At 36.3% G+C, this 71,337-nt stretch overlaps 5 protein-coding genes and 1 long non-coding RNA gene across 8 annotated transcripts; 2 read left to right on the top strand and 4 right to left on the bottom strand.

Moving 5' to 3' along the window:
- Positions 1-15,384: 15,384 nt before the first annotated feature.
- On the bottom strand, positions 15,385-18,512 carry LOC121248443 (low-temperature-induced 65 kDa protein). Its single transcript, XM_041146915.1, has 5 exons — positions 18,410-18,512; positions 18,085-18,318; positions 17,280-17,690; positions 15,860-17,086; positions 15,385-15,660 (listed from the first exon to the last, which is right to left on the bottom strand). Exons 1-5 carry the CDS (start codon positions 18,432-18,434, stop codon positions 15,572-15,574), a joined length of 1,986 nt encoding a protein of 661 aa, XP_041002849.1. The 5' UTR covers positions 18,435-18,512; the 3' UTR covers positions 15,385-15,571.
- A 3,692-nt stretch (positions 18,513-22,204) lies between these two features.
- Positions 22,205-26,564, bottom strand: LOC121248439 (putative leucine-rich repeat-containing protein DDB_G0290503). 3 transcript variants are annotated; one of them, XM_041146910.1, is made up of 7 exons: positions 26,179-26,564; positions 25,779-25,979; positions 25,579-25,701; positions 25,446-25,483; positions 25,205-25,307; positions 22,864-25,016; positions 22,205-22,702 (listed from the first exon to the last, which is right to left on the bottom strand). In XM_041146910.1, the coding sequence occupies exons 1-7, from the start codon at positions 26,245-26,247 to the stop codon at positions 22,459-22,461; spliced, it is 2,931 nt and encodes a 976-aa protein (XP_041002844.1). In that variant the 5' UTR covers positions 26,248-26,564; the 3' UTR covers positions 22,205-22,458. The 3 variants fall into 3 exon arrangements, with proteins under 3 accessions (XP_041002844.1, XP_041002845.1, XP_041002846.1); XM_041146911.1 differs by having other exon boundaries at positions 22,864-24,986; XM_041146912.1 differs by lacking the exons at positions 25,779-25,979; positions 26,179-26,564 and having other exon boundaries at positions 22,864-24,960; positions 25,579-25,679.
- Positions 26,565-31,610: 5,046 nt separating this feature from the next.
- LOC121248441 (transmembrane ascorbate ferrireductase 1) lies at positions 31,611-35,014 on the top strand. Its single transcript, XM_041146914.1, has 4 exons — positions 31,611-32,041; positions 33,661-33,709; positions 33,821-34,020; positions 34,530-35,014. Exons 1-4 carry the CDS (start codon positions 31,898-31,900, stop codon positions 34,827-34,829), a joined length of 693 nt encoding a protein of 230 aa, XP_041002848.1. The 5' UTR covers positions 31,611-31,897; the 3' UTR covers positions 34,830-35,014.
- On the bottom strand, positions 34,864-48,090 carry LOC121248442. Its single transcript, XR_005937458.1, has 2 exons — positions 48,048-48,090; positions 34,864-34,958 (listed from the first exon to the last, which is right to left on the bottom strand). It is a non-coding gene; the product is annotated as an uncharacterized LOC121248442 (long non-coding RNA).
- Positions 48,091-48,437: 347 nt separating this feature from the next.
- On the top strand, positions 48,438-51,842 carry LOC121248440 (remorin-like). The gene is made up of 5 exons (XM_041146913.1): positions 48,438-48,805; positions 49,690-49,767; positions 49,860-49,947; positions 50,780-50,861; positions 51,405-51,842. Exons 1-5 carry the CDS (start codon positions 48,448-48,450, stop codon positions 51,603-51,605), a joined length of 807 nt encoding a protein of 268 aa, XP_041002847.1. The 5' UTR covers positions 48,438-48,447; the 3' UTR covers positions 51,606-51,842.
- A 326-nt stretch (positions 51,843-52,168) lies between these two features.
- Positions 52,169-55,425, bottom strand: LOC121248438 (transcription factor MYB17-like). Its single transcript, XM_041146909.1, has 3 exons — positions 55,290-55,425; positions 53,912-54,041; positions 52,169-53,182 (listed from the first exon to the last, which is right to left on the bottom strand). Exons 1-3 carry the CDS (start codon positions 55,420-55,422, stop codon positions 52,573-52,575), a joined length of 873 nt encoding a protein of 290 aa, XP_041002843.1. The 5' UTR covers positions 55,423-55,425; the 3' UTR covers positions 52,169-52,572.
- Between the last annotated feature and the right edge of the window lie 15,912 nt (positions 55,426-71,337).

Genomic DNA, 71,337 nt, shown 5'->3' with positions numbered 1-71,337 from the left:
GTTTTGCATAAAAGGGGGAAGGCGTTTTGTGTATTGGGTTGTGCGTTTTGTGTGAAAGAGTTTAATGAAATGGGTCATTTTGTAGTAGATTGTAGGGGTGGGCTCCGACTCCGACGGAGTCGGAGTTGGCATTTCCGACCTCCGACTCCGACAAAAGTCGGAGTCGAATTTTCCCTCCGACTCCGACTCCGAACGTAGTCGGAGTCCGATTCCGATCGGAGGTCGGAGCTCCGAACTCCGATCGGAACTCCGATCGTAGGTCGGAGCCCCGAACTCCGATCGGAGCCCCGAACTCCGATCAGAACTCAGTTCGGAGCTCCGACTTCCGAATAAAATTTCCGAACTCCGAACAAAATTTTGTTCTTTTTTCTATTATTATTTAAATTTTATTGTTCAATTTCGTTTCAGATAGTGAGCAACATATATATATTTTTTAAAAGTGAAACGATCTACAAATATTCGGTTTATTCAAGAGTTCTCAATAATTTAAATATTCGTTCTGATTTTGTTACTGAATTTTGATTATATCTTTAATTTATTTTATGTCCGCCTGAAATTTAGCATTAAAAATGCTCATGACTCATGAGTTGAAAATTACATAAATTTAAAATTTTATAAAAAAGAATGATGGTATGAATTTCTATAATTCGATTAATTTCAGTTGGATAATAAATTCTAAACGTTTGAGAGAGGATGAATAAGTACTAATAGAAATTATAGAATAAAGAATACTTATCTCACGTCTTTGCTCGGGATATAACTACATAAATATAACTATATAAATAGTTTAAAAAGTAAATAACATGTATGATGTAGCCATAAGTTATAACAGTCTCATTTATAACGTAATAACAATATGACTATAATTTGAAATATAACTACAATTCGATTAAACACGGATTTCATTCAAATACTTTTCTCGAATTGGTCATGCCTGAAATGAAGATAGAAAGTAGCAATCAATAGATGAAAAAAAATTGATAATAAAAAATTGAATACGGTAAAAGAATAATTTTATTCTTACCAAGAAAGGAGGTTCTCCCAACTCCATCCCAACTCTCAAGTAGCGTCCGTTCCAGACTCTCAATCATCGGTAATTATGTTAGGGTTCACAATTAGATCTATAAAATCATAAAAATTAGAAGTTAGAAACATTAAAAATAATTAAATCATCATTTAAAAGCATATAAACTTACCCGATTCAAGCCTATAGCTCTCGGCATCAACGCCAATGGTATCTAGTCCAATAGGCGTTTCACTTATCCAATTCTGTGTGCAAACGAGGGCCTACACGGTTGACGGTGACAATGAACTCCGATAAGCATCCAACACGCGACCTCCAGTGCTAAATGCCGACTCTGAGGCAACTGTAGTGACAGGAATGGCTAGCACATCTCGGGCCACACGGGAAAGGACTGGATACTTGGTGGAATTAACTTTCCACCAAGTTAATAACTGAAATACATCACTAGGTGCCTCGACAGCTTCCATAAAATATCGTTCAACCTCATATATACAATGCATAATATTCCTTGTTGACATGAGTTGATGATACTGCTGTATAATACGATTGCCTCTAACCCCTACAGATGGGTCAGTATCACCTGAGGAAACTGTCAATCCTGTCGGCCTCGAATGTGAGGAGCTACCAACTGCGGATGAAGGCTGAGCACTAGTACTGTAGTGATGATATAAGTCATCAACATCACTTTTTAGCAATTTAATAAACTCTGCAGCCTTCACTGCCCCGAGGATGGAATTTACCCAAAATTCTAGAACGGTCAACTTAACTCGGGGGTCAAGGATCACAGCCACAAATAGCAATCTATTTATCTTCTCAATATTCTCCTAATATTTATCATATTTGATCTTCATCCTCGTAGCCATAGCAGATAACAATCCAGCAGAGTCAGTACAACTATTTTCCAACTGGAAGTGAAGCTCCGAGAGCTCGTTGAAAAATGAGTTCGCAGTCGTATATTTGGATCCAGATAGCCGCATGGTTATCTCATAAAAAGTTCTTAAAAATTCAACAAAATAACTCACACTGGTCCAATCATGTGCGTCCGGCGCACCGAGCCCCTGTCCTGCTGGCTCCAACAAAGCATACCTCAGACCCCCATCCTCGACCTCCATCCGCTCGAATGCTTTTTGGTACTTCTGTGCCACATCCAACATCATGTATGTAGAATTCCATCGAGTCGGAACGTCCAAGCACAACATACTAGAACATTCAATCTTCAGATCTTCTGCTATTGCCTTAAACTTGGCAAGCCTTTGAGGGGAACCCCTCACATATCGTACAATGTTGCGGACTCGGGTTATGGAATCATGAACCTCTTTTAATCCCTCAACAACTATGAGGTTAATGATATGAGCACAACATCGAACGTGAATAAACTCGTGGGCCCGAATGACATCATCTCTCACCGTCGTGTTCCGCTTAAACCAATCAATTGCTGTTTCATTCGCACTGGCATTGTCAACTGTAATACACAGCACTTTTCGAATTCCCCAGTCCTTTAAACAATCATCCATCTTCGCCCCAATGGATGCACCTTTATGATCCACAATTTCTTTAAAACCAATAATTTTTTTATGCAAAATCCACTCACTGTCAATGTAGTGTGCTGTGATACACATGTAGCAGACGTTCTGTATGGAAGTCCATGTGTCAGTCATAAAAGACACTCTCTGGCCAGTGGTAATAAACATCTTCCTCATCTCCTCCTTGTCCTTCGCATGCCTCTTCATACAATCTCGCATCACTGTATACCATGATGGAATGGGAAATCGTGGCTCAACAAAATTTAGAAACTTTCGAAAGCCTCTTTTCTCGACTGTGGTAAATGGCATCTCATCAGTAATTATCATCTCTGCAAGCATGTCCCTCAACATCTTCTCACTGTATTGAGGACCAATTTCTTAGTCTGTGTACCATCAGTGGCTGTAGAAGTTTGGTAACTGAGGTTGGTCTGATCAGTGGCTTGCAATCCCTTCGCTATCTTATATCGTTGACAACCATTTAGATGTGCTATTAACACACTGGTACCTTGCTTCTTCGAATGGCATTCACAAAGTGATCCACAGTAATGGCATCTTGCTACTGGGTTCGCAATTTCACCAGGAATTTTGGTGAAATGCTCCCATGTCCACGACCTCTTTTTAGAAGGTCGTGGTGGTTGATCTTGCTCAATGGGCATCTCCTCCTCTTCGTTGAACATATCCTCATCCTCTATATCAACTGGGAGTGGGAGTCGACTACTCGCACAAGATGTAGCTGCTCTAGATGTAGCTGCCCTAGATGTGGCTCTAGAGGTGGAAGTACCCACCGGTGTAGGAGTTGTAGCATTGGCATCCGCCACATTCCTTTGTGGACGATCATCTCCACTATGTCTAGGATCCATATCACAATCAATGAAGCTGAAAAAATTAAATTAGAAGCAAAAAATTAGTTTAAAAATAAACTAGGCTATTGTATTATACAATAGGACATGTATTATTGTATCATAATATATTATTGTATCGATGTATTATTACAGCGAGGTTCGGTTGACTTGCGCTCGACTCAGCGGAACCCATCCAGAGAGATTCGCTCGACGTGCGCTCGACGTTCGCTCGAGCGGAAACCATCCAGAGAGGTTCGCTCGACGTGCGCTCGAGCGGAACCCATCCAGAGAGGTTGGCTCGAAATGCGCTCGACATGACGCTCGAGCAGAATCCATCCAGAGAGGTTCGCTCGACGTGCGCTCGACATAGCGCTCGAGCAGAATCCATCCAGAGAGGTTCGCTCGACGTGCGCTCGACGTGACACTCGAGCAAAATCCATCCAGAGAGGTTCGCTCGACGTGCGCTCGACATGGCGCTCGAGCAGAATCCATCCAGAGAGGTTCGCTCGACGTGCGCTCGACATGGCGCTCGAGCAGAATCCATCCAGAGTCTGCATTCCAGACTCTAGAGAGGTTCGCTCGACGTGCGCTCGACATGGCGCTCGAGCAGAATCCATCCAGAGAGGTTCGCTCGATGTGCGCTCGACGTAACGCTCGAGCAAAACCCATCCAGAGAGGTTCGCTCGACGCGCGCTCGACATGGCGCTCGAGTCAATGTTCAATACAACGTGCGCTCGACTTGCGCTCGACACCTCGCTCGAGCGCAAGTCTGCAATACAATGTAAAATTCATAGTTTTGAGCGCCGTGTTGGGACTATATTGAATATTCAATACAACCAATTCACAAGAATCACAACTGCAGGCTCCAATTCATAAGAGACGTGGTTGAATTAAATTTAGGGCTCATAAATTTAGGGCTCACCGTAGGTGGAACTTGGAAGCTGAGTAGAGGAGCAACGAGAAACGGCGGCACGGAGGAGCAACGACGAACGGCGGCACGCTGGCACTAGGACGGAAGACGCGAGAGAGAATGGATGGTTCAGTCACTGGGAGTTTGGGACGGGAGACGCGAGAGAGAAGGGAGAAGGAAGAAGAAGGGGAGAAGGCTTCCTTAGGAAGCCATATGAAACGACGCCGTTCCATATTAAGTGGAACGGTGTCGTTCAAAATTTTTTTTTTAAACCCAGCTGTAAAACGACGTCGTTTTACAGCTGGGTTTAAAAAAAAAATTTCGGAGTCGGAGTCGGAGCTACATGGAGCTCCGACTCCGACTCCGCTTCCGAATCACGAGTCGGAGTAGTTCCGAATTCCGACTCCGAATTCCGACAACTCCGACTCCGTCGGAGTCGGCGTCAGAGCGGAGGTCGGACGGAGTCAGAATTCTCAGAATTTTGCACACCCCTAGTAGATTGTGTTGAGTTTTATTGTTTTAGTTTGCATTTTGGTTGTTTTAGCTTGCGTTTTTTATTAAACGATGTGTTTTGATATTTTGGAGTTCATTTCTGCGAGTTTATAAGCAGAGGTGATGGTCCTTGTGAGTTTGAACAATTCTGAAGTCAGTTCTTGGAGTTTCTTGGAGGTTGAGAATTCCTCAAAAATTCTCTACAAGATTTACAATGAAATCTTGATCATTCTAGTGTATTCCTTGTGTCATTCTTTCTGTGTATTCTTGTTAGTTTCTGGGTTGTGTATTTTGGTTCCTGTTGCAAGAGAGTAGCAAGAATGTTACAAGTGGTATCAGAAGTGGTCGATCCTACGATAGCAGAAGGTACAAAAGGTGCTTTGAAGGGTCAGCAAGATGGGTCACAAAAGCAGGAAGAAATGGTTCAGAGGCAACTGGGAGAATTACTAACAAACGATTACTAGTATATAAAAAAGGTTAGATCAACTTACTGATATGCTACGTTCTTTAGTTGAATCTTCGCATGTTAATTCTCATCAGGATGGGTCATGATGATAGAAGTGTTGTTCAGAGGGGTTTTCATTTGGAATTTCCTTTGGTGGTAGTGACCCTGCTGGGTGGATCTTTGACTATCATCATACACCTTTTTATCAGAAACAGTTGGTGGCTTCCTATGACATGGAAGGGGAGGCATTGGTTTGGTACCAAGATACCTTAGATTCTGGTTAGTTAAATTATTGTGAGTCTTTGGTTATGGCGTGTTACAAGTCAGGTTTGGGCCATTGGCATATGATGACCCAATAGAGGCATTAACAAAGTTAAAACAAACTACTTATTTTACTTTCTATAAAGCACAATTTGAAGCCTTGTCGAATAGGTATTTTGTACAAGTTGGGAGAAGTGTATTTTGTACAAGTTGTAAATACCAATTTAACAGATCAGTCATTCTTTTGTACATGTATTTTTTGGCTTTCACTTGTAATGGTATTGGAATGGTTGTAACCATGTTTAATGATGTTAGTGTTAATGACCAGTCAAGCTCTTTTTGACATGTGGTTATTGGCTCTATTGTTTTGGCTTTGTTTACAACTCATAATTAATAGTATTGAATGGTTGTAAGTATTGCATATCAGGTTTAATGGTTCCAAGAAACTTACTGATATATGTAATTGGTGTACTATGTCAAAGTTAGCCTTTGTCCAAAATCCAAACCAAAATGTTGTAAGTGGCCTTTAAGAAGTAAGGGACAAAAAGACATGTTAAAAACATAGAAAGGAAATGGATAACATTTAAGTGATAATTTAAATTTCAAGACAGAGTAGTGTATAGAATGTCATTTCTCACATTCACAACAACACAATCTAAATTGTGAATAACATAGGTTAATATTTATCCTACACAATTTACATCACACAATTAAAGATAACCTCAATGTACCTTTGTTTGTAATAAATTTACAATCATTTGACACAAGTACAATAAGAAGAGAATTCATGGCACACAAAGTGCTACCCTATATCTATTGCTTTTGGTACTTTCTCTTTCAATTTCTACTTCACATTGGATTGCTTCGATTTCTATTGCCTATTTCACATCAAATTGTTTCTTTGGCTGCTGCTGTTGAGGCTTCATGGGAGGCGCTTTTGTGCAAGTCGTTTTCTCTTCTCAAATTCAAACAAAAACAAAATCATTCCAGCTTTAACATGCTTTACAAAGTGACCTAGAGAAGCTGGAAGGCCAACTAGCCCCTGTCTTAAACACTCTCTTTTGATGGCACTACTCAACATAAAAATTGCACCATATTCAGGAACACTTCTGGGGACACCATGCTGCTCTTTATCAAACTCTATCGATGCCCTTAGTGTGCTGTAAAATTCAATAATGATGATAATGGAAAAATAAACAATATTAGGGTACAATGGGTTAGAGCCACAAAACAAATTTCCCAGTTTTGTCAAGAATCCTTTACTTTGAAGTCCCTATATTCTGTCAAAAACCCATTACTTATAGATACCCCAGGGAAAAACTTTATTGCCACTACTAACTCTAACCCTCTGAGCACGCATGCACAGAGGGTTAAGCGGGCACATACCCAGTAACCAAGGGTAAAAAGGAAAAAAATTGTAAGAAAGCAGAAGATGGAAAAATAAAAATCATAGCAGCACCTATGCAACCGGATATATTACCTTTGAGCAATTTAATGAGATCTTATGCTAGTTTAAAAGAGTGACATCCTAGAGTAAACTCCTTGAATTCCCAGATAAAAGAGAAATTGATTGATTGAGGCTCAAGAATTGAACTATAATTTGAGTTTTTGATAATACAAAGAAGCACAATAAAGCTTCCTTCACCAATATATGTAAGAATAAATTGAAAGTTATATGAATCAAAATTACTTTCTCTTCTTTTAGTTCTTTTAAGTAGGCATACAAGAATTACTTAATGGAAAGCTGTATAAGATATTAAAAAGGATGAAACACTCAACTATCTCACTATGCGTATCACCATCATATTCTTCACAAGACAAAAAAACACGGATTGCCTTTTTCGAGTGGCAACCGTTAGGATCAAATATCAGATTATTCACATCAACCAGCTTCCCATTTAATTGTCAACTTTTTCTAGTTAATCAAATGTTCCAACCAAATCGACTGATAAATGCAATCCCAATCTGATAGAATTAACATAACTACCTCCATATTTGTTGCAACTTCTGGACCATAGAAGCAGTAGAGTACCAAGAGATGATATAAACGCCAATTTCGTAATGATGCTCGTTTTTTTACTTCAAAAATTAACACTATAAGCTAGACCAAGCCAACCAAGTGACCAAAGAAATCAAACAAAATGAAAGCACAGAGATCTACAACTTGTAATGATTAGTAAAACTAAGAACATTGAAGTTTGAGCATGAAAAAATAACAATGAAATTTGAGCATGGATGGTTTGTTAGCCAAATATTCAGATTTTCTTCATGCAAAGATATGAGAACCAATCTCAGTACATTAAAAATTTCAGAAACAAAATCTGGCCTTGACTAGGACTATGTTTGTTTCGACTAAAAATACTCAATGAAAAATCTCCCAGAAATACACACATACATATATATAGGTGCACATAATAAGTATGTGAAACACTAATAATTTAACAAAAAAAAAAAGTTTATCGGCTGTAATGACTCTGCTTCTTGTGTTTTTAAAATGGTTGGGCAGAAATGTAAATGGAAGTAGGTTTGTAATGAACTATAAGATGCGCATAAACTGTTTGTAAAAATGGCAGAGCCAATTGATTGAATAAAAAGATAGAGGGCTCTTTCGAGGGATCCCTTGACCTCCAACGTTCCAGTACAAGTTTCAGTATTAATGTTCAGATCCTTTCCTTCCTTCCGTCCCACTACATATCCACGCAGGGATGAAAACTAAACAAATAAAAAGATGACACTTGTCCTTTAAAATAATAGACTCAGACTTAAAATAACAACCCAGAAATAAAAGTTCTAGAAATAAACAGTTGCTCAAAACGGTGTGTTGCGGTTCCTCCAATTGATGAAACAGTGTGCTTCATCCTCAGCAAAACAATGCGTTCCTTCATGACTCCACTCTAAACAGTGCATTCCTAGTTGAGTTAAACACTTCAGTTGCTGTTGTTGACTTCGATTTCATCACTTCATCTCTCAATAACGAACCCTAGCCTCCATGTCGTGCTTATCTCCCTCTCCTTTAGTGAGGCCATGACAATCCCCACCCCTTAAAGAACCTTGCTCACAAGGTGTGAGTACCTTTCCTTCAACCTCTATAGTAGTTCCCAACTTTTATTTTCTTCTGAAGCCCTAAACCATTTGATTAAAACCTCAGTCACTACCCTCTCTCCTTGTCTTTTAAGGCATCGATCCACTACAGCTTCAGGTTCGGGTTGAACTTCTCCCTCTGAGTTCACTGGTGGCAGGGTTAGAAGTGGACATATCTGAGCCCCTAATTTCTTTTTCAAGCAAGAGACATGAAATACGGGGTGAATACGAGAAGTGGGTGGTAGATTTAATTTATAAGCAACCTTACCCACACGCTGGAGGATTCGAAATGGGCCATAAAACCTCGGTGACAACTTGAGGTTATGACGAGCAGAGATAGAACTCTGCCTGTAGGGCTGCAATCTGAGATATACATAGTCGTTCTCTTCAAATTCCCTTTCCGATCTTTCTTTATCTGCGTAAAATTTCATCTGTTGTTGTGAAGCTTCAAGATTCTGTTTTACTATAGCCTTGATCTGATCTCTTTGGCATAATAACTAATTAACTGCCTCATTAGCTACTATACCAGGTACGTAACTGATAAGTCTAGGAGGAAAGTATCCATAGAAGGCCTTGAAAGGGGTTGTTTTGGTCGATGTGTGGTAAGAAGTATTATACCACCATTCGGCCATAGGTAGCCACTGTCCCCACCCTTTAGGTTTAGCCCCTGCATAGCATATCAAATAACCCTCTAGTGTCTTGTTAAGGGCCTATGTTTGACCATCAGTCTCAGGATGGTAAACAAAGCTGTAATTGAGACTAGAACCATGTAATTCGAACAAGACCTTCCAAAATGAGCTGAAAAATACTGGATCACAGTCATAAACAATTATCTTCGGCAACCCATGTAGTTTGAAAATCTCCTTTAGGAAGAGTTGGGTCACTATTGTAGCTGTGTAAGGGTGTGCTAAGGCCACAAAATGACCATACTTGGTCAGCCTATCAATAAGTACTAGAATCACATTGGCTCCTTGTGACGAAGGAAGCCCTTCCACAAAATGTAGAGAAATGGCCTCCCATGCTTGTGCTAGGATTGGAAGTGGTTGGAGGAGGCCTGGGGATAGAACATTTTCGATTTTGTTTACTTGGCAGATGTCACATTCCCGAACCAATTTTTTTATGTCCTTCTTCATGCCCTTCCAATAAAAATCTTTTTTAGCTCTTTGATAAGTTCGTAAGTACCCTGAATGGCCTGCTTGAGGATCCAAGTGTATGAAACTTAGCACTTTAGCTTTAAACTGTGATTGAGGGTCAATTACTATTCTTCCCTTTTTTGAATTAAATCCTGTTGTAACACATACCCCTTAGGGTCTTGTTGGTTGTTCTGCAGTTTCTGTAGGGTGTCTTGAATCTCAAGTGAAGAGGTGTAAGTAGCCTTCAATTCCTCTATCCAAATAGGAGTAGGAAAAGTAATCAGGCCCAAAAATCCCTCTTGAATCAGATCTGGTTCATGCCTTCGAGAAAGAGCATCAGCCACTTTGTTTTCCCTCCTTTGCTTGTACTGAATTGTAAAATCATAGCCCATTAATTTTGTGATCCATTTTTGCTGTTTAACCGTGCCCACCTTTTGTTCCAAGAGATACTTGAGTGACTGCTAGTCGGTTTTAACAATGAAGGTCTGACCTAATAAATATGGTCTCCACTTGTGGACTGCAGTGACTAGAGCTAGGAGCTCTTTTTCATAGGTAGAGAGGGCCAAAGCTTTCCCCTTCAATGCCTTGCTTAAATAGGCAATAGGTTGGCCCTCTTGCATTAATACTGCCCCCATTCCACATCCACTTGCATCACACTCAATAACGAATTTTTGGAAAAAGTTGGGCAACCTTAACACTGGTGGAGTTGAGACTGCTGCCTTAAGTTTCAGAATTAGCCTTATCATCCCAATGAAAAGATTTTTTTTCTCAAAAGAGCTGTGAGTGGGGCTGCAATAAGGCCATAACTCTGTATAAATTTCCGGTAATACCCTGTCAAGCCTAGGAAGCCCCTCAAGGCCTTAGTATTAACTGGAGTTGGCCATTCCACCATTGCTTGTACCTTCTTTGGGTCAGCTTTAACACCCAAACCATAAATTATGTGGCCCAAATACTCAACCTCGGCTACTCCAAACTAACACTTGGATAGTTTGGTGAACAAGCTGTGTGTAGATAAGGTTTGTAAGTCCATTTTAAAATGCCCAATGTGTTGTTCCATGGTGCGGCTGTACACCAAGATATTATCAAAAAATACTAAGACAAATCTTTGTAAATACGGCCTAAAAATTGTGTTCATTAGCCATTGAAATGTGAAGGGCGCATTGGTAAGCCCAAAGGGCATTACCAAGAACTCATAATGCCCCTCATGAGTTCGGAAAGCCGTTTTAGGGATATCCTCGGGTACTACCCTTATTTAATGATAGCCGGGATCGAAGATCCTGCTTTGAGAACACAGATGCCCTATGTAGTTCATCTAGGAGTTCGTCAATCACCGGAATGGAAAACTTAACCATTTCCTAGTTTAGTGCCTGATAGTCGACACATAAGCGCCAACTCCCATAAGCTTTTCAAACCAATAAAACATGTGATGAAAATGGACTAGAGCTTGGTCTAATGACACCTGTCTTAAGTAATTCAACTACTATTTTCTCTATTTCTGACTTCTGGTAGAAAGTGTATCGGTAAGGCCGTGTAGAAATGGGACTAGTACCCTTCTTGAGAACAATACGATGGTCATGGGACCTCACGGGTGGCAACCCAGTGGACTCAACGAAAACCTGTTTAAAAGATGATAAAACTTGTTTAATGCCCAGATAGTTCACCTTATTGGCCAATAAGGCAGGTTCAGGTTGTAATTGTAGGATTAAACCCTTCCCTTTGTAACAAGAGTTCAAAAACAGTTTGTGACAATTAGAGAATGAAGTTTCTTGTAATTGAAGGCCCTTGAACATAATTGATTTTCCCTCCAATTGAAATTGCATTTGTAGGGCAGAAAAATTCCAATTTATGGACCCAAGAGATTCCAGCCACTGAATCCCTAAGACCCCATCACACCCAGCTAGGGGTAATACAAAATAAGAGGGTTTAAAACAAGCCCCCTGAATCCAAGTAGCTACTTCATTAGAGGATCCCAAGGTTTCTACCACTTCACCATTAGTCACTTGCACTTTTAATTTCAGCTCACTATTAACGGGCAGCTTAGTTTTTGTAACAATAAATGGGTCCAGGAAGTTGTGAGTACTTTCGGTATCCACTAAAATGAGCACAAATGCAGCACCAATACGTCCATGTAATCTCATAGTTTTAGGGGAAGGAGTACCTGTTAACGTATTCAGTTTAATTGTTGAGCCATCCAGTGCTGCTGGTGGTACTGTTTTGGTCATGTCTGTGGTGTCATAGAACACTTATTCTCCCTTGTCCTCGCTATTCTGATCAGCAGCTTGTAAGAAGTAAATCTTTGGAGATTTACACACATGACCTAGATGCCATTTATCTTCGCAATGAAAACATAACCCACGCTTCATTTTATCATCCATGTGGATCGGTAACACCCTCTTCATAGGAGTAGGGGACTTGGTGTTTGAGTTGTACTCGTGTTAGGGGCTAATTACTGATTTCCAGTGGTGTTTTGATATGTATTTCAGTCTCCCCATGGTTTAACATTGCTTATGGTGCTAACCCAAAATTCTTCTTGTATTTTTGCGAGGCTAAACACTATGTTGAGGTTCGCTAGTTTGAGCAATCGAAGAGGAAGACGGATTTCATCTTTGAGGCCGCTAAGGAAGCAGCTCAACTTATGGGTGTCTAAGTCCGTTTGAGAGAGACTCAAACTGAGCCTTATACACAGCCACTATCGAAGTTTGTTTCAGCCTGGTGAGAGACTCCATCGGATCATCATACGCTGTCAGACCAAAGTGTAGTTGAAGTGCTTCAGTGAAGGTTTGCCAATTCGTAAACTGCCCTGTGTCAATTGCATCTTGATACCAAGTGAGAGCCTCCCTTTCCATGTGGTATGAGGCTAATTTGCTAAGACTGTTCTTAGCATATCAGATATTTGATGCATCTGTTCTCTCATGTCATGAATAGGTTGATCATGCTGCAGTAGCATATCTTGCTATTGCTGCTTGGTGCGGATGCTCTCAGCCATTAGGACGCCTGATTTGCTAAGACTGTTCTTAGCATATCAAATATTTGATGCATCTATTCTCTCATGTCATGAATAGCTTGATCATGCTGCAGTAGCATATCTTGCTATTGATGCTTGGTGCGGATGTTCTCAGCCATTAGGACGTTAGGCTCTAGATACCATTTGTAATGACTCTGTCTCTTGTCTTTGTAAAATGGCTCTGCAGAATGTAAATGGAAGTAGGTTTGTAATGAACTGTAAGATGGGCAAAAACTGTGTGTAAAAATGGCAGAGCCAATTGATTGACTAAAAAGATAGAGGGCTCTTTCGAGGGATCCCTTGACCTCCAACGTTCCGTACAAGTTTCAGTATTAATGCTCAGATCCTTTCCTTCTTTCCATCCCACTACATATCCACGCAGGGATGAAAACTAAACAAATAAAAAGATGACACTTGTCCTTTAAAATAACAGACTCAGACTTAAAATAACAACCCAAAAATGAAAGTTCTAGAAATAAACAGTTGCTCGAAACGGTGTGTTGCAGTTCCTCCAATTGATGAAATTGTGTGCTTCATCCTCAGCAAAACGATGCTTCATGACTTCACTCTAAACGGTGTGTTCCCAGTTGAGTTAAACACTTCAGTTGCTATTGTTGACTTCGACTTTATCACTTCATCTCTCAGCAACGAACCCTAGCTTCCATGTCGTGCTTATCTCCCTCTCCTTTAGTGAGGCCATGACATCGGCAAAAAAAATGAAAAAAGGAAAACCAAAAAAGAAGTGGGAGTGAGGGAGAGACCTGCAATATAGTGCAAAATACCTCTGTTTGGCTAGCTCTCCAGTTCCAAAATGGGGACTTTCAAAGAAAGATAAAAGGATCAATGATTGAGAGCAGAAACTAGGATTTTGTGGAAGAGAGAGAGAGAACAATGAAAGCAGAGAGACTTACCCATGACGCCGGCAGATGGTGATGGCCAGATTTTCAGAAAGACTTACCTAGGTGGTGACTGGATTTGGGTTGGCTTGATTTGGGGGAGACGGGGCCAAGAGAGATGATGCGGGGTGGATATGAATTTCAGACATTTAAGGCCTTTAAGTTGCAACAATAATAATAATAATAATAATTTTATTATTTTCTATCATCTATTTACTACTCTTATTTATTTATTTTATGATTAAAAAAAGTAACTATTAATGAAGTATATTTTTTTAATTTTTTTCTTAATAATTAAGGATGTTAAAAAAGTACTTAAAAAATAATAAAAAAATAAAAATTTTAAATGAGTTGTAAAAGGTCATACGAAAGTAGTAAGTCTATCATTAAAAAAAAAAATACATATTATTGTATAAAGTGAAGTGAGGAATCATTTCTCTATATACACATTAAAAGCACTCCCAATGTCTTTTCTATTATACAAAAAATGTAAATAATTTAAAGAATTGTTCTAAAAAGAAGCTCCATCCCATTATGTAAAATAAACTGTAAAATACATTTAGCTACAATACCTCACTACATGAGGGTACTGTTCATCCTATAATTTTTTTTTTATTATTATTGATATTTCATTTACTCCCTATTTTTATTTACTTTGATTTTTATCATATAAGTCATCATTTAAAACACATATATATTTCATTTTCCTCTAAAAATATCTTGAAATTATTTTTAAACCAATTTTTTCATATTTGATTTTATTTTTAATTTTTATTTGGCTTATATAGTTTTGTTTTAAGTGTATTATTTTACATTGTATATAAAAATAAACTAAAAATATAAAAAAATATATAGATATTGTAAATTTATTAGTAGAAATGAAATATTTAAAAAGAATAAAAAAAATATTTAAATCATATAGAGAAAAAATAGATAAACTAATAAATGACTTATTGTAAAAATCAGTATGTAAAATAAAAAAAATAAATTTTAATGATGTATTTTAAAGGATAAAATAAAAAATCTATTAGGAGTGCTCTAAATTATTAAGGAGGCCGTCGTACTCATGTATATTATACAATACTTTTCATTGTTATACATGATGGTTGTGTGAACGTTTATGAAATTTAATGGAATAAAAAAAGTTTTATTGAATGCTTTTTTTTTCTCGATCAAAGATGTAATAGGCTATGTACTAAGTTTTATTATTGAAAAGTGCTACAAATACAAAAAAATTACACAAAAATAAATTTACAAACTGATATTAATTCATGTGAATAATTAGATCTAAATTATAAGAAAAATAATTTTACAATTACACGTATCAAGACAAACTTGTTATTAAAGAAAAAGTAATATCAGTATATAATATCTCGGGGATGAACAAAAGTGAGGAACTAGCGTCTAAAACTTGAGAATTCAAACTTGCCTAAACTGAATAAACCAATAACTAGCTGATGAGGAACTTGATTAAGTTCGAAGAATGCATTATAGTTGAGGGATCTCTTTTTAAGAAGTAGAGATAGAAAAGTACTATAAGACAGTAAAAAGGAATTAGTACGTAGCAACATATCTAGAAAAGAAACCTCACAACATTAGTGTCTATGTATGTTTCTGTTGATCGGTATAAAACAATCTCTACGTTAGTTTTATGATTCTGAATTAAACGGTGAATTGGGCCAAGTCAAAATATCAAATACACTTGGATTCTAGCAGCTTAGATCAATTTATTTATCAGAGAAGATATTAGCTTCCGAATTACACAAAAGCACCTTAAATCAATTTATATTTGCATAGATGTACATGGAAATATAGTTGCAAGCATCTTCCATGAACTAAAGCCTCACATATTATTACACACACCAGCAGCAGAAAATCTCATGCCTTACTGTTTTATTCACAACATCAAACCACGCATTTGAATGTAGAACAGACTTGAAAAAGGATCCAACTCTTCTGATCAGTTCTCCTGAAGTCTTTTGCCCTCATCTGCTGTGGGGCTACTGTTTCCTCCATCTCCATTGGCAGAACGGGAAATACCCTCATCGCCTGTAAAGACACAGGAGGAGGAAATCTAATTATTCCTAGATTGGACACTCAGAATATTACTAAACGCCTGCAATTTTTCTGTTTATGACTTCAATTTTGACAAGACAAAAGGCAGTAAAACTTCGATGGCCTAAATCCTCACGAGTGCAGATGTTGTTACCAAACCTAAAAAACCATAAAAGAAAGCTTAGAAAATTACCATACGAGGAACCATCATGGGGCTGTGGAGAAACTTGGGGCTGAGATTCTCCCCCAAGTCCAAACCATGAACCGACAGCACCTTTAAACTTATCCACCACACCCTTCTCCTGGCTATTATTTACATCGCTCGATTGCATCCCTTGGCAAGAATTGTCTTCCTTAGTGCCCAACTGTCTTGCCACCTCCCCTGACTCGGTCACCTTGCCCATAGGCGGCATCTCTCCTTCCCCTGGCTTTTTGTTGGGCTTGTGTAAAGTATCCGAGATCACCTCAGCTAACGCCCTGTCCTCATCGCCAGGCCTCGACTTCTCCAAAAAATAGTCTTTCACTGACACTCCTTTGTCTTGCCCTCTAACGTCCGAACTCCGAGATTCATTGCCAATACCAGGGTCAGTATCGGTAGTGCCAGTGCCATGCACTTTTGAGATCGCAGTACTACCTGCTTCAGCAACCTTCTCGTATACTGGGTTTTGTTTCTCAGTCTCCGTCGCAGCAATTTTCTTCCCATATTCCGCTGGTGAAGACTTGGCATTATCTCCACTCTGGCGGACTTCAGTCCCAGATGTCATATCCTTCTCTCCGTATCCAAACTTTGAAGCAACAGCATTCTTCGCAGAGATTGCTTTGTCCGCAATGGTGGATGTGGCAGGTGAGATTTTCTCCGTGGAACTCCTTGGCTCCTCAGATATATTGCGCGAGTCATCCGTCAGCTTTGTTATCGTAGTAGGTGAGTTATCGTCTGGTCCAGTTGGTTTTGGCTTCGGTTCACCGTATCCGCTCTTTGAAGCAACAACATTCTTCGCAGAGATTGCTTTGTCAGCAATAGTGGATGTGGCAGGTGGGATTTTTTCAGTGGAACTCCTCTGGTTCATTGGCTCCTCAGATATATCGCGCGAGTCATCCGGCAGTTTTGTTATCGTAGTAGGTGAGTTATCGTCTGGTCCAGTTGGTTTTGGCTCCTCAGATATATCCCAAGAGTCATCCGTCCGTTTAGTGGCGTCAAAGCTTTCAGGGAGTTGAGATTTGTCTCGGACGGTTTTGGCCTCCGGAGGAATTGGCCCTGGAGAGAACTGGTCATGGCTCTCGGTAGGTGATTTGGTAAACTGCTGTCTTATCGTAGTAGGTGAGTTATCGTCTGGTCCAGTTGGTTTTGGACTCGGTTCATCATGTACTTTCATTTTTTCAAACGACTGAAGAATTGGGGCGATTCCTGCCTCCTCTCCGCCTGGTTCATTTTGCATAATTCAGTGAGATGAGAACTAAAAACTCGATTGAGTTCCTAAGACTATATAGAACATAAATACTTTCGGAATTTTAAGACAAATCTGTGGCGAGAACACTCCCACCATATCATATCAATCAAATAAACGAGTAAACCTGTTAATGCAACTATTGCAGTATAGAAAAAGTGGCCTGACCTGTGCCCTTGGGATCAGTGACTTTGGTCCGATAATTTGTAGGGGAGTGGGGTTCAGATCTGTCCTTAGGCGCGTGACGATCCTCCTCCAAGCCCATCGGTCTTTCCAAATTGACTTTAGGTTGTCCCGTACCTCCTCCTTCGCCAAGAACAGAGGTTTTAGTTGGGTCAGTGGCTTTAGTCCCATAATCTCCAGGTGGAGGTGATACAGGTGTATTTTGCGGCGCGTGAGATTGTTCCCCACTGACTATTGGGTTTCCAAATTTGGAAATGGGTTGATCTGTATTTGGCTCAATGCCCTTAATGGGCTTGATTATTTTGCTCTCGTGTCTCTCTCCTGGGGATGGAGCGTCTTCCCTCGTGGCTCCTAACCTCCCAAAATCGAGCTTGGATTTCCCTGAATTCTCAGTCTCTACAGGGATAGCACTCCTATTAACAACAAACTCAAATTCTGCAAATAAAAAATCTATTTTTGCAACATTTATGAATAACATAAATTTGTTTTACTGATTAATTCATTCCATAGAAATTAGAACATGCAAGTGTAGACTTTGTTAGCAAGTCTACTATATCAGACACCACCAAGGATCGATCGCTCCGATAATCATGATGAGAATTGAGAAGACTAGTTGCGTCAATTCATGCAAGGTTCATACAAAATCCTACGTACATATATACCATCCAAATTCCATATATCAAATGAAACGATCTATAACAAATTAGATCGGCAAGAAACAACAGACAAATCAAGGCGATCAACCATGTTAAGTTAATTGCATCTAATTAAGTATGCAAAAGAAATATACCTGTTCGGGCATGAACTTCGGGATCCTCAACCATTTCCTCGTCCTCATCATCTTCCTTACCTAGATCATGATCATCAGGAATATGGTGCTCGTCAGGATGATGTTCATGATGATCTTGGTCGGGACCTTGGCCATGCTTCTTGAGCGTATCCTTCATTCTCTTCGCCTTTGCCTTTACCTTCTTAAACACCGACGTCTTCTCATGGGAGTGCTCATCTTCATGACCTTCCGCTGTTGCAAAACCGAACACACACAGTCACGCGCACAAAAACCGAGCACACAGATGTTACATGCATGTTTACTTCCCAGAAAAGAAAGAACTTACGAGGATGTTCTGTTCGTGAATCCATAATTAAAAAAAAAACTGCAATATCCAGAGAAAATGAAATGCTTGGTTGTTATGATTACTGTCACAATAAACGAGAGAGTGCGAGTAAGGAGTTAAAAATACACGTCGGAAGGCTTATATATAGAGGGAGCCATGACACAGCAGTTTGCCACCTACGCATGGATGTGGCGCTTTACAGGTGAGGACACGTGTTAACACCACCGACATGTCTCCTATATGTGACACGTATGACATGAATACTAGTAAACGTGTCAGAAAGTTGTGGTAAAAATTCTCTCTTTTTTTTTTGTTTGTAGTGGATGATCTTATCAGAGCGCATGGAATAAATCAAGACAGTTGTGCGATTATGCTGTGGCAATCAATGGGTCCCATACGGATGAACGAATCACCAATCGGATCTGTTTACTGTTTAGTAGACTATCTCGTCATCTATCTCCTGTGAAAGATATTAACGAAGTGATAATATCTTTGTTGGTTGTTAAGAATAATATCTTTATTAACAGTACGACATTCGTGATAATATCTTTGTCGGTATTTGTTAATATCTTTATTAACAGTACGACATTCGTGATAATATCTTTGTCTGTATTTGTTAATATCTTTATTAACAGTACGACATTCGACATCTGTCGGTATTTGTAGGCAAAAATATCTTTCTCAAGAGATAGATGACGAAGTGATAATTCTACTAAACAGTAAACAGATCCGATTGGTGTATATATGATTCGTTGACGCTTGGCCTTCTCGTACAACTCCGTATGCCAATACGCAGCATAATCGCACGACTGTCTTGAGTAGTCCCATGCCGACGATCATCCACAACAAACAAAAAAAAAAAATGAATTTTTACCACACACCTTTCTGACAAGTTTACTAGTATTCATGTCATACGTGTCACATATAGGAGACGCGTCGGTGGTGTTACACGTGTCCTCACATGTAAAGGGGCACTTGTGATCGGCCACTTCCTTCCCCCTCCCCCAGTCTCCTCTGCCGATCGAAGCTCTGTTGCCTCGTATCGTCGCTCCGTCCTTTTAAGTTTTAACAGCCACGAGGTATGCAATTCGTCTCTGTGTCTGAGATCAGCTGTGGTTGATTTCTTCAATGATCAGAGTTTTTATGGTCTTACTTGATTGCACATATGCTGGGCTGTTCTTTTACTTTTGGGGTTTGTACAATGCATGTTAACAAATTCAAGGAATGAGTATAAATCACAACACAAACCATATCCATCTCATTATCAGATTAGGAAGAAGAATGAAGTTTATGTCGTAGGAGAAAACTAAATAAATTTAAAAAAAAAAAAGTAGCTTGTATTTTGTTCATTTTCCTTGTCTGTCGGTGACCAATTCATACATGGAAAGTTGTTTTCAATTCTGCCACTTGAAATCCATGTCTCATTATCAGATTAGGAAGAAGAATATTGGTCATATGCAAGTAGTCTTGGGTGATCTTACGCATTTATCTTGAATCATAACTCTTTCACATAGTCAGACTTTACAATGTTTTTTATGAAAGTTCAAATAAGTCCTAGTTTTCAGCTAAAATTAATGAGATCTATGATGTAAATGGGTGAGGATTTTACTAACTTTGAAATTTGCATTCGGGAATTTTGAATTGTAATTTGGCTCGTGTTATGCCATGGGGATCTTGGCTAGGGTTTCTTAGGATAAGATTTGGGTTGAAGTGTTTAGGTCTCCTTGCCCCTTGAGAAGGAAGTGGTCGATCATGTAGGGCGATGGGTCTTGGGGTCTTGATCAAGTATGATAGTTTAGTGTGCATAGAACATTGCTTTAGGGAAGAATTTAACACGTATATAGAGGGTGTTTGGATAGCTTTAAGACTTTGGGTTTAGATAGAACTGGATTAGTTTGCTGCTTGGTTTTCTCAAAATATGCATAACATAAGATGAAGCCTTAGATGAAATCAACACACACGAATAACTGATTTGAAGATGTTGGTTTTGTTGGGTTTAAGATGGTATTTGGATATGTACAAATGTCAATGTTTTATGGGAACTTGAATTCAAAATAGTGTGCTGTGCAGGGTGACTAGTTGTCGAAGTAATTCATGAACAGTGTGTTGTTAGCTATCAAACGCAAAAACCAATGATAGATAGATATTATCCAATTGATGGGTTTAAGTAATTTGCAATGCCAAGTGGATTTTTTCAAAACAAAGGATGATATGATCTATTTTTGGAAATGAACACTGCATATATAATGTGCTTTCTACTGCTTGCATATGTATTCTAATTAAGGTCTGCAAGGGATGCCTTTTTCACTTGCCTCATTCTTTCCAACTCAATTATTTACAATGTCTTTTTCACTTGCATTTTTCTGTTCATCTTATGAATGTTAAGTTTTTCCTGAATCTGTTTTCTTGTCTGTATATCAGAATCTGTATTAGAATCTGTTTTTGTTTTTTAGTTTTCAAATAGGTCTGTTGTTGGACTGATTTTGTGTGCATAGCTGAGGTACCATTTATTTATTTGCTCACACATTGCATCTTTCTTTTTCCACAGTGCTACTGACTTTATTCTATATATGCTGAAACTGATGGGGAGGATAATTGAAGTCCACTGTGCTGCTGAATTTATTCTATATAAGTTGAAACTGGTGGGGAAGATAACTGAAGCCCACAGTGCTGCCGAGTTTATTCTATATAAAGCTTAAAATGATGGAGAAGATAATTGAAGAAGATATTTCACTTGTAAATTTGTAATGGAAGAGTTTGAATATCTGGATGTTGATCTGTCTGGAACTTTGTCAGTGGCTGATATAATGCTTGCTCAATCATCTACTCCGGTCAGGTGACCATAGCATGAGAACTTGGTAATTGGTTTGTATACGTGTATGAAAATACTTCTTGTAAAATCAACTTTTCATCATGAATATGTACTTGATCTTGGGGATGAACTATAAGCTTGGGTTAGAATCATTTACTAATTGGGATTCTTGGAAATTGTATGCAGATGGACCACCAGTGCACCACAAATAAAAATTTCGAATTATTCACCTCTCTCTGTCTCTGTCTCTGTCTCTGTCTCTCTCTCTCTCTCTATTACCCACTTCAACTTGCTCTGTTTTTGGGAAACAATAACATTCATATTTGAGGCTGGCAACAAAAGCCCGCTTACTTCCAACCTCTTGAGATAATTGATGAGCATACGAGTAGTGGTGTGGTGATACCCACTTTCATTCATCTATTTTTGCTAATTTAACACTTCCCATCACCGTTCTACACTATCAATATCACGTGTTTTATATACATTTATAGGACCTATTTATTGCATTAAGGATTGCCTTTTGGAAACTCCTCTTCTCAATTTGATTTCATTTTGATTTGATTTTATAAAATCATTATAATGTTATCAATATCATATAAACAATGTAATATGTGCTTTTCATATAAACATTGTAATATTATTTTATAAATAATATAAACAATTTTATTTTATAAAATTAAACAAATAGAGTTCGAATACTATATTAACATTTTTTCACGAAAAAACATTCATAACATGTAGGATTTTCTGTATAATATATATATATATATATATATATAATTAAAAAAAAAAAAAGAAAAAAAAAAAGGGTTCAACCCGGAACCCAGGTTTTTAAAAATCCAGATTCATCCATTTCATCCAGGGTTCCGGCCTGGGTTTCGGAACCAGGTTGAACATTCTTATCAAATTCCTGAGTGTCTCCTATGCTAGATGGTTATAACAAATGAGTGATCAGTAGAGATCCGTGCCATGCAAGCAATGTGTTGATAATAATATAGACTAAATATATTTCTCTTGATCACATCTACTGGATTACGGATCCTTGATCCTCTGCTGAGCATATCAGGACAATTCATTGATTTGCTGGGTAATCTTGTACTGTCCCTGAACGGTGGGATGAGCAATAGATGCACGAAGAAATGTTACTTTTATGTACTTGATATTGCTTTCTTGACCACGTCCTGCTGCTTCACCAATGAGTAGCTCCGTGCATGGCCCTGATATCCATTATAGAATGCTAATTCTTCTTTCCATTCTTGAGGTTGCGTACAGTCATCACTAGTTGTTGCCTTTCACTCTCTACCTCTGCAAATTTAAGACTTATTTCTGAGTATCTATCTTCCATTTCTTTCAGCTCTTTTTCCATATATTTGTTCCTTTCCTTCAGTAATGCCACTTCAGAGAACATGGTGGCAGCGTTACGGTCATCCTTGGTATAGGTGCAGACTTTCAGCTCTTTCTCAGGGTGAATTTCTATAATCCTGTTGCAACACAATTAAAAACAGAAAAATGAAAACAAAGCCAACAGGAAAATAATATGTAGACTCAACTTTGTCACCTATGACAAAGGGGCACCTAGTACGAGTTTAATGTGCGAGCGCTTAAAGGCTAAAGATATTGGTAACAGTTTCAGTGCTTGTACCTTTCATGTGATGCTACATTTATTCCTTTCTGCAATGACATGCCTTCTGTAGTGCTCATTTTAGAAAGCAGTAACTTATCTTTGACATTTTCCTTTTTTTCAGACTGTCCATTGCAATTCATGAGCTTCTTCTCGATACTGGCGATTTCTTCTTCCTTCTTCTGTAGCTGATACTTCAGTTGAAATATCTGTTTCCTTAAGTTTTCTTTCTCCAATTCTTCTCTTTCCAGGCCATGTTTTAACTCATCATGTCGGGCTTTCAGCTTTTCCACTTCTGACAGCAAATTATTATTCATCGCTTCCTTCTCATCTTTTGAGGACCTCATGGTAATTAATTCTTCATGCATTTTTTCTGCTTCCTTCTCTGCTAAAGCTATTTTTTTCTCCAAATCATCCTTTTCTTTGTTCCTAATTTGCAAGTGCATCTCTTTGTCATCAATTGGCTGATCAAAGAAGTTATACTTTTCTTTGGTGAGCCTTTCAACTTCTGCTCTAAGCATTTGGATCTCCATCGAGATAGCCTCATGGTTTTCTCTCTCATGATTTTGTGAAAATTCAAGTTGCATGCACTTTTGGTCTAGTTCCAATGATATCTTCTCTATTTCCTTTTCATTTAGATGTATTTGGTTCAGAAGCTTTTGCTGTTTTGCTTCATTCTGATCTTTGATTACTTCAAGCTCTTCATTAGCTTTCTGGAGCATTTCTTCCAGAGTTCCTTTCTGCAGACGCAACTCATTGGCTTCTTTCAATGCTTTCATGGCCTGCTTCTCTTGCTCATCAAGCTTAGATGCCATTTCCATAGAAGTACTTCTCAACTCCCCCTGGAGACGCTCAACCACGACAGCATTGTTCCACCTTGTCTTCCTTGAGGCCTCCTCTGCTCGGATGGCTCTCTGTTCCTGCTCAGTTTTGGCACATGTCATGGCATTTAGATCTTCTTCGAATCTCTGAGCCTGCTTCTCCAGTTCTTTCTCTAAACTCTCAACCTGACCTTCGAGTTCATTTATGGAGATCAAAGATTCTGAGAATTCCTCTTCCTGCTGCTTGATTTTTCCTTCTAATTTCCTTATCTTGGATTCAAGTTCTTTTATTGTAGCCAAAGACACCGCACATTCACTCTGTGTCATCTGTTGTTTTATTTGGGTTTGCTCTAAATCCAATGAGATATCATGGTTTTGCTGCTCCAAAAGCTCATATTCCCAGATGAGCTGTTTCATGTGCATGTCTAGCTCTTCCTTGTGTTTCTTGTAGAAGTCTATTTCACCATTCAGGTCCATGATATTCTGCTTCAACAGGTCTACTTCCTCCGAGTTATTGTACTCTTTGGCCACTTCTTCCAGTGTTGGATTTTTATCCCCATTCAATTTGGAAGTGGAAATATCAGTAATTTCCCTATTTTTTCTCTCCAGCATTTCTTCGAGATCTCTCACTGCTTGAATTAACTCAGAGTTCGAGTCTTGTGTCTTCTGCAGCTGTAACTGAAGATCCTTGCTTATGTTCTTTTCATGATTAAGCTCTTGTCTCATTGCTTCTAATCGAGCTCTTGCATTTATTATCGACTGTGATGTTTTTGGAGCTTCTGCCTCATTACTACGTTTCTGCAGTGACTTGAGTTGTTCACATTCTATTTTGAGAGCATCTTTCTCCTCTTTAAGACTAATCATGTTTCTTGATAGATTCTCTCCTTGCTTCCTCTCTTTCACAACTTGTCTCCGAAGCGATTGCACTTCAATTTCAGATAATTCTGCTTGCCTCATCAGAGTTGCAATTTCATCTTCTAGTTTTTTTATGGAATCATGATCTGAAGCCTCCTGCAACTTTTCTCTTGGAAGGTTGTCCTCAAGGCTGTTTATTGAGTCGACTACACTTCCATCTGAAGCTGAATCCACTGAACAATCCGTGTTCCATCTTCGATGTGCACGTTCTTTTGTGGTGATTGAATCAACAATTCCCTTCTGATGCATCGAATTTTGTCTGAAATCTGAGGCAGGTTCATTATGGACGCGATTACTTCTGAATCCAAGATCTTGTTGTGTACTTTGTATAGGGCTGATATCCCAGCATGATGCTAATGTAGCACTAGAGCCAGTAGATGCTCTGAAAATGCCATTTTGTTCAGCAATCTGAGATGTGGTTTCATTCAGATGCTTATGCTGTACAGCATATATCAACAAAATGACAATTCAATAACGGCCATTCCGGTGATGCCATTCGTTTATACTATTTTGATATTGTGATGTTTAAGCTTATTGAAATTGTTGTTCTTTCTACTCCCGAACTATGTTAAAAGGTAAATACTAAAGGATATATATATATATATATATATGGTATGAAACCTTACCTCAGCAAAATTGTAATTGTTTTCGTCTGCACTGCCATCGTCCGGTTGGTTCTTCAAGTTTTCATCGTGGGAAAGCGATGCAGCTCCATACTCATCACCATGTCTGAGTTTGGAAGCGTAAAATTTATGTAAATTTTCCTTCCTAGAGTAGAACGGCCAACAAACAACAAAAGAAGGGAAGCAGAAAAAGAAAGTTACGTTCACTAAATTAAGTTCTCTGTTGATGTTATTTCCTACTTACTTTTGATCAGTAGGTTCCTCCATCTTCTGAATTGTCACCTGCGTCAACGATAAATTCAAATTGGAGGAGCCGCATAATTTTGATATTCATATCAGCTCATACGAGAGAGAGAGAGAGAGAGAGAGAGAGTTACATGGAGAACAGCGCCAGAGTTCGCGAACTTAAGGGGCAGAGAAACAGTCGATGGTGTGGACTCTGCAGCAAAATCTGAGAAATCAATGGAGCTTTCTCCGATATAGCCAGATTTCGATGATCCCTGCAATAACACATGAATTTCAATGAAAACTCGCAGAGGAATTATAGAAAAACAGAGAAGCTGCGTCCACTCCATACATTCGAAACAATGAAATGGTAAATCTTCTCATGGAGTTTTCCTGTTTTGGTATCCCTGATGAGCTTCACTTTCTCGTAGATGGGATTCTCCCATGAACACGTTCCGTCCAGAACTGCAGCTTTCTCTAGTCTCACCGTCGGCTTTCCAACATCCCCTGGCACCAAAGATATCATCAATGTAGATTTTTTCAACTTCGGCACCTGAAAATGGAGATACAAAACAAGGTAAGATGCTGTGCCAACATAATATGCTAATTGCTCCATCAAATTCTCTACACTATATACGTTTTCCACATTTAGGTATATATATCAGGGATCAAGTAAAACCAATCAAAATGCAACCTTAAAAAACCCATCCGAACATATGGTAGCAGGAAGAAACATTGTTTTCTATAAGTACCTGAGTTGCCTGAAACTCCAATTTGAACACAGCTTTGACCTTCTTCTTCTTGCTCCATGACTTGAACATGTTTTTGGTTATTTAAGTACACTCAGATCTCAGAAAATCTTTACCGCAAATCTCCCTCACCTCTCTGGGATTTAGGGAAATATGCTTTGCTAAGGTTATAACCAAAGAATGTCTGGTTTTCTCCTCCCATGCAATACAAGAATATCATGAAAGCAAACAAAAGGCGGTGGTCCTGTTAAAGCCTATTTGCAGCCCAAAACAGTAAAAGATTCAGTCAGAATGTCTGAAGGTGAGAAGTTGAAGATGGTCTGGAAAATGAAGTGGTGGCAATATAGCGTTGCAACAAGGGAATGGCGTAGGACGCTTCTCGTTATAATTATGTCAATCAAACCATTATTTCGATTTTCTAAGGTAAAGGGGACATGACTGAATTACTTCATGGTTTACTCTTTTCCTGCATAGGAAAGGAACAAGTCTTGGAGATATTAATGTGCATAAATAACCCTGTATTTCGATGGCGCGTCATCATCACTTGCTAAGAAAGCCATCTTGTTACAGTTGTTAGTTAGGGTGTTAATGCCCCGCCTTTTTTATTTGCTATTTTTATGTAATATCTCATCTTGAGTGATATAATTATAAAGAAAAATGATACTTAAAAAAATGCATAAATATTAGATAATAAAAAGAGTAATAATACTAAATACAATTTTTACCGTAAATTTTTCCTCGTCTCTCTTTCAACTTCTTTTATTTTTCTTCTTCTCTTATCTGAATTCACCCAACAGGCTAATTTGTGTGCGTGTGAGCCCTTGAATAAATCAACGAGACTTTGGGGAACATGTGTATGCCCAATAATTGAATCATCCATCAAATCCTCTCCAACATAGCATGAAACATAAAAGGCACTTTATTTTGTGAGAAAGATGCATATAAGGCTGTTACAATTTATTATTTGGTGCCTCATTTTGGGGTCAACCACCACTTAAAATTGCTCTTTAAATGAGTGTGAACATGACAACATGTGCTCTGTCTCTCACTCTCTCTTCCTCTACAACTGGACAAGATTTTTTTTTTTCTTGGTGAAAATTCATTTTTCACTTAAAATTCGTATATAGTGGGATTAAATTTTAATCTGCCAGCTACATGTTTTAAGCTGACTTGATTAAACAAGCATGAAAGCATATATTTGATCTGGGATCCATTCTTGACTTCAAACGGAAGGTACCCAAAAGATAGCTTTGTTCCTTTCTTGAGGTACATAAAGAACCAGAATGGCTTTGATTTTTGAAAATAAGAAAATTCTGTGCATCGTATGACATATGTATAGATGTAGGTTGTGCTTCCCTTGTATCAGTGTCGGTGCAATGTTGGACGACCACACCTTGGTTACCATCATTAAAACTTATTGGTACCATAGATGGGTCATGAACGTTGGTTAGTGCTTTTCCTTGCTTTGGTGCCATTTCCGGCTCATCATAAACGTTTTTGTTTGGTGCTTTCTGTGGCTGTATTTGGGGCTTTCAGTTTCTGAGTCAGTGAGGACCATTATTAATTTATTATTGGAAAAAGCCTAATTAATGGCCAATTTTCAATAGTTGTTTGTATGAGGGCAACCTTTTTTATTCATTAGCTTCGTATATTGAAAAAGGATTTATACATAACATTTTTCACGATATTTTATATAACTATATTTTAAGTGAAAGGTATTTTTATAAAAATATTTTCATTTTATAACATTGTTATGCAATGTAACGTGTGTATATCACTCTCGTATATTTTCCCTAGACTGCCAACAACCTCCATTCAATCGTTACCCTCTCCCTCCCCACAAAAAAAAAAAAAAAAAAAAAAAAAAAAAAAAAAAAAAGAGAAATCATAAAAACAAGAAAATCTTCTGGTATAAATTAGAGATTACAAGTACTCTTAAAGCGAAAAATGACCACGAACTAAAAACATAAGAATCAACGTCGTTTAATTAATGAGTAAGGGTAGAGCACAGCTAATTAGTTTGACCTTTTAATTGCATTTCTGTTCAGCAACCAATTCATCATCCCCAATGACTATAAAATAATAGGGATTCCTTCATTATATATATATATATATATATATATATATAGCTGACAGCTGTCACTCAGACAAGTAAAATTAATAAAATGTGGTCAGAGAAAGAACACCACATTGCTGTCAGATTTGAACCAATCATGAGTGAGAGCAAAAGCCCTCCAAAAAATAAAAAACAAAGCATCAAAGTTTTCTTGGTTGACCTTACTCATCTATCTCATAACTGTCACTGTGATACCTTATTTCGATTGGTGATAAGAATTGATAGATATATCAAATCCTATATTATTTTGAAATGAGAAATTTTTATTCTTTATAATGTTTCAATGAGTTTTTAATTATATTATTTAATAATCTTTTTAGAATATAAATCATGTAGTTCTATTGAAACATTACAAATGATATCAACACTTATCCCAACTAGAAATGTAAAATTTGAACTTTGCAACCTACAACAAATTGGCATGAAGAGGACGTGAGAAATATAAAGAAAGAAATTGTGATACCACATTCTGATAAGTGATAGGAGTAGATAGTGTATGAGATTCTACTTTGTATTGAAATGAGAAATTTTTACTTTTTTCAATGTTACAATGGAGTTCTAATCGTATCATTGACTAATATTTTTAGAGTATAAGTTATGTAGTTTGGACTTTCTATTGAGACACTACAACCACAATTTCTTTTTTTTATTTTTAAGAAAAAAAAAATGTAACATGTTTTGCTGTGTTTTTTTCTTTTTATATAAAATCAGCTTTAAATAAACATATTAAGAGGAAAACAAAATTAAAAAAAAAAAAAGAGGACATTTTAAACTGAATTTCAAATTAGTAAAATATTTACACGTTTGGAGAATTCACGAAAGAAAAAGCCATGCAGTTAGAAACAAGGCCATCCTGTCTAATGGGATGAGTTAAAGCTTTGTTTGAATATTCCCATACATATCCTAACTGTAGAATGTGTAGATAGCCAGGCCTAAAAGTCTCTATCTGGATTTGTCAGTGTCTCCGGTGAATGCAGTCTCGGATTTATTCACGTGGGCTTCATTTGGGCCACACTGAAGAAATGGTGGTGAGCTTGTACTCCAAACTTCTTTTTTCTTTCCAAAAACATAAAATTAAAGGAATCCCTGCTGGAAGTAGAACTGGGCAACAAACCATATCGGTTTGGTGAAGTGTGTGGGAGTGCTATGGGGTTTATAAATGAGGGTTTGAGATGGAGGGTTGAAAATGGCGACAACATCAAGATTTGGGGTCATAAATGGTTATCCTCTCAACCTTCTTTAGGATACGTACAATCTCCTAAATCGATCTTGAATGAAAATGTAAGAGTAAATATGAGCTTATTATTTAGCAAAAAGGTGAATGGAATGAAGAATTGATAAGGAATATCTTTAAGAAGGAGGAGGCAGATCAAATCTGTAGTATTCAATATTCCATTAAGCAATACGGATGTAGAAGACAAACTTATATGGGGTCCCTCAAAGAATGATCTATTCTCAGTTAAAAGTGCATACTATGTAAAAATTGAAAGGAAAAAAAGCCATAAAAGGTGAATCCTCGTGGGAGAGTGAGATTGACAGTAGATGGAAGAACCTTTAGGACCTGAATGTTCCTAGGAAAGTAAAGATTTTCTTATGAAAAGCAGGAAATGACTTGCTTACTACAAGAAGGAATTTGTTCAACAAAAAAATTGTTGAAAATCCCCACTGCCCTATTGCCTCCAAGAAGATGAGTCTATGATGCATGTCTTATGACAATATCCTGAAGCTAATGATGTATGGGCAGTGGCCATGAATCCAGTTCAGAAATAGAAAACTGCAAAAAAAGAATTGATTGATCTATGGGAGAAGCTAAGAGTGAAGCTAAATAATTCAAAGCTAGAAGAAACAGCTACAATAATGAGGAATTTATGGATTAAAATGAATGAGTTTATTTTTGATAAAAAATTTCAGAGTCCCAATAGAATGATCTGATCGATAAAGAAAGGACTGCAAGAATTTCAATTAGCCCAACAGTTCTTGAAGAGCCCCAAAAGACCAACAAAACAACAAGAAATGATCTGCAATGGAGAATTTTGTAAAGGTCAATGGGATGTAGCTTTGGATAAAAAAAACAAAAGGAAGATGGAAATAGAGATCATCATTAGAGATGAGAAAGGGGAAGTGATGGCTGCATCATGTGACCAAAGAAGAAATGTTCATGAACCAGCCATAGCAGAGAGCTATGCTTTATGGAGAATAGCAGAATTATGCAGAGATTTATCAATGCAAATTTTATCTTGAAAAGGAACGCACAAGTTATTATCAATGCAATTAATAATGATAATGAAGGTCTTTCATACTACATACTATGGAAACATTATACAAGATGTAAAGAATTTCCTTTATGATAGAACTGAAAGGCACTTGAGGTTTATACGTATGGAGAAAAATACAGTAACATACCTTAGCAAAAACAACTCTATACTTAAACTCAGAAAGAGTGTGGCTTAGAGAAAGACAATCATTGTTATTAATGATTTTACAGTATAAATACAAGTGATTTCTTGCTTCCAAAAAACAACGACATTATGCGCACATGGTTTTTTGGAACATAATTGTTACGGGCCTTCACGAGAGTGTGTAATTAATTTAAAAACTAAAAAGAATAAAATAAAAATAAATATAGTATGTAATAGTAGCACACTCTCGAAAGACTCGAACAGATCGGGAAGGAGAGATGAGGGGCCAAATTTACCAATTAATATTGACCCAGAACATTAGAAAGCCCAAACAATTTGTGGATAAAGGTTGCACGCATCATCATCCTCACAGCGATGCTAAGGACCGCAGGATGTCTGTCAATTGAGATGTGATAGGGCCCCACCTCACCCAACAAAGCTCATGACGTCACAGATGACCTAAGCTGCAGTCCTCTTTACGGTCAATTTGTCAACGTGCATAGTCATTCCCCTGGGTATCAAATCTTAGGACATATCAAAATTAACGATTGATATTATAAAAAAATTCTTTTGTTTGGTATATATATATAAATAAAACTATATTATTTGTTTATTTTTGCTTAACGATTGAAATTATTTATTCAGATGCGATTCCAACAACCTAGAAAGTTGTGCAATATTTTTAGAGATAGTAAGAGCTACAATCAGGAATACCACATCGAGTCTTTATAAATTTAAAAGTAAAATTAATTAGAAGATTTAATTTAAAATAAAAAATTTAACATTTTAACGAAAAACATAATCTAATTAATTAATTATAAAATAAGTAAACGTGTGGTATTTTTTTTTTTTTCTTATTATTAATCCACAAAAATATATCGAGTCGACTTTCAAATTTGAAAAGCGAGGGTAACCGGTAAGTAGATCACGAACGGTAGACGAAAAGAGACGAAGCAGGGAAACACATGGGTCCCGAAAGTCTCCAATCAGAATGACGAACGTGGCACCTAGTAGTGAGAGAGATTTTCATCTTAACGTCAAATCGGCTTCAGTAACTGGCCGGATAAACGACAAACTGCAACAAAGGCTTCAAATTTATATACGTCTTAGTTTTGAGAGTTTGACTACCATCCATATTTCTTTCTTTCAAGCTTAAAGAGAGAGAGAGAGAGAGAGAGAGAGAGAGAGAGTTTTGGGAAGAGAAACGATGGCACTGGGTGTGCAGGCTATTCCATTCACCTTTGTGGTACACGTGCTGGGAATTGCAGGTCTGATTTTGGTGTTGGTTTGGACCATAGATTTCAGAGGCGGTTTAGCATGGGAAGCTACCAACAAGAGCCTCATCTTCAATGTAAGTCCAATCTCTCTCTCTCTGTGCTTCATGGCTGTATGATTTTTATAGGTAAAATACTCTTGGAAATGGTTCTATCTTTCTTGTTCTGGTTTCCAGTATCTTCTGTTTGGTAGAAGGTCTGTGTGTGAGTGTTTGCGTGGGTGGGTGCTGGTTTTGTAAATTTTGTTGGAATTTGGGCGTTTTCCCGAGAGGTAGGTCATCATTTTAAATATAATATTTAAATATTATTAAATATTTTTAATGAATTAGGTCTATTTTTATAGCGTGTCTCTTTAAAGTGGAATTCATCCTTTGTTTTTCCCTTTCCATTCGAGTAGGATTACTGTTTATCTGTTTGTTTGCGTGTAGGGATTTGGGCACCCCTTACTTCAATCATTTGGACCCTTCTGTAGAACGAGCACAAGAAATCGCCCTAGCTAATATCTCACTTTTACTTTATAGAAATGGCTCGTGAAAGAGAGTTTTGGCTTTTTCTATCTGCCAGGGTGCCCTAGGTTTTATTCCCCATCCTTATTGTCATTTGGAATTTTAATGGATTCTCTCTCATTGTTGAGAATGGTATTTTAATGGAGAGCAGTGCTCCAACTGGCTCGGACTGTTTCCAACTTTGAATCACATATTCTCTTTGGTGGAAAATTCTAATATCCCGTCTAGTTTTTTCTCTTTATTTTGACCGTTCATACTTTTAAAAATTTTTTTATTTAAAATTTTTTTATTTAATTGTTAATTAAGTGATATTTTGTATATTGATATATATTTTTTACTTTTTAAAAATATTTAAAGATGTTTAAAAAATGAAAGAAAAGGAATAAAAAAGTAAAATATAAAATTTGTAGAAGTGGGCACACTAGCATCACTCTTTGAAAATTTAGGTTTAAAGTGGTTCACACACTTAAACAAATGAGAAGTGTTACTCCTATAAAATGATTATATAAAAGTAATCTTATAAATTAACGTGGTGGTTTTATGAGATTTATTAAATTTGTTTTACAATAAAAATAATTTTATAATTTGATAAATTACGGCAAGTTACATCAATTTATGAGATTATTTTATATAATCTTTTAGCAAGACTACTACCAATTTAAAAAGAATTTTTATTTGTTTGAAGTAGGTAGCAATTTGCCGGGGGTAATTTTCACCTGCTCGAGGCAACACGAGTCATCATCGTCCACCCTGTTCTATTCTGTTTGCAATTAGTAGCAAAATTCCACTCCATCCCCGCCTACCCTTCAAACAAAAATCTAGCTACCGGTCAAATAATAGTTTAGACTTTTAAGAGAAAATTTGTCGTCTTTACAACTGTACGTGTTGTTAAATTGTTGGAGCACGTTGCAACCCACCCTTCTTCATGGACGATAATTAAGGAGGTGTCAGATTTCTTCACGATCGACCACATGGCAGCCTCTGGCATATGCGTGTCCATGTAGGAATGATACACCTTCCATTTCTATAATTATTTTATAATTCATCTTCAAATATTTAATGAAATCATATCACTCCATTAAAAGTAAGTTTGGTGATGGAAAAAGTGTCACTAAAAATAAGATTTTGTTTATGTAATACCTAACAATAGAAAAAAGTCTGATCACATGTCCATCTGATCTTTTCTACAGATCCATCCTGTGCTTATGTTGGTAGGCTTAATCATCATAGGGGGTGAAGGTAATTAATTAAATAATGGAGGTTCCTTAATTAATTTCTGACCAATAATATATTGCTACGTACGTAAACACGAAATTAACTAATTAGATTTCGTGTAAACATTAATTGCAGCCATAATCAGTTATAAATCACTTCCTTTGAGTAAAGATAAGAAGAAGTTGGTGCATCTGGTGCTCCATGCTATTGCTCTGATACTCGGTATAATCGGAGTTTATGCTGCTTTCAAATATCATAACGAGAGCTCCATCGCTAATCTTTACAGCTTGCATTCCTGGCTTGGAATTGGTATTATTGTCCTCTACGCTATTCAGGTAATTAAACTACTGCTCAATCCTAACTCTACTCTTGTTTATTTTCGATTATTTTACTTGTTCAGAAGATAGCAGCTGATCATGCAGCAAAGGTGCTAATCTGGTTTCTTGTAGCGCTCACTATGATTGGCATAATCATATTGCAATTTGCATGTGATAGATACTTTTTGGTGGGCCTGAGTGTTTTCTTATGGGTTAGGAAATGGGAATGTGACAGAAAATATAAAATAAAATATAATATTTTAATCATTATAAAAATCAGATTTTTTTATTTGATAATTGTGAAAATCACGGAAATCTGTACAACTATTAACTCGCATAAGTTGCTTTCTGGATTGCTAATTGGGCCTAATAGTGTGGACTCCAGTCTCAAACTACCGGGCCGCTTTTTAGTCTGGGGCCTGGACAGTAAACTCATTCAAATAGTCTACGTTTCTTGTGGATATCATGGATTTTTATCACGAGTACACACCTACCGGACTGAACTCACATGGAAATGTAAATTGTAGTGGATATACGGGTTCGTGGTCTTCTTCTACCCAGGAGGGTCTGGTGAGCTTAGGAGCGTCTCTATTCCTTGGCATGTGGTATTTGGAATGGTGGTGTACGTGTTGGCCGTGGGCAATGCTTCATTAGGGTTCTTGGAGAAGCTTACTTTCCTGGAAAATTCTGGGGTCGCCAAGTATGGCTCGGAGGCCTTCCTTGTCAACTTTACCGCCGTTATCACGATATTGTTTGGTGCCTTTGTTGTGTTATCTGTGCTTTCTCAGGCTCCAGCAGAAGATGACCATAGCTATTCGGCTATTTAGTGCACGTGTCATGTTTTTTTTTTTTTTTTTTTTAAGCGCATGTGTCATGTTTTTTAGTATTGACCGATCGATGCATGGATTATCCATGTGGTTTGATTATTAGTAAAAACGATGTGTACTTATATATATCTGTATTCTCTGGACATTAAATTGCGACCTCTAATAAATAAAATGATTATTGTTCATTGTCTTATGGATTGTAGATTTAATGCATTAATGACCGTTAGCAACATTGTAGATTTAGTACAGTCTCAACTAGGGGTGAACACCGACTGATCCTATTAGTGTTTAGGACCTATTAGTATTTAGGACCGACCCGACTCGAATTTGATGAGTAATAAGATATACACGAGATTGACGTGAGATCTAGTTTGAAAGGGGGTACAGGGACACAAACATAGAGAGAAAGCGAGAGTGAGAGGAACTAACAGAGGAAGTCGACAACATCGCTGCGTTCAACAAGAAGGGACGGGTCGCCATGGTTGGAGCTCGCCATAACCTCAACCGTAACCTCAATCGTAACAGAGTGGGAGAGCTTGCCATGGTTGGAGCTGCGTTCGACGACATCATTGCGTGGATCTTGCTGGCTCTAACCGTGGCACTCGTGGGTGACAGTGACAGCGGTGGCCACAAGAGTCCCCTGATATCAATTTGGGTTCTTCTCTCAGGTGCTGCGTTTGTCACTTTCATGTTGGTTTTTATTGGATTCGTGATGAAATTGGCATTTTTTTGCAAAGCATCCGATATGGGTTTTATGGGGATTCCTGGATGGTGCTAGGACCGAGCTCCTCACGGTTGATGCAAGCAATCCTTGCTTTTCTTCTTCAATTTAATCGTTGGTTCGTTCGTGTATTTTATAAGGCTGGGGTTTTTTTTTTTTGTGATGAAATGCTTTATTTTGTTCTTTTTGTTTTCCAAATTGGCATGAAACTGAGGATTTTCCTTGTGGTTGAACAATGGATCAACAATCCGTATAACATGCTCCAACTCGTGCTTTAAATTGATTGCAAGTGGTTACGACGATAGAGAGAAATGGGGAGGGATGGCAGCTAGGGTTTGAGATCAATTGTGAAAACGTGTAGTCGGTTTCAGCGGGTTCGACCCACAAGCTATTTCAAACCGCTTTTTCAGGTCGGATCCGATCGGGTCTTACGGACGGACCGGGTTGCATACCTTTTTGCACAGCCCTAGTCTCAACCTTTCCATACTACCTTGAAATAAATAGACATAAAATTATTTTTAAGATATGCATGATAAATATAGAAAGATTTAATTTGCAGTCCCTAAGTGGGGATTGTATGTACAGATCCTTTATTAAATGAGAAAAAAATCATTTTAAGAGGTATATTTTTGTAATTTTAAAAAATTTTAAAGATAAAATTGTCTAGACTTGCATTACAATTTCTAAATAGGGATTATACGTAGCATTGCTCGATAAATATATATTTGGCGTAATTACAAGCATCAAGGAAAGAGTTCTAATTAAGCTATTTTTATGATTTTTCTTTAGGGAGGTGTCAATAAATTAATAGATCACTATTTCCCCTGTTTTTCGCGTACAATTACGCTACTGGTTGCTTGAGGACGTAGTGGAAAGAGAAGAAATACTCAAGCCACTGGTTTTGATCATCCTCGAAGGATATCAATTAAAAGGTCTGAACTCTAAAGTCTAAAGCCTCGTTTGTTTTATAGAGGTCAGGTCAGTTTCATTTGGATTTTCTTAATTTGTATGCTTGAACTTTTGAAATTCGTTAAAAGTAACCTTTTATTCTATAAGGGAGAAGAATATCTGTTGGGAATTAAGATGATAAGGAGTAAGCTGGGAGTCTGCATGTATAAAGCGGTGAAAGGCAACTCGATTTCTTGCCATAAATGCATTGTATCCAAATCCAAAATGTAAATGATTAATCATCATCATGTGTATAACTTTTTGTGGTTCTTACGATTGACAACAATATTTCATTGCCCTGATCGAGCTGAGAAAGAGCTAACCATGGCTGAGGCAATATTGCAGATCGAAGAAGATGAAAGCATCTGATCTAGAAGCCATGCAAGGAGATTCGAGAAGCAGGTTGAGGTAACCATCTCCATCGGTGAATTGGACACCAAAATCAATGTCAATTAATCATCGATCGGTATCTTTTACGATAAATATGCATGTATGTTTTCATGAGCTCAATTTCTGCTAGAAATTAATGCTAAATTATTAATGCGGCCTTCATCACCATGTGATGAGTGGATGAAGGTTATCTATAAATTTATTAACATAAAATCCGTTAAAAAATTTAATACACGAATCGCTCCATTAAATGACAAGTGACATGACTTTTGAAGTGATCATCATGAAGAGCAGCGTTTAATTTTAAAATTCATTTGATCGCTCTGGCTTTATATTTGTTTTTTATTTTAAGTTTTAAATATTAGAGTGTGTTTAGATGTTGAACTGAGTTGAGTTAAGTTAAGTTGAGATGATAAAATATTGTTAGAATATTATTTTTTAATATTATTATTATTTTTGGATTTAAAAAAGTTAAATTGTTTATTATATTTTGTATTGAGATTTGAAAAAGTTGTAATGATGAATTGAAATGAGTTGAAGTGAATTAAGGTTCCAAACGAAGTCTTAGAGTTTGGTTATGGTACGAATGCTTAACATATAATTTTACACATACTTGCAGGCCACTTTTTCTAATGAGTTTTGCTATATACAAGTAAGTTTGTGTATTAATTTGTATACTAATATTGTTTTCATATTCTAAATTTAAATTAGTACTGTTTTCAATAAAATCTATTTTTTAACCAATCATATTCAATTGGTGTACATATTAATACACAGAATCGCTTATAATTAAATTTTTCTTTTTCTAATTAACTGGCTCAAGATTATCACTGAAAATTTGACAGAAGTGAATCTTTCAAGTTTTTCTTCGAAACCATCCGATCGAATTGAATACAGATACAATTAATTTAATGATATCATGAATGGCCGGCCTATGTTTCTTAGTCATACTTTTCTTAATTTTGGTCTGATGGTGCAAGAACTTCCAAAGAAAGCTTACTTGATAATAGCCCGAAAGTGAAAGAAAATGATGTTAGTGTGCAAACAAAGAAAATATTGAGTCTCTATTAAACTACACATGACTTTAACTTGCTTATCCTAATATCTAAAGCTTGCTTTATGTGAATCACTTTTTAATGGTTTTGTTAGATTAACAAGCCAAGTTAAACCCTTTATCAAAGAGTCAAAGACTATCAACTATTCGTTAAATATACTTGTATGCATAATTATTTCATTAAATATATATAAGAAAATATTTAGGAAACATATATTCATTCACTTTTTTTTTTTTTTTTACGTAATGTGCAGAAATATATTTATCTAGGGATTAGCTAACTCCACTACAATAAATTAGACTTTTTCCTGCCAGCGATTTTTTAACAATTAGTCCATATTTGTGTCAGAAATGGCTTTTTTTTGCCGCTTCAAGTCGTAGCTAACTCACCGGAATTATGTCCTAAGATATAGTACTTAATCCTACGAGCGAAATGTTCCTATGAAATAAAAGTATTTCCTGCGATTCTTTTCCTCGCAAAAATGCAAACTTTCATCTCAAAAAGTATGCCAACCATGATTAATTGGGGTTGGAAATACTTATCTGTCACGGTGGAAATTGCGGGAAATATGGATTTGTGACCAAAAAAAAATTCCGGCAATTTATGATCGCCGGAAATAGTCTTTTATGAAATGAAAAAATACTGGTAAAACAATATCAGAACCTTATACCTAAAATACAAAAAATGTGAATAATATATTACCAATACCAATAATATTTACAACTGCAGAAAAGTAAAACTAGAAAAGTTTACAACTGCATTTAACCACATTGACTAAGTACACATATATGGAAATCTCTAGACTTACAAGTAAGAGAAGACAAAAAATTGGAAAAAAAAAAAAAAAAAAAACTACTCTGAACACAAATTAGATTAATGAAGTACTTTGATTATCGGGTTGGCCCACCTTGATCCCTCTCATATTCCCACTTTGATTGCTAGCTATCGACTATAGCAGTCCTTACAAAAAAAACCATTTTAATTAAAAAACTTAATCACAATAGATGTAAAACTTTCAAACTAGCTTTATTGATGTTCAATTGACATTGACCATCCAACATCAAAAGTAGGAGTATAAAAGATGGACTAATATACAAGGTATAAACATGTACAAATTAGCATCTAAAACCAAATAAGAGGAAAAAAAAAAATCTAGCAACTATTAAATTCAAAGATAAAAACTACCCAAGCCACAACTTTAATCAATATGATTTCTTCTCATCACAATCTAGATTATCAGAGCACAAGTTATCATTACAAAAAAAAACTAACACAATAAGAAATTAGGCTTAAGAGGGCTGCTTTACTATAAGTGATTAACTTTACTTAAGATTTTTACCCATTTCTCGGCTATGATCAATTTGAGCCTAAAACATGTATTGCAAAGATCTACTTCCATTACCAGGGACAAAGTAATTAAGATCTGATCACAATAAATAAAACATGCAAGTTTGTTTCTATGTACACAACATCATGTCATCATATTCAACTAGCCCAATCAGAGCACACTCTTCACATATGCAATTTACAACGTAGCTTATCAAATATGCATGAAATGCATTTGACAACATTAACAAACTGATAATAATTCATCAAGCCATAAAAGCTTACCTTGTTTTGAAGTAATAATGGTTTTACAGATTTCTTATCCATACTAAAGATTCCATCTACACAATTCACCACACAATAAAGAATAAGTGTGATAGAATTACAAAAACAAAATAGGTAGTGGTGGGAGAGCAGAACCCAAAATGGCTGGTGGAGGCCATGACACATGTAGGAGAGGGAGAAAGAGGTATACATAGATATGAGAGGAGAGGGGACTCGGGCTGGCCATGGGGAGCAGAGGGGTGCCAGTGGATGGCTGGTATCCTCGAGGAGGTGGTGCGGTAGCCACTGGTAGCGGATCTGGGTCATGCGATGGCATAGAATTTGTGTAGGGAGGGGGCTTGATTCGGTGAGGAGAGAGAGAGAGAGAGAGAGAGAGAGAGAGAGAGAGAAGATAAGAAGCTTGGTTTATATATAAGATTTTTTGTACAACCAATTTCATCACTAATGAATACATGTGTCACTGTAAAAAAATATTATGTATAAACTTTTTTTGATGATCTTAATTTTGTGGAAAAAAATATTTAATTTTCACAGATTAAAACTTGTGACAAATAAAATTTTGTCCAATATAATTATTTGCGACAAGAATTTTCTAACGATATAAATTTGGTGGCAAAACTTAATTATTTGCTACCAAATAGTATTCGTAGGAGTTGCTAATTTTTTGTCACTAACTGATTCCGTCACCAATGAATGCATATGTCACCATAAAAAAATATTATCTGCAAATTTTTTCTAATGAGCTTAATTTTGTGGGAAAAGTAAAAAATATAAGATGCAAACTTTTTTCTGATTGTCTTAATTGGTGGGAAAAAAACCTTTAATTTTCACAGATTGTAACTCGTGACAAATAGAAAATGGTCTAATATAATTATTTGTAGCGAAATTTTTCTGACAACGTGAATTTGGTGGCACATTGTAATTATTTGCAACCAAATTGTATTCGCGGGAATTATAAATTTTTTATCACCAACTAATTCCGGTACTAATAAATGCATATATCGCCCTAAACAAATATTATCTACAAACTTTTTTTGATGAGCTTAATTTTGTGAGAAAAAATCTTTAATTTTCATAGATTGTAAATCGTAGCAAATAAAATAGTCCAATATAGTTATTTGCGGCGAGAATTTTTTGACGACGTGATTTTGGTGGCAAAAAGTAATTATTTGCTACCAAATAGTATTTGCAGGAAAAATTTCTATCCCAAAAACCATTATTTGTTGTAATGCTCTAAAGATAGTTTGTAGGGTCCATTAATAATAAAAATTATGTGTAGAACAATTTTGAAGAGTTGAAACAACGTTGGCATGAAAATTGAAAACAAGATGATGAAGTGTATAGAAACATATACATATGGTAAGTAAGCTAATTGGGCTGATTCTTAAAATAAAGGAAATTGCTGATTTTCTAGGGACTAAATACATGGAAAGAGAAATAGCTGTCAATACTCTCTCCCAAGTTGGCGCATGTAGATCCGTAATGCCCAACTTCCGTGAAAAATGAAGAAAAAGTTCATGGCCCAAAGTTTTGGTGAAGATGTCGGCAACTTGGTCATGACAGGAGGTATAAATGGCTTTGAGGAGACCTGATCGGATCTTATCATGAACAATGTGGCAATCAATGTCAATGTGTTTGGTACGCTCAAGAAACACAAGATTATGTACGATGTAGAGAGCAAATTGATTGTCATAATGTAAGGTGAATAGTTCGGGATGAGAGAGGCTAAGATTGGCTAAAAGCTGCTTGAGCCAGGTGAGCTCATAGGTAGTGACGGCCATAGCCCGATATTTAGCTTCAGCAGAAGAGTGAGCCATAGTAGTCTTTTTTTTTTTTACGCCAGGAGATAGGACTGATGCCTAATTGAATGAAGTATTATGTAGTGGAACGACAAGTGGTGGGACAAGTGGCCCAATCAAAATCAGTATATGCTGTGACGTGTAGACTGTTAGAGGAAGGAAAGAATATGCCTTGGTCGGGGTTGTCTTTGATGTAACGGAGAACTCTAGTAGCCGCAGTCATGTGAGGAACCCGATGAGCATACATGAACTGACTCAGGATATTGACTGTATAAATAATACCTGGTCTGGTTATGGTTAGATGAATGAGGCGGCCAATGAGAGGACGGTAAAGGCAAGGATCAAGAAGTAGGGCACCATCTTGATTATTGAGCTTCAAGTGTTGCTTCATGGGAAAAGAAGCAATCTGGGCACCAAGTTGTCCACTGTCAGAAAGGATGTCGAGAGCATATTTGCATTGATTATGAAAGATGCCATTGGGAGACCGAGCAACTTCGAGTCCAAGAATGTACTTTAGAAAACCAAGATCCATTGTTTTGAAGTGAGTGGAGAGAACTCTTTTGAAGACCTTGATCTGAGAAATGTTGTTAACAGTGACCAAGATATCATCAACATAAACAAGAACAAAAGTGATGCTGGTGTTGGTACTGGTACTGGTGCCCAGAGTGAACAAAGAATGATTTGCCTGAGACTGATGAAAACCTGCATTAAGAAGCACAATGATTAGTTTAAAAAACCAATTTCGAGAGGCTTGTTTGAGGCCATAAAGGCATTTTCTGAAGCGACAGACACGGGTCTCCCCCTTAGTGCAATATCCGAGTGGTGGGGTAATGTAAACTTTTTCATCAAGATCGACGTGTAAAAAGGCATTGTTGACATCGAGTTGATGAATGAACCAATATTTGGTGGCGGCAACTGCTAACAAGCACAAAGTGGTAATTTTTGTGACCAGAGCAAATGTCTCTTGATAGTCAAGGCCTTCAACCTGTGTATGGCCATTAGCAACTAGTCGAGCTTTGTACCTCTCGATGGAATCGTCGACCTTGAGCTTAGTTTTGAAAATCCATTTACAACCAATGAGTTTTTTACCATGAGGAAGTAACACAAGAGTCCTAGTCGAATTGTCCTCTAAGGCACGAATTTCAAAGGACATGACCTCACGCCAATGAGAGTGGCAAGTAGCCTTAGAATAACAGGAGGGATCCAAGTGGTGAGAGCAGTTAAATAAGAGATATGAGAGGAAAAAAAATGAAAATATGAAAGAAAAACAGATAAAGGGTGAGCAGTACCTAAGGTCGATGGAGCAGGTGAGGATGTCGTGGGCTTCGTATGTAAGCTCGGACAGACATAGTGGTGAAGATATGCAGGTCAAGTAATTGTGCGGCGAGGACAGGAACAGGGGGGATGGAGGGGAAGTAGGTGGTTGAGGTGTAGGTGGTGATGGAGATGAGGTGGTGGGGGAGTCAGAGGATGAAGGAGAAGACACTTGAGTTCTGGAATAGGGAAAGGGATGAGGGTGGTAGAGGGAGAGGAAGAATCAGGAATATTAAGAAAATGAAATTGCTAATCATGAAATGTGACATCGCGGAAAAAGAAGATGGACTGAGTGTCAATATTGTAGAGCTTGTATGTTTTATGAGTAATGGAGTAGCCTAAAAACACATATTTGGTAGCACAAGGAGAAAATTTGTCATAGTGAGGACGAAGAGTTTGAGCATAACAAAGGCACACAAACACACGAAAGTGATCATAGTTGGGTATTTTATCAAAAAGTGTTTCAAAAGGGGATTTATTTTTTAGAAGACTATTGGGAATGCAATTGATGAGATATGCAGCAGTGAGAACACAATTACCCCAAAATTTTAAAGCTAGGTGTGCTTGAAATCTGAGACTGCGAGCAACATTCAAAAGGTACCGGTGTTTATGCTCCGCAATGCCATTTTGTTGAGGAGTTTCAATATAGGTACGTTCTTGAATGATGGTGATCCCGAAGATAAGTTCAAAATTGATTGGAGAGAAATTCGTGTCCATTATCAGTTCGAATGATTAAAAGAAGAAACACTCTTACTAGTAGAAAGAGTAAAAAACAATCTGGTGTGCTTAGAACGAGTACAAATGTCACAATTAGAAATAATATAAGGAGAATTAAAAAGACTAGAAATAGTAAAACTGGAAGTATAACCTAGACGTTGATGCCATAAGGTCTTATTAACTGTGGGTTGTGCAGCGAATGCAAGTGGAAGATTAGGTTAGTACACATAGAGTCCATTGCAAAGATCACCCGCTTCGATTAGCCTCATCAATTGTGGGTCCTGAAATAGACAAGCGTTAGAAGAAAATAAGATGACACAAGAAGTTTGTAGTGTGAGTTGGGAAATAGATAAAAGATTCAAAGACAAAGTGGGGACATAATAGACATTGGACAGTGTAAGAAAAGGGGAGAGAATACAAGCCCCAATGCCTTCGATAGGGACATCGTCTCCAGTGGGGAGCCGAACACAGTGGCTAGAATCTAGAGTTCTCAAATCGGTAAAACAAGCTTGCTGGTGACAAAAATGGTGGCTTGTGCCACTGTCCATTGGGTGGTGACCCCGATTGAAGAGATGATCAAAGGGAGGGGGAGAAAATATTACTAACAAAATGAGGGACGAAATCGAAGGGGAAGGAGGCACTAGTGCTAGTAAGGAGAGTAATTTCTGATGGAGCTCTAGTGAGAGACCAGGAATAGGACTTGACGCCGAGGTGGTGGTGATGACTTGGTTCGCAATCGGTGGGGGTTGGCCAAGGATTGAAGGCCGTGGCTTGGAGCACGGTTCGCGACTAGGTGGGTAACCCACGACGGTCCAACAGCATTCACGAGTATGACCCTCCTTCCGCATACCGTGCACTTGAAGGCTAATTTTGGGCGTCCAGGAGTGCGAACAACCATGGCTAGGCTTTTAGATGGGGTGGTGCGAAGGTGGAGCAATCGTTGTTCTTCTTCTTGGAAGAGAATAGAGAAGACCTTGTTGATATAGGGGAGAGGATCCATGGCCAAGATTTGTGTGCGGAGAGGTGCATAAGAGTCGTTGAGGCCAAGAAGAAATTGGAAGACTCTCATCTTCAACTTGGTGTTGGAGATCCTTGAGGTTGGTGCTACTTTGAGGATGTCCAAGTTAATTTGTTTAATTTGGTTATAATAATCATGGATTGAGTTGGTAGTTTGTTGCAGGGAAGAGAAGGCTTGTTTGAGGTGATAGATTATGGCATTGTTGCCATGGTAAAAGCAAGAAGATAAGTCGACCCATACAGCACAAAGATCGGTATGGTACTCAAGAGAATTTGCGATGGATGGGTTGATGGAGTTAAGGTTCCAAGTAAGAACCATGTCTTTGGTTTGGTTCAATTGAGGGTAGTCGGGTGAAGTGGGATCAGGAGGGTTGAGAGTGACATCAATGAAACTTAATTTATTTTTTACATTCAATACCCGTGTCATGACTTTCTGCCATTTGAAAAAATTGTCACCAGTGAGGAGACCATTGACGAGAATGAGGGTTGGAGAATCTGATGGGTGGAGGAGATAGGGTGAGAAGATGAGTGAATTCGAGGTGGCGGCCATATGGGTAGGGTTTAGAGATCGATTAGGCTGATACCATGTTAAAATTAAGAGAAGAGATTTTTTTTAAAAAAAAAATAACAAAAGAAAAGAGAATTGTTTGTATTGAATTATGTATTTTTCTGTATAGAATTACAAATAAATATACTTACAAGAGACAAGTATAGAAACATATACATATGGTAAGTGAGCTAATTGGACTAATTCTTTAAATAAAGGAAATTGTTGATTTTTTGGAGATTAATTGTGTTTGGATATTAAAGTGAGTTAAGTTGAAATGATAAAATATTGTTAGAATATTATTTTTTAATATTATTATTATTTTGAGATTTGAAAAAATTAAATTATTTATTATATTTTATATTAAAATGTGAAAAAATTATGATGATAAATTAAAATGAATTGGGAGGAGACGATTTGAAATTTTGAAGATTCAAACTAATAAAAACATGGAATGAGAAATAGCTGTCGATAAATCATATAAGTACGTATCAAAGCTGTCATAACGACACGTCATATTTCGCATACAGAATCTAGAAGTATCGAGGGGCCGGCAGCTGCTGCTTAACATCCTTCAACCGCCGACACTGCTCATCGTTCCTGTCGGCCGAGTTTTACTCCTACGTATATATAATTCGCCGAAAAGTCCCGAGTCTAGTATGTGCAAAGAGCGTGCAAGACAGCACGATCGATTCTAAAGATTAGAATAATGCGAGATTTTTTTTTTCTTTTAATAATTAAAATAATGTTAGATACATATTGGTTAGGTCAGCATTGTGTATTTCTTTTAAAGAAAAGTGTAGTTTAATATTAAAAAATTATTATTTTTTATATAAATTTCATATATATTTATTTTTTTTAAAAAAAATATAATATCTATATATTTTATAACTATAAATATAATTTCTCTTAAAATTATTACGACAAGAAGATATTTAGAGATCTCATTTACACATTTTAAAATCACAAATATCTTCTCTTCGTCAATTGGGAATTGAGTTTGTGAGAGGCCGTGACCACATATATGACATGGCAGGCAGTGGTAGATTTGTTGGTGGATAAGAAAATGCGGCACATAACATCAAGTGTTTACTTAGTGAGGCCCAGCCTACGAGAGACGGTACCAGTAGACTAGTGGTAGCTTAATTAGAGATAAGTTTATTTACGTTGTAATTTGATGAGGGTTTTGCGTATAATCGAAGAAAGTTAAAGGTCTTATACATTATCATGTATGTATAATATTCATGAGCCATGTATGTTCTTCAAAAAGAACATACATATATGGTTTTATAATTTAGCAGCCGTTAAACAGGCCGATCGATACGGTGGATCTGGATTGATAATGATAAAAGGAATAGGGCCACTTTACGACATGGCCCACAAAGATTCCGTCATTAGCAAGACAGAATTAAGAATCTGGCCGGTGTATATTGTGCTGTACTATTAATTATTGAATCTATCGGGGCCGGCGACAAAACAATCACATGCTCGCCGATGTAAGTTGCACATACATATACCTCATCCATGCATGCAGACAAATGTTTTGTTTTTCCAGTTCATGTGAAAATAGGTATATAGGGAATATCTAAGATTATTTCTCTAGCGTACTCGTCCTATTCGATAACCTCTTCGTAAAATTACAACACCATCATTTTCGTATAAAAGCTTAGCTAGCGAGATGATTCACGGACGTTGGTCGTTCGGAGAAGATCGAAGATGGTACGTACGTAACGCCCCATGGGTCGCCATTCTTCGGAATTAATTAATAACCTTTCTAACTGATCAAAGAATTTTAAATTTTCAATATGTTTTCATTTGCGTACACTCTCAATTAAGGTTATTTATTATTATGATGAAAATTAGGTGATACTTATTAATAATTTGAGAAAAAGTGAAAAAAGTATAATTAATGTTCGTACCATTTCAACATATACATATAATTCTTCACCGGCTAGCTATTGAGGACTAATAATAGAAAATGATCCAGATCTAATAAACTGCATGGATCATAATTCCTAGATCACATGGTACTTGTAAAGTAAAAAAATGGCCATATTTGAATACTTGAGGCATATACTAAAAAGAAAATATATTTGTAATCGTAAATTGTGCAACCGTCGCGTAATCGTTTAGAAAAAAATGAATAAAATATGAGACTCACATAAAAAATTAATTTTTTAATAATAGATCCTACTCTTTTTCAAAACGATTACGTAACGTTTATGCACTTCATAATTATATATAGAATTGTTCTATAATAAATATCATCAAGTAATTACGGTTAAATTGCAAATATCATAACGGATAAAATTTAATGGTATGTGTAAATAGAAGAAATTTTTGGTCTAACACCTCCTATAGGCTATATACCTCTCTCTCTCTCTCTAGAAGTAACACCTCCTATATATGAAGTATAGTTTTTGTAGTTATATAAAACTTAATTTTTAATTTTGTAAAAAATCAAGACCAAAGCATCTTGATTGTTAGACTAAAAATCTCTAATATAATTATTTCATACTATAAAACATAAAAGATGAAAAATACTTTAGTTACAAAAAGATTTTACAAAAGTAAAATCATAAACTAACATGACTTGTTGTGATTATATCACGAGTAATGCTACTACTCATCATCTATTTTACCATCATCATTTCATTATTTTATGATATAGTATTAAATGATTAGGAACCATTTATTATGTTTTACTTATGTGTCTATTATTTAATAATATATTAAGAAATATTGAAAAGATGATGTTAAATAAATATTTACTTTTATAAAATTTATTTGCGGCCGTAATAATTCTAAAAAAAAAAATATTATTGGGAAGAATTTAGATTTAAAAAAAAAATATATATGAATACATACATACACAAGAACAAGAACTTGCTAACGGATTTGTACTTTATAGGAAAATGTAAATATCAATGTTTTGAATACCATACCGGATGGCGTACCGATCAAGGCACTGGAACGAAATATTTTGATATCGGTACCGTTTCGAGTTAGTCGATATATGAATAAATTATATATATAAATATATATAACAATTATATTCTAAAATAATAGTTTATATATGAATAAATTATATATAAATACATACATATATATAAATTATAAATAGTCTAGTCTAAATTGGAAGTCAAAAATAAATTTGTAGTTTGAAAAAATAGAAAAAAAATGAAGGCCGAAATATCAGTCGGTACAGGCCGAAATTTAGGTCGAAACGGTCGGTACCGGCCGGTATTTAAACCGGTATGAAATACAGGTAGTATCTGTACCGGCCCAATAGCCGGTATAATAAATATCAACTGTGCCGACAGGTATGAAACGATTTTTAAAACTTTGGTTAATATAAATTATAGATAAAAAAAAATTCGCCATATTTTTTATAATTTTGAAAATTCGCCATATCTGTGGATTGGATTGGTAGAACACGATCCCATTAAAATAGCACTTTATCTGAGACTTTGGAGTCGGAGGCAGAGCCATTTTGCCAATGCCAACTCATAATAGGCCATCTGTACCTTATAATGACATCCCACCCAAAACCCTCCAACTTTATTCTAATTATATTATTAGCCCAACCAAGCTGTTATTCACTCTCTCAAATTCTCTCTCTCTCTCTCTCCCCTGTCTTGTCTTCGTTACTGATTTTAGCAGAGACATGGCAGACCAAGAACCCGCCATCAAGGTCGAGCCCGAAGCCACCTCGGAGCCTGCGCCTTCGCCTCACCCTCTGGCAACAGAACACCTCGAACAACCACCCAAAGATGTCACCGAGGAGAAATCCGTAATTCCACCTCCTCCGCCTGAACACAAGCGCGATGACTCCAAAGCGCTTGCCGTCGTTGAAAGTAACTCTCTCCTTCTCTCTCTCGTTTTACCAATTTTTCTCTCCAAAAAAAAGAAAAAGTTAGCTTAAACTTCAACGTCTGTTTGGTTGATGAGAAAACAAGATAAAAAGTTCACGTCTCTTTGATCTTATTTTGAGCGTTGTCTACTTTTTATCGACCGTTTTTAGCTGGACCTTGACATGTGTTTGGTTGATGAAAAAAAGTAAAGTACGGGCCCATCTTTTTATGTCGTTTCTTTTTATTCGAACTGAGGTTGATACGTATCTTTTTTTTTATACGTATCTTATAGTCTTAATTTGTGTTGAGAGTGTGTTTTTAATACCCTGGAATCTTAATCTGATACTTGGAATTTGAATCTTTTGGTGTCCTACTTTTTCTAGACAGCCAAATGGAGCACGTCTTTGTGTTTATATGGATTCTTCGTTGTTTCAATTTCTCTGATTTGTAAAAACTTTGAGATGGAAAATCTTTTGTTATTCGGATCCAAACAACCACTTTATCAGCTTCAGATGGTGTCTTCCTCATCCATTTATATAAACAATAATTTTCACCTTTATTTTATCAGTATAAACAATAATTTTCACCTTTATAGTCAATACTATATAAAATCCCTAGTATAACCGATGCTATTATGTGAAAGAGAAATACCTGGTTTAGGACATCTTACAAAAATAAGTTTACAAATTAAAGATCGCTATGTAGACCTAGCACATCTCTTTGTAAAATCATAATCCATGGTGTTCCGATTGTCTTCTCATATATAGGTTATTCACTCTTTATCTGCAGTTTCTCTATTAGATTATTATCAGTGTGTGGATCAACCTCTTAGGCTTTAGCAATGTTTGTAATTTGCCTAATTTTCTAAAACGAATCAATTTTGCCAGAGGCTCCAGAGTATGCCGAACAGAAAAATACTGAGGGTTCTATCGAACAGAAAAATACCGAGGGTTCTATCAACCGAGGTAATCTCAAATCTTAATGTTACCTTCCTTGTCCTTGTACCTCCAGTGTATATATTATTGTAAGATTAACTAATAACTCAAAATTATCTCAGACGCTGTGCTTGCAAGAGTTGCAACAGAGAAGAAGATATCACTAATCAAGGCATGGGAAGAAAGTGAAAAGTCCAAAGCAGAGAACAAGTATGCACTTTCTTGAGCACTTGTTCTTTTGAGTATTTATGGGGAGGTCCTATCTGTATTACTGTCTAATTGTTACTGAGGAACTAAGCAAAGAACATGAGAAGCAAGCTTTGACCAAAACCTAGCACACCAGCAAACTTGACCCTGTGTTTTAGCATAGTTATTCGAGTCTACTGTGCCATGGTGCCATTTTTTGTGAAGACATTGATCTTGTGAATACTTTTCAAAAATAGATTTGCTCCATAGAAAAGAATTAGAATGCAATTGGTGAGTTTTTTTAATCAATTTGGCAAAGCCTGTTTAATATGAAGATTCAAAAAGTGAAGTGTAGCAACGTCAAAACCGTTGGTAGACTGTTACATTGAAGATTAAACAGGTGCGTATCATGCTTGTTTGCGAACCAATTGAATGGAAATTCTCACCTCTCAGAGTTTGTCTCTTACTGCATTCATCTAACCTAATTCTTGGTTCAGCTAAAAAAGTGTGCGTAATGTGCCTATATCTTAATAATATCATTTTCAGAAAATTCATCATTCATGTTTCTGAAGATTCAGCGCCCAAATAATATTTGTTACCTAGGTACAAACGGATACAATTTATGAAATCTGAAAGCTACTTTGTTAATATTTACATAACATGAAGTTTAACCGAAAACAAATCAGATAATTGCATAACTGATTTGGAGTTGTATTGAATTGTTTTTGTTTTTTCTGCTGATTGGTTCTCATGGCTTGTTTAGAAAATAATATGAGATTGCTGTTAATAACTTGTGTTTTTGACATATTTCGATCTAAATTTTGCGTACTGAAACTATGTTGAAATTATTGAAAAGGGCTCATAAAAAGCTATCTGCCATTGGGGCGTGGGAGAACAGCAGGAAAGCATCTATAGAGGCCGAGTTGAAAAAGATTGAGGTAATGAGTCTTCCTTCCAAGGTGTTCTTAGAACCTAATGTGCTGCAACCAAGTGGAAACCCGAGGATGCCAATAGAATTGCATCAAACTATAGGAGGCATCAGGTGTATTTTACCAAAAGTCTTACTCTATTACTTCAAGCCAATCTCCAACACCCCCCCCAAAAAAAAAAAAAAAAAAAAAAAAAAGATAAAACAGAAAGGAAAAACAAAAACAACTTCAAAGTGTACTTGTAGTGGAACGTGCTATTTGATAAACCTAGTAAGGTCTTTTAATTTACACTAACATGCTGTCAATTGGATCCGGTAAACTAGAACCACATTGTAATTCTATGATTTAGGTTTTATAAATTGATTAAAACTAAATAAGAAAGTGAAAGCAACTCATGTGTCACCTCCAAACTGAGTTGGTGGTTTAAGTACAGATTATATTCTGCCAAAGAAAAGGAGTCCAGGTAAAATCAGAATCGCCAGCATAGAAAACAACAATGATTATGAACTTGCTTCATGTTGTAATGACGTAACACATTTCTATTGTGAGCAGGAACAGTTGGAGAAGAAGAAGGCTGAATATGTGGAGAAAATGAAAAACAAAGTGGCTATGATACACAAGGCAGCAGAAGAAAAGAGGGCAGTGACTGAAGCTAAACGTGGGGAAGATCTACTCAAGGCAGAGGAAATGGCTGCAAAATATCAGGCCACTGGAACTGGTCCAAAGAAGTTCCTTGGTTGTTTTTCAGCCTAGAAATTTCAGGTCTGGTTGAAATATATTTGAATTATTTGTAGTCTTTCTTCGTTTGGAGTTCATTTGTTATATGTGATGTTTGGTTATGTGGTCGGGAAATTGATCAATACGTTGTTGTGTCACAGTGATTTATGTGTGTGTATATTGCATTTGAATTTTGAAGAAAACCTAACTTATTAGTTTGTAAAAAAGGAACATGTATATTATTGGATGATGGAATCATGGAGTTCTCTGAAACCATGTTGTAAGATTTGTTCGCATTTATTTTGAAAAATTGAGTCAATACCGTTTATATACGAAGGATAGAGGGAAATAAATACAAATTTGACACGCCCTACGTCGAAAGTGTACCATCGACGACACGAACGTTTTTCCAACTATATTTATCTCTGGAATAATCCATCATATATTTTTAGGTAGACGGAGTATTTGAAAGTCGCTATCGCCTCTAAATATAGTCTCACTCGTATCAAATCATAAAGAGCTTTAATTTTGGTATTGTGCCCCTAAAATGTTGCCGGCGTCAAAATACAGCTTTCCCCACAATTTCACACTCTTCGTTTCGAGGAACCTGAAAACAAAATTAGTAGCAATTATATAGTTTTTCAGGTAAAGCATCTCTGACATGGCACCAGTCAAAGTGATTATACCAATAACTTCTACTGTGCTTCTGGGCCCATATGATTGATTACAATGAAGCTGTCAGCAAAGAGACAACTTGAATTATATCGACCTTCTGTTCATGTAGTGTTTAATCTCTTCTTCCCGCATCTTTTGAGAAAATCAAGAGGAGCAATTGGCGAGAAAATTTAGGAAACCAATTGGACTAGAAGATACACAAAACAAAAGGTGCCAAACTATCTGCCTAGCTAAAAACTAATTGCTCTTCCCATGGTAATTACACTCCCGCAATGCAAGACCGGAAAGAGGCATCTTGTGTTCACATTTTAGTGTCAAGCCAAATTGTCTATCCTAGGAAGACATCATCACCATCTGGGAAATCTAGCAATAGGTCGAATGCTGCAGTATTGGAAGAATCGATGAGATTGTAAGAGCTGAGAGAATTCGGGCTGGCCATTGCGTCTTCTATCATTGGTCTATAGCTGTCTTCCTGTTCTTGAGTCATGTTCGTGGCGCCCCAGGTCCTGGTACTGTTTTTTGCTTGGACTGTGACATCAGAACCTGAACCACATTTTACAGATGAAGATGCTTGAGAGACGGGGCTTTGGCAGGCTTCCCCATCTTTCCCATTCATCTTCCGAAATGATTCTCCAACTTCAGTATTCCATAGACGGAGGAAGTAATCAGAGTCTGTCCTGCCCATCGATGACGGCTTGTGCAGTAACGATTCCATTGACAAGCGAGCCTCAGCCTCTACTCTGGCACTCTCCCACTGTACCATGTGGCGGGTGGAAGGAGATTCGGATTCAACATTGCTTAGGTCCAGTTTGGATGAGGGCTTGTGCACCCATGGTCTCTGGACTGAGCAAAGCGGACGCTTCCTCAAATGAGTGTTCCACAAGTTCTTAATTTCATTGTCTGTTCTTCCGGGCAGTTGTGATGCTATGGCAGCCCACCTACCGGGAAATTAAAAACCCCAAGGTCCATTTATTGGTAACAGAATCCATGGAAAAATTTTAGAACAAATAAACAGAACCATTCTGATCAATACTGATTTCAAGATTTACAAACCTGGAATTAAAGTAAATTGATTTTTCTTCAATATTCCAAAGATAAGGTGGAAGATATCAAAATTTATACAGAAGTATTGCAAGCCAGAGCAACCTGGTTCTGATGTCTGTTTGAGACAATTATATTTGGAAAATGAAGAGAGCCCAAATAATTGAATTATTTTATATTGCCATCTAATACAATACCACCTAGTAATAATACGAGGTTCCTGTTTTTTCTATGTATTTTTCTGTTGGGGGAAAAAAACAAAGGAATCAGTTAAGAATGTTCAGGAGCTTTGCATATGAGGTAATCCAATGTAGACCCAGGAGCATTGTGTGGTAAAATGCTTGTCTGAATTAACCCTCCAAATGTACAAAAACTTGATTTATCACAAACTCAAGCTCAAGTTGAATTCATTACCGAATCCACCTTTATATATACAAGTAACAAGCTATCAAATCTACAAGGTGATTTATGCATCAAGGTAACATCACCCATATCTGAGACGGAGAGAGTGCAGAAATATAATTGCCTAGGAGTTTTGAGGAGAGCATAACGTTATTCTACAAATAGACACTAAACCCCCAAGCGAGAGCTAGCAAGAGAAACAAAGAATGACCGCTAATTCGTACCTGTTACCGAGCATTCCATGGAGCTGAATGACAGTATCCTCTTCCTCTGGAGAAAAGCGACCACGTTTGATGTCAGGACGAAGATAGTTTATCCACCTAAGCCGACAACTCTTTCCGCATCGAAGGAGACCTAGGTCAAAGCCATTTTGGTTCGTTAGTGCGGTTTGGATAATGAGATAAGATAAAAGATAGTTTTGATATAAATTGAATAAAATATTATTTTTTAATATTATTATTATGTTAAAATTTGAAAATTTTAAATTTTTTATTATATTTTATGTGAGAATTTAAAAAAATTATAATTATGAAATGAGATGAAACACTTTTACTATCTAAACGGGACTGCAAAGATTCTGACAATTGAGAGGGTTAATTAAGAGCATCTTTATTGGCTTGGCCAAATGCATCTTCAAAATTTAGCCAATATCACACTTTTTTATATTTGTCTATTCTATTTAAATTCAATTCCTATGTTAAATTAACCATTCACTCTCTATATAATAATAAAATATTATTAAATTAATAATTTTTTATTTAATTTATTTGTATCACATTTTATAATTCTACCAATTTAATATTAATAATAATTATATTCTAATTAAATTAATATTAAAAAATTATATTTTCAAAAATCATTTAATGCTAATAATAAAAAATATTTGATTAAACTCATCTAAATTTCTTAATTACAAACCAAGTATTTTTATTTGGAGTGAAAAACTAATATTTTAATATTTATTTGGAGTGAGAAATTAGTATTTTAATATTTAGTGAATCAATTTTGATTCTCCAACTTTGGCCAATCCAATGTATAGTGTTTTTTATATCAAGTATGTAAATTTTAGCGAACTTTCCATTTGGCCATGAATGCTATAAAGCAGGCATTCCAAGCTCAGTGAAGCACAATCTACTCGTAATCCAAAAGTGGACTGCCACATTATGTGCTTGGAGTAGAAGATGCACCATGAAAATATAAAACAATGGAAATATCATGAATCATCTCAAACGTGTCAAAATGGCAGAATATCCAACCGTATGCTACTCAACAGGGAAAAAGAAGAAGAAGATGAAGATTATAATCTCTCTCTCTCTTCACACGTTAAAGAGAAAAGGAAAGAATGCGCGTCACCTTTTACCCAGCAAAATATGTCTTCTAACAACAGATTACACCATCTAAATAGATGCTAATTAAGACGACCGCGTTAAAGCATCAGATTAGCAGCACAACAAATGGACACACCACTCACAAACCCACAAATCGGATATCAAAATAACCTTTAATTAGTTCCTTGGAAGTACAAAAGAGAGCTTTTACTTCCAAATGCTAGCAACGCAATTCCAGAAGAACAAAAAAATAAAAAAGAAGAAGAAGAATTACCAGCATGCTTGGGGAGAGAACGCCAGCTACCATGGCCGTGGTTGTTGATGTACTGCACCAAGATTTGGTCCTCTTCAGGAGTCCAGGACCCTTTCTTTACTCCCTCCTTGTCACAACACGGTGCCCTTCCCATCCTTACCACCTAGCTCATTTACACAATGTCGAACCTCCCTTTCCGACTTTGATATACTTGTAGCCCACAGAGATATGTTACTCCCATGTTTAAGAGCAAGACCGGGAGACAGAGAATCGAAGTGACGGGATTTATCACCTGTACCTGAAGGCCATAAATGCTGGTGTATTATGTTGATCCTATGTGGTGGACAATCAGGCGGCTTTTTTCTGGACCCAGCGTTGCATTTATTTGTACTTGTCAGAGTTGGCAAAAGCTCTGATTTGGTGAGGTTGCTATCAGACGAAAAGGGAAAGCAAAAATACGAAGAAGATGATAGAATGAATAAAATGTTGATCAATTCTATTCAATTAGTAAATTAAGCCGTACAATATGCTATTTATCTAAGAAGAAAATAATATTATGTACAAATGAATATACTAAACTGTCTTTAAATAACTATACACATTTCAAGAAGTTTGTTGGAATTTCGGGAGGCATACAGTGTTGTTGGCATAGCTGTTGAGTGATCTGTTTTGCTCCTTATGTATAGTGGCAGAATAATCATCTGGTAATATCTCACAAGATAGAGAATAGATATTTTTTATTCCCATCTTCGATAGAAGAGATGTAAACTAAGATGAAGGTAATACTTTTGTGAGGACATCCGCAAGTTGTAAGGCTGAGCGAACATGGCAGGTGTGATTTTGACTCTTAAGTGTTAAATTGAGTAACGATTAAATGACAAAAGGTTTTAATACAAGGTCGTGTGTTGAAGATGTGTCAAGCTTTTAGGTTTGTATTATCATTAATGACATTTTTTATAAGTAGATTAATGGCAAACTTGTAATATTTGAGTTTATATATAAAAGGCTATTGCCTACAGGACGTGGGTCTAAGTAGAAGAAAGAAAGAACTTTACCTTTTCATTTTTGACGCCGCACGCATCTGGAGAGAAACGAATGGGTTTTTTCAAATCCTAAATTTATCAAGATCAAATTGGAGTTTGAGGAGATAATCAAGTATATTTTATGGTATGGTTTCGTTAGAGGTTAATACGAGGAAGCCAATCCATATTTTGTGAGGTGATCAATGGTTGTAAGTGATTGAAAACTCAAATTCTTTGATGCATTCTTCAATAATAAAGACTCCTAGACTATTTCTGCCGTGGATGTAGACCATTAGGGTCTAACCACGTAATTTCTTGTGTTGATTTCACATTTATTTTATTATTCTTGTTTTTATTTTGATCTTGCATGAGTATATACTGTGATTTCAGATTTTCTATTTAATTTAAATAGAAAACTAAACCGATCACGTTAATCATATATTTTCTTGGATTTGGTTGTCTGATATTCAATATTAAATTGTATATTACAACCACTTGTTAATCTTGTTTTTTGTTTGAGTACTTGTTTGTGAGAGGCTAAAAATATAACAAGTAGTATCAAGAGTTTTGGTTCGATGGAGACTACAAGGTTTGATATCGAAAAGTTCGATGGAAAAAATGACTTTGGGCTGTGGAGGATCAATATGAAAGCCCTTCTCACTCAACAAGGTCTCCAAGAAGCTCTTCTTGGAGAAAAGAAAATGGAATCTGTTGAAGAGAAGGATAAGAGAGAAATCTTGAGGAAGGCTCACAGCACACTCATTCTTTCTCTCGGAGACAAAGTTCTGAGGGAGGTAACCAATAAAGACACCGCTACTGGAATCTGGCTGAAATTAGAGAGTCTCTACATGACAAAATCTCTGGCCAACTGACTGTACAAGAAAATAAAACTCTACACATTCAAGATGTCCGCAGGTATATCGATTTCTGACCATTCCGATGCTTTCAATAAAATTATTTTAGATTTAGCTAATATTGATATTAAAATTGACGATGAAGATCAATCAATTTTATTGTTGAGTTCTCTGGATAATTCTTATGCTAGTTTGAAAGAGACCATGATGTATGGGAGGGAAATACTGACCTTAAATGAGGTTCAGGCCGTATTACACTCTAGGGAATTACAAGCCATGTCTGAAATAAAATTTGAAGCTGGGTAGGGCTTGACTGTGAGAGGGAGAACTGAAAAAAGAGGTCAAAATGGAAAGAACAGTAAAAACAATGTGAAAGGTAGGTCTAAGTCTAAAGGGAAGCAATTTAAATGCTTCCTATGTCACAAAAAGTGGCATTTCAAAAGAGATTGCCCTAATAAGAGACCTTACATAGGAAATGGGTCTAAGGAGGAGGGGGATGCCTCGGTTGTGAGTGATGGGTACGAGAGTACCAAGGTTCTAAAAGTGTCTGAGATTGATTCAGGAAAAAAATAGATCCTTGATTCAGAATGTTCTTTTCACATGTGTCCTATAAAACATGGTTTGAAACTTTTACTAGTTTAGATGGGGGATTTGTGATGCTTGGAAACAATAAGTCTTGTAAAATCCAGGGTATAGGGTCGGTGAGACTAAGGCTCCATGATGGTATTGAAATACTCTTAACTGAGGTTAGATACATACCTGAATTAAAAAGGACCTTAATCTCACTAGGTGTGTTAGACCAATCCAGGTACACCTTTAGATCTGAATCTGGATCTTTGAGGGTTGCTAAGGGTTCACTTATTGTGATGAAATGAGTCATTAAAAATGGCTTGTATACCCTCATTGGGAAAACTGTTATAGGTGAGGTTTCTTCTATCCTTGAGAAGGGTGAGGATAGGGTTGTTCTATGGCATAAAAGGTTAGGTCACGTGAGTCACAAGGAACTTTTAGAACTCCATAAATAGGGGTTGCTAGGTGAGAAAAAACTGAAAAATTTACCTTTTTGTAAGGATTGCATCTTTGGGAAAACAAAAAGGGTAAGCTTTAAAACAGCCACTCACACTACAAAACAAACCCTGGACTATGTGCACTCGGACTTTTGGGGTCCAACTAGGGTTAACTCACATGGAAGGGGAAGTTATTTCCTCTCTATAATTGATGACTATTCTAAAAAAGTATGGATGTACATTCTTAAAAATAAGAGTGACACTTTTGAAAAGTTCAAGGAATAGAAGAAATTGATAGAAACTTAAGTAGGAAGGAAGGTTAAGAAATTAAGAACTGATAATGGGCTTGAGTATCTCTCAAGTGAATTCAATCAGTTTTGTAAGAATGAGAGTATGGCTAGACATAAAACAGTAAGGGAAACCCCTCAACAGAATGGTCTAGCCGAGAGGATGAATAGGACCATATTGGAGAGGGTTAGATGCTTACTGTCAAACTCAGGACTTCCTAAGTCTTTTTGGGCTGAAGCTGCCACAACTGCAGTCCATTTAATTAATAGGAGTCATTTTTCAGCCATAGGGTTTAAGACTCCTCAAGAAATGTGGACTGGAAAACCTTCTAACTATGACTACTTGAGAGTGTTTGGGTGTGTTGCGTATGCTCACACCCGAACTGACAAACTGGAACCAAGAGCTATGAAATGTATCTTTGTAGGGTACCCTGAAGGAGTAAAAGGGTATAAGTTATGGATTGATGAGCCAGGGATACAAAAGTGTATCATTAGTAGAGATATGGTCTTTAATGAATATGAAATGGCTCGAGTTAAAACTAAAAGACTTGAACCCACTCAGGATGCTAACCCTGAGAAGATAGATCTTGAGGTGGAGCAACCTGACAATAATTTGAGAAAGTTAGAAAGCCTGGATGCTGACACTCAAACTTTCACTTTAGGTGATGAGGACCAAGGTGGAGTTAGTTCATACAACTTGGTCATGGATAGAAAAATTAGGGTTATAAAACCCCCTAAGAGGTATGGTCAAGCTGAAATGATTGTTTATGCTTTGACGGTAGCAAATGAAGTTATAAAAATGGATCCTAGATCCTATAAGGAAGCCATGGAAAGTATTGAGTCTCATAAATTGGTACAGGCCATGGATGAGGAAGTGGATTCTTTGACAAAGAATCATACTTGGGAAATGGTTGTTAAGCCTGAAAAGGCTAAGCTAGTAGGGTCTAAATGGATCTACAAAATGAAAGAAGGCATATCAGGAGTTGAGGGTCCTAGGTATAAGGCTAGGCTGGTAGCAAAGGGATTCACTCAAAGGGAATGGATAGATTTTAATGAAATTTTTTCACCTGTTGTTAAACACAGTTCAATAAAGTTAATTATATCCTATACTGCTTATGAAGATTTACACTTGGAGTAATTAGATGTAAAAACAGCTTTCTTACACAGTGAACTAGATGAGACTATTTACATGCCACCCCTTAAGGGTTATGTAAATGAGTCCAACATTGATCATGTATGTTTACTTAAAAAGTCATTATATGGACTTAAACAATCCCCAAGGCAATGGTACAAAAGATTTGACTCTCATATGTTGGACAATGGGTTTAAAAGAAGTCATTATGATAGCTGTGTGTACTTTAGGCATTCTGGGGACCACATTATCTACTTACTCTTGTATGTAGATGACATGCTTATAGCATGTAGGGATGTCGATCTAATTGAGGAAGTCAAGTGTATACTGAAAACAAAATTTGAGATGAAGGAACTTGGGTTAGCTAAGATGATATTAGGTATGGAAATAGTTAGAGATAGGAAAAGAAGACTTTTCTATCTATCTCAGAAAAACTATATCACCAAGATCCTCAACAGGTTTGACATGTCTAATTTAAAACCTGTTAGCACACCAATAGGACAACATTCAAAACTGTCCATAAATCAAGCCCCTAAAACCGAGGAAGAATTTAGATTTATGCAAAATATACCCTATGCAAGCATGGTGGGAAGCATCATGTATGCTATGGTGTGCTCTAGACTTGATTTAACCTATGCTATCAGCATGGTAAGTAACTTTATGAGTAACCCTAGGAAGCCACATTGGCATGCTATGAAATGGGTATTATAGTATTTAATTGGAACTCAGTGTCTAGGTTTGAGATTTGGAGGGGATGTGCAACAGGGGAGTGAGTTAGAGGGATTTGTAGATTCTGACTATGCTGCTAATTTGGATACCGGAAAGTCTTTAACTGGGTATGTATTTACAGCATTTGGAGGGTCTATTAGTTGGAAAGCTAATTTACAATCTATAGTTGCTTTATCAACAACTGAAGCTGAATATATTACTATGACAGAAGCAATAAAGGAGGCTATGTGGTTAAAGGGTTTTTCACATGAGTTAGGCATATTTAAAGGGGTTATCATAGTTCACTGTGCTAACCAAAGCACTATACATCTTGCCAAGAATTCAGTATACCACGAAACGTCTAAACATATAGACATTTGACTTCATTTTGTGAGAGATGTAATAGCATCTGGAGAGGTTAAAGTAGAAAATGTTCCAACTGAGGAAAACCCTTTTGATATGATAACAAAATCCCTACCAGCTACCAAATATAGGCATTGCCAAAATTTGATTAATATGGGGAGCTATTAGAGCTCAATTTACTTTACAGGAACAGTCTAGAGGAAGAAGAAGATCACTTTGCAAGGATAAAAGACTTGTCAGTGTAGAGATTTGTTTAAGATGTGTCAAGCTTTTAAGTTTGTATTATCATTAATAGCATTTTTTATAAATAGATTAATGACAAACTTGTAATATTTGAGTTTATATATAAAAGGCTATTGCCTACGGGACGTGGGTCTAAGCAGAAGAAATAAAGAACTTTACATTTTCATTTTCGACGCCGCACGCCGTTAGAGGTTAATACGAGGAAGTCAATCCATATTTTGTGAGGTGATCAATGGTTGTAAGCGATTGAAAACTTAAGTTCTTTGATGCATTCTTCAATAATAAAGACTCCTAGACTGTTCCTGCTGTGGATGTAGACCATTAGGGTCGAACCACGTAATTTCTTGTGTTGATTTCGCATTTTTTTTTATTATTCTTATTTTTATTTTGATCTTGCATGAGTATATACTGTGATTTCGGGTTTTCTATTTAATTTAAATAGAAAACTAAACCGATCACGTTAATCATATATTTTCTTGGATTTGATTGACTGACATTCAATATTAAATTGCATATTACAATCACTCGTTAATCTTGTTTTTTGTTTGAGTACTTGTTTGTGAGAGACTGAAAATATAACATCGTGCATCGGATTTATTTTTCAAAATGTAAACCCAAGTATAGCGACAGAAGTTATCAACAATAATAAGAAAGAAATGTGAACCATCTTGGCGTGGGATTAAGTGTGGCCCCCACAAGTCACAGTGCACTAAATCAAAACAAGCATGAGTAGAATGAGTGCTAGAAGGAAAAGGCAAACTTGTTTGTTTGGCGAGAAGGCAAATTAAAAAAGCTAAGTTATTCTTTGTATTCATTTGAGTAATTACATGAGGATTATGGATAAGTTGCATTCAGGAAGGTGGGGGTATGACCTAATCGACAGTGCCATAAATCATAGGTGTTGTCGATAGGTTGTACAACAGCTGAAATAAAATTGTGATGGTAGAAATTTTGAGATAGTGTATGCACCAAGGCGTGAGGCGAGACATTTTCAGTAAGGAAGTGATAGAGTTCGTGTGCCATGCTACCTTTCCCAATCGTTGTATGAGGAGAAAGGCCATGTATAAAACACAAGTCAGAAAGAAATATAAGGCAACAATTGAGTTGTTTGGCAAGCTTTCCAGCAAATAGCAAATTAAAAGAAAACGTTGGAACACATAAAACATTGTGAAGAATAAGGGTGGTTGTTACTTACACAAAACCAACATGAGTGAGAGGGGCGAAATCGCCATTGGGGAGTTTAACAGAGTATGAAATTGAAGATGTGATGTGAGTGAAAAAAGAGGGGCTACAAACCATATGGTCAATAGCACATGTGTCAATGATCCATGGTGTAGAAGGATTAAAAGAGCATGATAAACAACAAGAGATACCAGCGGTGTTAGAAGTATGTGGGTGAGGAGAGTGAACTGTTTGGAGGTGATTAGCAGAAGGAGAAGCAAGAGAATTTCGATTGTGCAGCAAGGCTATAATCTCATTGTATTGCTCCTTAGTCAACGCCATGTTGGATTCAGAAAAGCTTGTGGAATCAAGAGACTCAATAGCAGCAGCATTGATGCGAGGTTTGTGGAGCTTGTGATCGGGAGGGTAACTGTGTAACTTGTAGCAGCGATCAGCCGTGTGTCCGATGATCTTGCAATGAGTACAAAGGGGAGCCTTAGCATTGCCCGACTTGAAGCATTGAGCCAAAGTGTGGCATGTGATCTTACAGTAGGAGCAGTAAAGTTTGTCCCTCTTGACAGCAAAATTGGAAGGTTTGGGAGAGAATTTTCAAGCTGCCAAAGCAACTGATCAATGCTAGGGGCAGCCGAAGTAATGAGTTGATGGTGTTCTTGCTGTTGAATATAGGAAAAGACTTTGGTAATCGGTGGCAGTGGGTCAATAAGCATAATTTGGTCCCATACGTTGGTGAAAGAGTCATGAAGACCCATGGGAAATTGAATCACGCAGTCCCTTTGATAATGATCAGAGATAACCTTCGTTGAGTCACAAGAACAAATAGGCAGTGGGTCATATATAGACAATTCATCCCAAAGAGATTTTAATTTATCATAGTAGATACTGACGGTATTAGTGTCTTGGGACAAATTGGCAAGGGTCTTCTTCAACTCATAGATACAAGGTCTATTTTGGGAAGAGAACTGCTCCTGCAACTCATCCCATAATTTATGGGCACATCGAAAAATGCAACTGAGGGGTGTAAAGGCAGAGTAATGGAGTTTTGGAGCCATGAGACAAGCATGTCATTGCATCTTTTCCAAAGATCAAAGAGGGGGTCATCAGATGAAGAGGGTTTGGAGAGAGTTCCATTGAGAAATTCGAGTTTATTTTTGGCTCGAAGAGCTCGTTAAATGTCACAGGATTAGGTAGGTTAATTTTCTGTGGTAAAGGGTTTGGTCACAAGCATGGTGCCTGGGTTATTTGAGGTCTCAAGTCGGTATGGATTGGTTGGGTCACTAAGATCTATAAATTTGGTGGTGGGAGGATCGACGGTGGCTGTTTTCACCTCTCTAATACCATGTCAGAGTTGGTAAAATGTCTGGTTTGGTGAGGTTGCTATCAAACGAAAAAAGAAAGCAAAAACATAAGGAAAACGATAGAGTGAGGAAAATGTTGATCAATTCTATTCATTGTGTAAACTAAGTTGTACAATATGTTATTTATCTAAGAAGAAAAGAATATTATGTACAAATGAATATACTAAAGTGCCCCTAGATAGCTATACACATTTGAGGAAGTTTGTTGGGATTTCGGGAGGCAAGCAGTGTTGTTGGCATAGTTGTTGAGTAAGTGTGCTCAACCAGACTGGTTTTTTTCGGGATCCGGTCCGAAACCTGGAAATCCAGGTGCATCCCGGCGGTTATCCGCCCGGATTACACCCGGGCGGTTAAAAATATTCCGGATCCGGTTATGTGACCCGGTTATCCGTAACCGGGTCCTTTAAAAAGAAAAAAAACCGCATCTCTTTCGTTCTCGAATCCGCTTCTCCTCGTTCTCGAATCTGCTTCTCTCTCGCTTAGGGTTTGCAGATTTCTCGTCTTCTCCAAGCTTCAAAGTGCTTTGCGCACCTGGGTGAGACACGCGGAGGCTACCATCGAAGGCTTTCTCTCTCTAAGCTCTTAAGGTACCTTTCTTTGTACTTAGGGTTTTCTTTGGACTCTCCGGCCATTTATCAAACTCACAATGCAACTACAACTCAAACTTTTTCATCACATGTATTAGGTTTTCTGCCTTTTTCTTTTGTTTTGTTGAGATTGTGTGGTTTTGTTTTGATTCGGGATGACTATCCTCGTTCTGCAGCCCGAGTTTGGTAAATTTTTTCTACTCCTTTCCTTTTTTTTTTTTCTCATTCATTTTTTGTTTATATTTTCTTTACCTCTTTATATATATATTTTTTATATAAAATTAATCTCTAAATATGCCTATCTGATCATTTTTTTTTTTTGTATTTTTCTTTATTAATCTGGATGACTATATATCCTCATCGAGCAACTTGAGTTTGGAAAATTTTCAACTCTTTTTCCTTTTCTCAAATTGTTATAATTTCTGATATGATCAGTGTTCATCATATATTATAGGTATTTTCTTCTAATTTTAAAATTAATATTTTAATCTTTAAATATGCATTCTCAAGATTTTTTAAATTTAATATTCTTAAACCCTTTTTCGTCAGCCGTACTTTTAATCAAAAAGAAAATCGAATATTCGCTAAACCTTGGTGTTGGACGGTGGATTTGTTGTGCCACAGATCAATTCATTTGGTCAAACCTTTAGGTCTGCACTTTTTGCATAAATTTGTCGTTTCACCATTGACGAACATGAAAATATGCAGTGGATAGATTGTGTTTGATGATCTGCAAACGTCATGTTTATGAGCAAGAGAGAATGCCAAAAGCATTTGTGGCATTATGTGCATTTGGTTCCCATAGCAGCTCATTTTATACATAATGCTTGCATATATTCACTTGTTGCTGCCATAATATCTGTTTTTTTTTTTTTTTTTTAGCTTGCTTATTATCATTTTAGCTCTGCAATGCATGTGTGTTGGTTGTTTGTTTAAATGCATACATGTTTTTGTTTACATGATTTAGTCTTGACAATCGTGAATATCTCTCCATCTTAATGATCAATTGCCCACCTTCCAGCAAAGACTCATTTATCCATTTACCTCGTTCATAGTATAATTAAGGACAATGAAACAAAAATAAAAATCTATGGTAGGTCCCAGTTTTTGCGGTCATCATCTCTGTCACAGATTCTTCTCTTGCAAGACCAAAATTTACATCTAGCAATACAAGCATCTATCATTAGCCAGTTCTAATTTTTTCTTATGTATCCACCAAGTGTTACAAAGACACTTGGATACATCTAGAGAGTAATCCAAATATCCATAATTGACCATGTAGTTATGAGGGGAATTTATATGTCCTTTTGCCTCTTATTGTTGGAAAAGACTTTGATTTTATGCCAACTGGAAGGCAACAAAACCTTGATAAGTTAACTGACATGAATAGGAATCCCAAAACATCTTTTGTTACAGAGAGGACTGAAGAAAAGCCAAGCAGCTCTGAAACAAGACCAAAAGAAGGTGCAACTTTGCTTCTTAGGATTCTTTGATTGCAATTTTACTTGTGTTCAGCTTCTTGTCTAATCTACAATTTTCTTTTCTTAGTAAAAGTGGGGTGGCATGAGTTTGCACACATAGCATATGTTCTATGAGAAAGATGAAAAGGGACATTGGGCTGGGAAGGGTGGTGTTTTACAACTTGGATAGTAATATGGGAGGGTAGTACATCAAATTCCTGATTCTCCTGGTTTACATGTACAGACTGGTCAACATACATTTTGGAGTCTTGGACTGATTACCTGATAAGAATCTTAAAATCTTTATTGAACTTAGAATAAGAAAAGATTTTTTTTAGTGGATCTACCATGTTGAATGTCATACTAATCTAAATATTGGTGCAGTGGTGGAGTCTGTCCCTGTTCAAAATCAAGCTGCTGCACAGAAACTACTCCAAAAAATGAATTATTAAAGCTGGGATGGTTGACATTCCAAAGGTCATATTTTTTGCATGTAGAGATCAATTTTTCCCCCCAATTGCAGATTCAAGATATGAAGACTAATGCATAATCAGAAAATATTGAACAATGTTATTTATTTTGCATTGTTATGTATTAGTTTAATTAGTTGTGATGTATTATTATTTATTTTGTTCTTTGTAAATTTATGTTTTGCATTGCGATGTAACAACAATATTATTTATTTTTTATTTTTATTTATTTTGTTATTTAATTTATTTAAAAAAAACCTGCTATAAATTTGTTTTAAAGGTTTGTCTAAAAAAAAAAATTAAATCCGGTTATAATCCGGATATCCGGATTTAACCCGGATATCCGGTTATAACGGGATATCCGGATTTAATCCGGTTATCCGCCCGGATTAAATCCGGATTAATCCGGGCGGATAACCGCCCGGTTTTAAAATCCAAACCCAGATCCGGTTGTGGCCGGATCCGGATGCACACCCCTACTGTGATCTGTTTTGCTCCTTATATGTAGTGGCAAAATCATCATCTGGTAATAGTACTTTGCCTGCATGAACTGCTTGGTTGATGAGCCATTTTCATAGAAAATATTGAAGTTTATTACCAGAACCCAAAAGATGCGAAATGCAAGAGTGTCCAGTGAGTACCGTATCTAAAATGCACAAAAAAAAAAAAAAAAAAGAAGCTTTTAAGACATGTTTGCTATTTTATCTCATCTTGTCTTGTCTTATTAATATAATTTTTTTAAATTTTTATATAAAATATAATAAATAATTTAAAATTTTAAAATTTTAAAATAATAATATTAAAAAATAATATTCTAATAATATTTTATTCAATTTTTAATTTTTATCTTAAATTATCTCATTTCAACTCACTGTCTAAACTGCATTTAAATTTAATAAGAGGACCACGCATCAAAGGGGCCGGGAGGGCTAATTAAGGTGCATAATGAATACATGGGACACCGAAAGGATTTAGGGATCTCATGTCACTCATACATGAAAAATGATTTGTGCAAGTGTATGGTATATAGTTTCATGCAGACCATGCCATTTGAAAAAGAAAATGAAATTGATAGAAATTTATTTTCTATTTTCAAAATTTATCTTCTTTTTTATAACTTGATAGAAGTCACCGTTAGAAAATTATTGAGAATTCCCACCTCTCTATGTGTTGTAATTAACGTAGGCTGGAGCAATGATGGCAGATTTTTTCATGATTTACATTATCAAAATTTACATCCTAAAATTTTGATCTCATCTCATTTTTAAATATCACTCAAATATAAATAATTTTAAATTAATCATTACAATTTTCTCAAACTTTCAAACAAAAAATAACAAACAATTCAACATTTTTAAATTTTTAAATAAAAATTATATTATAACAATATTTTAATTTTATAATATTTTTTATTTAACTTTTTCTCTTATGACTATTTATAAAATTATCATATCATCTCACTTTTCAAACTTATACTTAGGCTGTGTTTGGATGTTGAAATAATCTCAGCTAATTTTTTTATGAATAATAATGAGTTGAGTAATGGAAAGAGTTATATGAGGCTACCTAAACTGAGTTTAAAATGAGTTTGGATATTAAGATGAGTTTAATACTTTTTTATGAGAAGTTGAAAAAAGTTGTGGATCTCACGTATAAATATGTGTTAAGTTGAAAATAGTTGTGGATCCCACGCGTAAGGATGTTTTAAGTTGAAATGAGTTTAATAATTTGAGAATTAGGTGTTTGGATATTACACTTAGGTTAAAATTAGACTAAACTCAACTGAATCTTGTAACCAAACGCAATCTTAATATGAAAGTTATGATCGACGTTCGACCAACTGCTAGATGTTCTTTATACCAGCAGAGAGAAGGTTAGGGAAAAAAAAAATGGCAGAGAGATGGTCATGATATTGTAAATGGAAACATACATGATTGTGTACACAAAGGTTGCTGATCATGTACCGATGCAATATTTCTAGCTAAATCACGCCCTAACTCAGCTTCTTAAAATGAAATTGGTTTGGCTTGATGATCAGGTGATCATTCAACTTGCATTAATGTCCTTTTCTGGAAAGTAATGACCGAGATGGATCCAGTAGGCCGGGCAGAACCGCAGAAGAAGATTTTGTGGTACACATACATATGATCAAATACCCAGGTGGACCAAGAGTACTTGGATATTTTCTCAGCTGCCCGGCCCCCAATACCTGCTTCCCTCAAACATCATATATAGAAGGAAAATGATGTCAATCTATCTTCGGAAGAGTGGCCTGCATTTGGGAATGAAAGGCATGTCTTTCACGTGATCCTCCTCGTGGGATTCACGTGTCCCTCTGTTTCTTTTGTCCCCCCGTCTATTGTGAGATGTAGTTGTTTTCGTTTCATATCTACATAGAGAGAGAGAGTACGCATTAATTATAATAAAAAGCATTAAACAGATCATGATTGATACTTCCACGGCCAGCCACACAAAAACAAAAGTCCGAGTGCGTTTGGGAGGAAGAGATATATACACGATGATCAGCGAGTCAAATAATTGTCAATGTACGTGGCTTCAACTCAGCATTTGAAAGCATTGCGGTTGAAAGCGATTCTACATTGATTTTAAGCCAAAAGCAAAGCTCCGAAGGATTGGGGTGCATGAAAAAATAAATAAATAAATAAATAAAATACTATTCTCACTGTTCCATTCTACCGTCCCTTTTTATTACTGTAATTTTTTATTTTAGATTTTAGATTTTTTTTTTTATTCAATGATTAAAAAATTATTTTTTAATAATATTGTAATGTTTTTAAAAATATTAAAAAATACTTATATATATATATATAAATCATATAATTAACGTTAGCTCCCAGCTGGAGCTGGGTCATGCATGTCATCGTAAATAAAATAATGAATGGCGACTAGACAGACAGTCTGGATCGATCTGTTCATTGAGTTCGGAACTTTTTCGCCAGACTTTGGAACCGACTTGTACGTACGGCATTAATGCTTCCCCACTGATTTACCGTGAACCTCATTAGCTTGCATTGAATTCCGCCTCTGTTCATTTTTTTGTTTCCGATTTCAAACGGGAAGTGTCAGCTTCTTTCCCGTAAACTTTACAATCTCGAACTCTGTTTGATCACATTCCCTTCTTATATTATCTTATTTTTTATAATTTTTAAAATTTTTTACATAAAAAATAATAAATAATTCAATTTTTTCAAATCTCAAAATAAAAATTATATTTTAACAATATTTTATTTAACTTTTATCTCATAATCTTATTTGTGTAACCAAACGAAACCTTGCATTAATCTACATTGTTGGTAGCAGGTACTCATGACCAATGTTTTAAATTCCATTATAGTGATTATTCTGGTTTAGGTACTAAAATGAAATATTTTGATATCGGTGTATTCCGGTATACCGTTTCGAGATTAATTATATATTATATATAGATATTTATTTATATATATATATATAAACTAACAACTAATAGAACAAATACATATATATATATATGTAAGTGTGTATCATGTATGTGTGTGTATATGAAAGAATTGAAAATTTATAAAATGAATATATGTTAGAAAAATCACAAACTTGAGTTGAGACACAAAAATAAAGAAAAAAAAAAGAATAGATAAATTATTAAAAATAATGATATTTAAAAAAAAAAAAGATATATTCAAAGTCACAAAAAAATTAAAATGATATAAATACATTTTATATTATAGAATTAATTAAATACCATCTGAATTTAAAATTTTCAAAAATGCTATCAAAATATAAGAAAATTATAAAAACAGTTTGAAATAGAATGAGGACTGAAATTTGACCGGAATTATTGACCGAAACGAACCGGAATTTGGAGCGAAATGGAACTACTGCAACTTAACTTCAAAGAAGTTAATTAACCTCTCATGTGAAAGCTCTTTAAATAAGTGTTTTACGTATATTAAATTAAAGAATGTGAAAAAAGTGTACATATAAAAGAAAAGCTTATCTCCTCTCTCTCTACAATTTCTTAGAGAAATCATCTAAATTTTTTGATCCTGGAGCGTATAATTTTTTAGGAGACTCTAGTAACCTTCTAAGAGATATAAAGGTACAATCATAACAAAAATAACGTAGACTGTAAGATGAGCAAAACTTCGATCTTTGAAAATTCTATTCCCTGAAGTAATCTGAATTAATCTTATTTAACAAAGATAAACTTTCAACCAAATCCCAACTCATCTGCAATGAATACAACTCAAATGGTATAATTCTGATGATGCTATGAATTTGCCAACTAGATAGTTTAGCTTAGCAAAACATGTATGTGAAAGAGAAGGTACAGCCTACAGGAGCTCACAGAAGAAAAGATAGAGAAACGAGGAAATGAATGTTCTTACCGTACTCAGAGCTTTTTGTCTCGTAACATTTACCACCCCTATAACTTTAATTTAGGAGATCCAATCCATAATCTCTTCGGATTATGGTTAAGCTAACCATAGTTGGAAGGGTGAGGGATGGGTTGCCTCTCGCATGACCCATGCAGGTATATATATGAGTGAGAAAACTACAACTTCTCATATTTCGAGCAACAAGCAGAGTTACTACATAGAGAAATCTCCAGAGGAGCCTTGACACCTTCTAAGATGACATCCGCGTTGATTATCGCTGCTTTAATTAAGTATCCCTTTTTCTTCTCATGAGTTGCTTTTTCTTCTTAGTTAATGTTTCTTTCTTTTTAGTAAATAGTTCTCCAAAGTATTTTCGATCTCCAAAGTATCTGAGTTCTTGTGATCGACTAGCAACCTTACAATATCACACATCTACAAATTGAGAAAAAAATAAATAAAAAATAAAAACAAATGTGTGGTGTATGACTTGCACAATAAAACTTTTTATCCGCAAATACTCATTATTTAACATCTATAAGAAAAATGATAAATATATTTAAGAAAAATTTATAAAAAAAACAAACTTACTTCTCTACATGTCAGTTATTGATACGTTGAAAATTATAAAATTTGAATTTCAAAAGAAAATTAACAAAATGAGTTTTGTAAGTAAAACTGTAAGTATATATAGCACTTCTCTATTCATAATGTTCCTTCCCATTTCTAAACATTTACTGCCTGGTTAATAAGCACCATATTGCAATAACATCATCTTTATGGGTTTCTAGAAAGCCATCACATGCAGTCATGTTTTTGTTAATATTGGTAGTATTTCAATTTATTAATTGTGCACGATCCGGTTAATGTGCTCGTAGAGGAAGGAGATGTTAGAGTTTGAATTGGGATTGTGCAGAAACTAATCTCTAACAATGTAAACAAAAACTAAAGAAGCTGATCATCATAAGCCATAGAATACTGCATTCACCAAATATCATAAACAAGCAGGGATCGATGATGGTTTTT

This window comes from Juglans microcarpa x Juglans regia, chromosome 2D (genome assembly GCF_004785595.1).
Source record: "Juglans microcarpa x Juglans regia isolate MS1-56 chromosome 2D, Jm3101_v1.0, whole genome shotgun sequence".
NCBI classification, from domain to species: Eukaryota; Viridiplantae; Streptophyta; class Magnoliopsida; order Fagales; family Juglandaceae; genus Juglans; species Juglans microcarpa x Juglans regia.
Note: the sequence above shows the minus strand (reverse complement) of the source record. Positions and strands in the feature narration are given on the sequence as shown.

What these genes read in the sequence shown, in the direction of transcription:
- LOC121248443 (XM_041146915.1), bottom strand. Translation starts at nt 18,434, where the DNA reads ATGGATTCACGAACAGAACATCCTC. An exon ending in CACTGATCCCAAGGGCACAG is followed by an intron (nt 17,087 to 17,279) that starts GTCAGGCCACTT and finishes AAAATGAACCAG; the next exon opens with GCGGAGAGGAGGCAGGAATC. An exon ending in CCATGATGGTTCCTCGTATG is followed by an intron (nt 15,661 to 15,859) that starts GTAATTTTCTAA and finishes GTGTCTTTACAG; the next exon opens with GCGATGAGGGTATTTCCCGT.
- LOC121248439 (XM_041146910.1), bottom strand. Translation starts at nt 26,247, where the DNA reads ATGTTCAAGTCATGGAGCAAGAAGAAGAAGGTCAAAGCTGTGTTCAAA. An exon ending in TGGAGTTTCAGGCAACTCAG is followed by an intron (nt 25,980 to 26,178) that starts GTACTTATAGAA and finishes CTCCATTTTCAG; the next exon opens with GTGCCGAAGTTGAAAAAATC. An exon ending in GAGGAACCTACTGATCAAAA is followed by an intron (nt 25,308 to 25,445) that starts GTAAGTAGGAAA and finishes TTCCAAACTCAG; the next exon opens with ACATGGTGATGAGTATGGAG.
- LOC121248438 (XM_041146909.1), bottom strand. Translation starts at nt 55,422, where the DNA reads ATGGGAAGGGCACCGTGTTGTGACAAGGAGGGAGTAAAGAAAGGGTCC. An exon ending in TTCTCTCCCCAAGCATGCTG is followed by an intron (nt 54,042 to 55,289) that starts GTAATTCTTCTT and finishes GCTTTGACCTAG; the next exon opens with GTCTCCTTCGATGCGGAAAG. An exon ending in CATGGAATGCTCGGTAACAG is followed by an intron (nt 53,183 to 53,911) that starts GTACGAATTAGC and finishes ATTTCCCGGTAG; the next exon opens with GTGGGCTGCCATAGCATCAC.
- LOC121248441 (XM_041146914.1), top strand. Translation starts at nt 31,898, where the DNA reads ATGGCACTGGGTGTGCAGGCTATTCCATTCACCTTTGTGGTACACGTG. An exon ending in AATCATCATAGGGGGTGAAG is followed by an intron (nt 33,710 to 33,820) that starts GTAATTAATTAA and finishes CATTAATTGCAG; the next exon opens with CCATAATCAGTTATAAATCA. An exon ending in TTGTCCTCTACGCTATTCAG is followed by an intron (nt 34,021 to 34,529) that starts GTAATTAAACTA and finishes TGTAAATTGTAG; the next exon opens with TGGATATACGGGTTCGTGGT.
- LOC121248440 (XM_041146913.1), top strand. Translation starts at nt 48,448, where the DNA reads ATGCCAACTCATAATAGGCCATCTGTACCTTATAATGACATCCCACCC. An exon ending in CGAGGGTTCTATCAACCGAG is followed by an intron (nt 49,768 to 49,859) that starts GTAATCTCAAAT and finishes AAATTATCTCAG; the next exon opens with ACGCTGTGCTTGCAAGAGTT. An exon ending in AAGTCCAAAGCAGAGAACAA is followed by an intron (nt 49,948 to 50,779) that starts GTATGCACTTTC and finishes ATTATTGAAAAG; the next exon opens with GGCTCATAAAAAGCTATCTG.